The 72,089-nt window shown below is 42.4% G+C and overlaps 1 protein-coding gene across 1 annotated transcript; it reads right to left on the bottom strand.

The window, feature by feature from the left end:
• Positions 1-17,537: 17,537 nt before the first annotated feature.
• LOC147623492 (protein OPAQUE10-like) lies at positions 17,538-48,091 on the bottom strand. Its single transcript, XM_086821657.1, has 8 exons — positions 47,851-48,091; positions 46,614-46,705; positions 19,442-19,592; positions 19,195-19,326; positions 18,967-19,113; positions 18,308-18,802; positions 18,067-18,191; positions 17,538-17,930 (listed from the first exon to the last, which is right to left on the bottom strand). The coding sequence occupies exons 1-8, from the start codon at positions 47,923-47,925 to the stop codon at positions 17,774-17,776; spliced, it is 1,374 nt and encodes a 457-aa protein (XP_086677783.1). The 5' UTR covers positions 47,926-48,091; the 3' UTR covers positions 17,538-17,773.
• Between the last annotated feature and the right edge of the window lie 23,998 nt (positions 48,092-72,089).

Below are 72,089 nucleotides of genomic sequence, written 5' to 3'. Positions count from 1 at the left end.
GTGAAATGCACACGGTAGTGACTATGGCTAAGTATGCATGTGTTGGTACACTAAAAAGTACATGGCTCCTAGCATCGGTACCTAGAGTGTTCATGCTTCTGGAATAACTAATAAAAGTGACTTCTCTTATTATTTGAAACTTGTGTTGAAGCAAATGTGAGATGTAGGGATTTTCTGGGCTTCCCCTAGCCCTATCACAGTGGTCCAAGAGTGTTTGGGATCATTGGTGCGCATATCGTCATATTCTAAGGATTATGGCCATGGTATGATTTATGATGATGAGGTGATACTAATGTGTTACATGGATATTTGTTATGTGATGTATAATCCATGACCATAGTATAAGGATTATGGTCATGGGTGAGATTTATGATGATGAGGTGATACTATTGTGTTACATAATTATTTATTACGTGATCTATAACATGGACATATGATGTATGCATGGATTGAAGAGAACAGTGTTATGTATGTTTTTCCTCTAAAAGGATTGTTTTGTAAAGGAGTGTGTGTGTGAACTCTTGTTTTTAAGTGGTGTGAGTAAAATGGTAATTTTCAATTATGAGTGCATGAGTCCCCACTGGCTCGAGTAGGTGCATTTACCAAGCTAAAATCTCTGAGTTAAAAATGCCAAGCTGTAATTTTCCACATGCATTAATTCATATATTTATCCAATAAATTATACAATGATACTAGAAAAAAGGGTTAGTGGGGATACATGTTCAGTAGAATTTATTGGCATGGCCTCCTCTACAAGCACACATGACCTCCATATCCTCCCTATTTACTTGTAGAAAGTACCTAGGAAAGAGTCCCTAGCATGGATATGTTCTCCATTACATTACCATGACCTCATTTTCCTCTCTACTTACCCCTTAGGGAAAGTACTTAAAGAGGAGCCCAGAAGATAGCAAGATCTCCTCTGTATGCACATGAACTAGGATAACTTGGTGTGTGAAAGAAAGCAAGCCCAATTACTTTCTCTAAAGAAAGTACTTGGGAGGATAGCTTGTGAAAGAAGAAAATCCCAAGTACTTTCGCTGGCAAAAGTACTTGGACAACTTTTTAAAATTGCCATAACTCTCATATCTAATGTCCAAATATAGTCATCCAAACACTCAAATCGAAGGAAAATGCCATTTGAGCACATTCAATGGGTTAAATCTTTATATATATAAAAACATGATTTACTATGAAAATTTTAAAAATAAAAATCTAGATCTATAATTGGATAAGTTTAAAAGCTATTTTAGCGACATTACTTAAGCTATTTCTTATGCTTTTTTCAACGACATTACTTAAGTCTATCTAACTATATTTCTAGGGATGATCTCCTCTATAGATCCATGCACTCCTTGTCCTTCCTACTTTTGTTGATTAAGTTCATGGAGAGGAGTCTCTTACATGGGCATGATCTCCTTTACATATGCCTACATTCACATGTCTTAAATCCACCAGTCTCTCTCCATGCTACCCTCACATGTAACTCCTAATATTCAGCTGTGCTTGATTTCTAGCCATTGTGTAATATCAATGTTTCTTTCTTGGAATGCCAATTATCCATGAACCTCCAAGCACACATGAGTTCTATGTCAAGTATCCAAACTCAGCAGTTGGAAGCCCACTAAGGGTCGAACACCACATGGCCCAAGCCAAATATTATACACGTTAAACTGACCACCTTAATGAAAATAGCATCATGATCTTACTAATTGAGAGATATCAATGCACCAAGGCAAGCTCCCTAAGCCTACTTCAAATGCCAAGGCCCTTGTAGATTGGCCAATTGCATAATGAGAGCAAACCTATAAGTAGCAACTCCTAACCCACCACTGTTACACATAGATAGCATACATAGATATTCTTGCCTATATTGACTTTTCACTTGCACCAAAATATGGTATTCTTTAGGCCAAACAGAACTTGCAGTAACTTTTATACTCACAACAATCCTGTCCAGCTTCTTGCTCACAATCTATGGTAAAAGGTTAGACATTGCTACCTATAGTAACTTTTCACTTGCACTAAAACATGGTATGTTATGTAATCCAAATAGAACTTGTAGTAACTTCTAAACTTACAACAATCCTGCAATCTCCAATAATCTATTTGGCAGATACATACCCGATTACCATTGGTAATATGAACTTGTTATGCAGCCACTTTATGTGAAATAATCACATAAACTTACATCTATCATATCATATGTAGATCCTAAAATCTTTAAAGGCATATCATACCCAATTACCATCGGTAATATGAACTTGTTATGTAGCCACTTTATGTGAACTAATCACATATCAACATAATCTCACCAACCATGCTAGTGGGCTGAGTGCGAAGGTGTCATCTTGACATGTCATCCATATCCACATTAGTTGATCTTGATGTCTAGAAACAATGGACTACCAAGTTCTTTTGATATGGCTCAATGGCCTAGGGCAAGTGGAGGGCAGAGTCCAGTGTTGTGTGATGGGGATGGTGTGTATGATGCTTGAGGGATCCTTGATTTTGCCAATGCAAAACGATTGGCATCATAGGTAGAAATGAACCTCATGCATGTGGAGAGGTTTGGGCCCCAAGTGGGGGAGGAGTTTCGCCCATACCGTTAAACCTATCCTACCTATGAAGGTCATCACCTCTAGCCACGATGTGAAATGTTATAGCATAGCACGATATGGTATGTGACTTTATGCTCCACCTCATCAAAGAGACATGATCATGATGATGTTTCTTATAGTAAGAGGGGAGATCTTGTTGGTGGCATTGTACTCCATGAGGCTATGCATCTCGAGGCCTTCCTATTCTTTAAGGGAGTCACTAGTCAAAGTACATAATGTATTTCATGACAGCCTTCTTAAAATGTATGTACTAAGCCCGAATCATGTGCTTGATGATGATGAAATCTTAACTTCTTCAACCCAAGGGTAGATGGAACTCCAACCTGAAGAAATCCTTGATGTTCGAGAAAAGGTTCTCAGGAACAAAATTCTGAGAGAATTATTGGTCAAATGGAAGTTCTATCCTTTTGAAGATGCCACCTAGGAGAAAGAAGCCGAACTGTTGCGAGATTACCCCCAGTTTGCGAGATGAGGAAAAGTGGGAGAGAAGATAAGATTCTTCCCCAGCCTCTCAAGATGTCCAGCATCTTCCCTTGTAATCAAATCCCTCTTCAGAAATATAAAAGATCTTGTTTCTACCCTGTTTTGGCCTAGAGAGAGAAAATGCTCTAGAGAGAGATTATTCAGATTTTGAATATTTTTGGATGGAAAAATATCTCTTCTTATTAAAATAAGTTCCCCCGAAACAGAAGTTCAAATAGATTTTCAGAAGGTGCATAGAAATCAAGTATAATTTGTTCAAGAGGCCTTACCCTAGGGGTCTAGGGGTCTAGGGGTCCAGATTTTTGAAAAAATTTGAATTAAGGTTTTGAGGGGCCAATCAGATTCATCCAAATGTGTGGAGAAGATAAATGGAAGAAATAAAGAAAATCCCCCCAAAAATGAGTAAATACTCACATAAGATGAAGAGTGGACCAAGGACCAAAGGAATTACTAAAAAAATAGACTTTTGACACCTCACAATGGGGATTTCCCCCTCATGAAGGAGGCGCCTACTTCACATGTGTGGTGGAGTTTAAAATTATCAAAAATTGAGATATTTAATCTCTCCTCTCTCCTAATTCAAGTCTAGTTCCAAAAAGTAAGCTAAACTGACCTAAAAATGGTCAAAAATTGACCAAAGTGATCTGGAAAATTCTAGAATCAGTTTGCTTGGTTAGAAGCTCACTTTTTCCTATAAATAGAAGCCTCCCCCTTTGTTGAAGCTTAATAGTGTTTTATGCACTGTTACTCTACTCCTCCCAAGAGCCAAGAACTGTGAATTTCTGAATAATTCACTAGTTTTTGACCATTCCCTCTTCTAAAGAATTGGTGGCCACTCTTGTTGCAAATAAGAGTAGATCCCTCAAACCATCAAGCCAAAGGAAAGCTCCTAGAATTTCATGCAAGTAAGAAATCTTACTTTTTCTTATTCTTTTTAAATGGTTTTCTAAATTGTTGTTATCTTAAAATGATAAACAGTGCCTTCTTGGAAAGGCTTTCTCCCTCTCTCATTCTTAAAATCAGCCCTTCTTTATCCTAGTTAAGTAATCTAATTGTTGGAATTAAACTTTTCATATTGTTTCTCTCTTAAAAGTGAAAATTGATTAGTTTAGAATGCTTTAAACCGATTGGGGATAATTTCTAAGTAGATTAAGGTTAGAAAATTTAAAAAATGGTTAGCCATACAAAGGAGGTTATGGCAAAATTTTCTAAAAATTTAAGAAATAAATTTCATCTTTTATTAATCAAAAAGAGTAATCCCCATTGTTTGTGTATTCTAAAAGTATCATTTTCATTCATGCATAGAAAGATGCATATTGATTATTTTTTTAATTATAAAAGAGTGATTTTTAATAGAATTAAATTCTATGCATAGAAAGATGCATATTGATTTTTTATTATTATAAAAGAGTGATTTTTAATAGAATTAAATTCTATGCATAGAAAGATGCATATTGATTAATTTTTTTATTATAAAAGAGTGATTTTTAATAGAATTAAATCCTATGCATAGAAAGGTGCATATTGATTATTATTTTTTATTGCAAAAGTGTTAATTTCATCAAAATGGATTTTATGCATAAATAGATGCATAAAAGATTTTTTTTTATAAAAGTGTTACTTTCATCAAAATGGATTTTATGCATAAATAGATGCATAAAAGAATATTTTTTTATTATAAAAGTGTTACTTTCATTAAAAAAAAGAATTTTATGCATAAATAGATGCATAAAAGAATATATTTTTTTATTATAAAAGTGTTACTTTCATCAAAATGGATTTTTATGCATAGATAGATGCATAAAAGAATATTTTTATTATAAAATTGTTACTTTCATTAAAATGGATTTTTATGCATAAAAGAATTTTTTTTATTGTAAAAGTGTTACTTTCACTAATATTGATTTTTATGCATAAAAGTTTTTTTTATTACAAAAGTGTTGCTTTCACCAATATTGATTTTTATGCATAAAAGAATTTTTTTATCAAAATAAGAGTTCACTTTAATCCTATGTTTATATTGGAAAAATGAATAAGTGAAGGAAAATTATACCGTTTCATATTCTCTAGGATGGTAATGCGAAAATTCAGAAAAACTATCGAAGTCAGAATTTCGGATAAATGACTAATTTATTCCTCATAGGAATTCGTGTTTAGTTTTGAATTCAGTAAAGTAGTAATTGAAATATTACCTTCGAGAAAGATAGATCAGGGAGAATCTTTCCAGGCTCAAACCCTGAATGAGACTATGACCAAGACATAACTCCTTCGTCAGTTTGAAGAATAGACGATGTGACCAGTTCAGTAATCTACACTCAAATCACCACCGAATCTGAAACTAAGTTGAGACCTTTGATATTGATCTGAGGATCAAGAATTCAGAGTTCGAGGAATTTTGCTTGGGAATCCAGACCTGTGATCTAGAAGTCTTGGGATACGGAATTAAGAAATACCCATTGTATTCAAAAGAAAATTAAAACTGAAAACTTGCATAGAAACCCTCTTTTCTTAAAGGACTGTCTTACGCTAGCGCCTAGAGGGAGCATTTGGTATATATATTTTTCTAAGGGAAGTTCGGTTGCAACAGCTGGCGAGGAGTGTTCAAAGGACAGCTCATGCAAAGCCTGCCCAGGTCTTGACCAGCCTCGGTATGGTTAAAATGGTGCGCTTCCGGTACAATGGGCGAGGGCCGACGAAGCAGTCCCTGAGTGAAGTGCCAAGACACCTAAGGAGGATCCTGGAGGGTTCTGACCAGGCGATGCACGGGCTCGCGAGACGGTGCTTAGGACACCCATGCGTACGTCGTGGAAGATATATATATGTATGATGACGAGAAACTTATTGTAATCTGTTTACTGGATCTCATTGTTGACCTGCTGGTCTCAATGGAGAGTCCAGAGTGATATTGTTTTGTGAGAAACAAGGATTGAATGGAAATTTTGAGTTGTGACATCTGTACTATCCAGTAATTGTTTGTCAATGGATTGTTTTATAAATTAAAGTTTAAAGAGGAGTGTGTGAGTATCTGTATTCTAAAGCAAAAGTTAAGAAAGGCTTTCAATTATGGGTGGGTGAGTACTTGTCTGGTTCTACCAATTCCAGTGATTGGGTGGTGGCTAACCCATGGGCCGGGGATGGGGTTAGGCAGGAATCAGTAGACTTTTAATAATAAAATTGATTAATAGGATTACGCTTAGAACTCGAGTAGATCAACGGCTGTGCCTAATTTAATTAAGAAAAAAGCGTTGATTCCTTCAAGTTAAGTCTGTTATAGTTTCCCTTCTATCCGGTTTATTCAGATGAAGGTTAGTTCAGTCTTGACCTCGTTAGAAAAATTCGTAAAAAATTTCGTTAAGAAATTCAAAATGGTGGAATCGTCCCCGCTTTCTGGGCGGCATGGAAAATTTTCCCGGTTTTGGTTTTCGGAATGACCGCCAGCTTAGTCTCGGTTTCGGTTTTCAGAATGACCGCCAGCTTAGTCTCCTGCCCTGTATTCGAGGGCAAGGCCCCGAATATGAAATCCTGCCCCGCACAAGAGGGAGCTACTTCTGCTCTGCTACCATCTGGGAATCCGCCGGTGCGCAGAGGGGGTAGTGGGATCTCATAATATGGCTTAAAGCAGGCACCTAGAGCATAGTCAAACAAGACCGAGGAGTATCTTGTTATCATTGGATTTCAGATATTCAATGCAAAATTTTTACTTTATGTGAAAAAGATAGATAGAGAGATCGTGCTATTAGTCATTTATGTGGATGACTTAATTATCACTGGTGAAAGTGATGCTAAAATGCATGATGTCAAGAGGCTTTTGAAGCATAAGTTTGAGACGAAGGATTTGGGTAAGCTACAGTATTTTTTGGGCATGGAGGTGGTGATATCACCTCATGGCATTTTGTTATTACAGAGGCAGTATGGCTTAGGCATGTTGTCCAAAGTATGGTATGATAGGTTGTAAGCCTGTTTTGGTGCCATTGTAGCAGAACACAAAGCTTTCCACACAGATACATGTGAGCTTTGGAGGACCCCACTACGTACAGGCACATAGTGGGCAGTTTGATCTACATGAACTAGGCCAAACTTGAGCTATGATGTTGGACTTGTGAGTCAGTTTATGCAGGCCCCTAGGAATCCACACTTGAATGTGGCTAGACGATTCTCAAGTACATAAAGTCCACAGTTGATTATGAACTTTTCTATGAGACTATTATACATAGATACAACTACATGGGTACACAAATATTGATTGGGTTGGTAATGTCATAGACAAGAGATCTACCAGTGGCTTTATATTTTCGTTTGGGAGTGCTCTATGAGTTGGAGCAGTAAGAAACAGTTAAAGATGCTTTGTCGAGTACAGAGATAGAGCATAGGGGTGCTGCTAGTAGTTTATGAGGTAGCTTGGTTTTAGAAGCCACTTGGTGATATGGGTGAGCCCGTGAATAGGGAAGTTGTCATTTACTGTGACAACATGAGTAGCATACAATTGGTAAATAACCCATTATACCATGCTAGAATGAAGCTCATTGAAGTGCATTATCACTTTGAGAGGAAGAAGGTTCTATAACGAGTAATGTAAATCTAGTATATGTTAGCATAGAAGATCAATTGGCTAACATCTTCACGAAGGCATTGGGAACAAAGAAGCTCCATAGGTTTAGGAGCTTACTTGGAGTGCAATGTGTGGAGTTGAGCTCGAGGGGGAGTGTTGAGATATTGAGCTCAACTAACGCTATTGTGCGGACATTAATGACCCACCTCGGTGATAGCTTCTGCACTTATGCCACTAGCGTGGTTGGTGAGATTATATGCCACTAGTTGATGACAGGCTCTGTGATAGCCACTTTGGAGTACTAGACTTATGACATAATTATAGCGCCAGCTAGATAGTCGAGTTCACACTATGTACCAACCATTATATGTTATTGTAGGAGAGTACTTTCCCTTATAGTATGTACCCTTATCTTTTAGTTATATGGTTGTAGAGAAGAGAAGAAGATAGAAGAAAATTCAACCATCCATATCTCTCTCTCTCTCTCTCTCTCTCTCTCTCACTTGTGTATGTGTTTGCTTGTAAAGAACTTAAGCTCTCCCTCTCCCCCACATTCTCTTTAATATGGTCCTTATGTATAGCACTAGCACAAAGAACAAAAAGCGTAAGCTTAAGGAAATGGGACCATATCCTTGTTTGTGAGAGATGACCCCACATGGATCAACTCACATTGAAACACTTAATGGTGCAGAGACGAATGGTTTTTTCAATGGTAGTAGGCTCCACCGTCGCTACTATGGACATTTAACTCAAAATGCCCTTTAACATAAGAAACAAGAAGTTGAGATAAAAAGGGAAGCTCAACGAGAAGCAAAGCAAAAAAGAGAAGCTATGCAAGCATCACAATGGTAGTAGGCTCCACCGTCGCTACTATGGACATTTAACTCAAAATGCCCTTTAACATAAGAAACAAGAAGTTGAGATAAAAAGGGAAGCTCAACGAGAAGCAAAGCAAAAAAGAGAAGCTATGCAAGCATCACATCCCTATAAAAATAAGTCATTTACTTGGAAGAAGAGCAAGTTGGGCATGACCACAGAGACCAAATTTAAATAGAAGCTAGCCTTGGTATAGATCTAGGTGCTAGAACAACCTTCTATCTCATACAACATGGTGTTCACTAGGTGCCAACACTCACTCCTAGTCAAGTGACAGTTAAAACTATAAATTCACACAATTGCTTGTCTCTGGGAGTTTTCTTTGCACTTTTCCACATTGGAAATAATCACGTGGAAGGTTTCTATAATGCCTATAGGAATCATATAGAAATAAGTCCCTTAGAAGGGGGTGGATGGGGCACACCAATAGATACCATGGACTGCCACCTCACTTCAACTTCTGTGTAAGTAATGGTGCTCATAACATATGAAAAAACGGAAATCCTAAAGACTCATGAAGAAAAAAGGAACACCAAAGAGCCCTCATAATCGACCATTCCTCTCAAAAAGAGGCCCCTGCTTTAACTCACAACAGAGGTAAGTTGCCTAGTTTGTTTAAAATCTTGTCCAAATTAGGTAGTAGCTTCTCCTCCATTTTCACCCCCCATAACAATCACCCTCACCATGCACTAACACCACTAACACCACAAGAAATATTCCTCTTGAGTCAACTCCACATAGTCCCCTTGCCATAGCTAGATCTATTATCAAGAAGTGCACAAATGGTGGGTGCCCAAGAGCATACTTCAAGTACGTGGATACTATGAAGGGAATGGCAATCTATGGTTGCCCAAGATAGAAATACACCACAAACCACAAGAAAGGACTACCCCGCATGATCTTATAAAGCCTCCCCCCCACACCCCACACACATAAACCTGGTGGGTTAAAGAGAAGTTGTTGCATGGCTAGGGCTATTATGAATACTCAACAATGGCTCCCCAAGGCCTTGACATGCTCCCCTCATCTCCCTTAACTATGAACCCTACATGCCCACGGCCAACCTAAACCACTCCTTAAGGCACAAGGATATTTTGGGGAGGTAATAATTGCATCAAAACCTACACCCTATACGCCTCTCCAAAAGTCAACCACCACACAATAGTGGAGACCAAAAGCTCCCTTGAAACTGTGACCATCGACAACCACCTTGTAACAACAAAAGGAAAAGTCTCGTGCGCCCAAGGCTAAGAATAAGTGTATGTAAAAGGGTCAAGAGAAAGAAAATAGGATGGCCAGGCCCATGGACACTTTTATGTTGCCTTTTTCCTTCTCGACCAAGACTTCGAATCTCTGGAAGTGAGGAAACACTTCACTTTCTCCTTCATGAAAAAAACCCCATTCTTTCCTATTGTGATCATCAATGAATATAACATAATACCTGCAACCTGCAATTGTTGCAGTCTTGGTCACGGTCCCCAAGTCACAGGGTACACAACATTGGGTGCCTAAGGGTCAACTTAGAAACCAGCTCCACAAGGAGGAGAAAGGGGTCAATAAGGAATCAACAAGAAGGGTTCAAAAGGGAGCCAAGGAACAAAAATGGTCTTCACAAGTAAGTTGGCGGTACTCCAGACAAATCAACACTCCACAAAGCATTCGTAAGCAATGGGTCCGAAAGGACTTGCTCATGACACAAGGTTAATACCAAGGCAATACAATAGTATGGGTGCCTAAACTCCACCCAGTAGTCACCGTTGCACACACCTCTGAATACAAAGGAAAGGGTAGTAAAGTCATTTAGAACCAACTCCCAACTAAAACCAATGCTAAGAGTGCACAAACACTAGTGTGGAGGAAGAAGCCAACCCAACAAGATGGGTTAAATATAGCCAAACCAATACCAATAACCACCTCGATCAAGGAGCTAGACAAGGACCTTGAAGAGAGAAAAAAGAAGGTTCAACAAATGGACACTGATACAAGCCTCAATCCACATGACTCAATAGAAAATTTATTCAGTTGGATGGAGGGAAGAATCAAGCACTCCGACACACAGAGTTAAAATGCCTGCAACAACACCTACTACCGACGAGAAGTGCCGAAGTGCCACCTTGGTTCCCACGGCAATAAAAAAATGAAGGTATCAATTAGTCACAAAATGCATACAAGGTAAAACTGGGTATCATTCACTCCTTTAAATGCATGTTTGAATGTTTGAGCATGAAGAGAAATAGAAGGTATCAATCTTGCACACACATGATCCACGAAACTAACTCACGGGAAATCCGTCTCACGGATTTCCACCTCACGAATCTAACTCTCACGAAACTACATCTCATGGAACTAAACCTTATGGATTTCCATCTCATGGAAATCCACCTCATGAAAATAACTCTCACGAAAATCTGTCTCACAGATTTCCACTTCACGAATCTAACTCTCACGAAAATCCATCTCACGGATTTTCGTCTCACGGAAATCCGTCTCACGAAACTAACTCTTAGGATTTCCTTCTCACGGAAATCCGTCTCACGGAACTAACTCTCACGGATTTCCTTCTCACGGAACTAACTCTCATGGAAATCTTTCTCACAGATTTCCTTCTCACAGAAATCCATCTCACGGATTTCCATTTCACGAAAATCCAACTCACGGATTTACCCCGGTTCACGGGATTACCCCTCACAACCTGCACTTTCACGGCTTTAACAGCTACACCTTCACGGTACTTAATTTGACCTCACAACCCGGTTCACGGGATTACCCCTCACAACCTGCACTTTCACGGCTTTAACAGTTACACCTTCACGATACTTAATTTGACCTTTTCAATATCACAACTAACATACCTCATTTATTGCTTACACCACTAACACCCTTCTCATCACAATTAACCTTCTTGCAAAAAAAAACAAAAACAAAAAACAACAACAACAACAACAAGAGTGGCACATGCCCCACCAAATCTTAGACTGATCTTTTTTCCATGTACAGATGTCAACCTCATACCCAGAAGCCGCAGAGACCTCCGCGGTGACACAGGCCAGTGCGACGGGATCCTCGGTGAGCGAAAAGAAAAGACCCACACGGGGTCCAAAGATGAACTACTTCTGGGTCCATACACCTAGGCTTTCCATGGTGCCATCATCAGTAAGGAGATCCACACGGCACATGGAAAGGCGGCGTTGCAATATCACAGCCTGAAGTGCCTCCAAATTCTGAAAGAGGTAGAAGTTAAAGATAAGCTAGAGAAGGTGGGCCTCGGCAGGATGGCACACTCCCCAGGAATATAGACACAGAGCTTTGTGCAGAATACATAAAGACGTATGACAAAGCCACCAAGCAAGGTACCAAAAGCAGATGGCACCACGGAACAAGTACTAATCACATAAGACTTAATGCGTGAAGCTCAGCAGGTCGTCCCGCCACCAGTCAAGATACATATGCACATGCCTTTGACAAGATGCCCCTGGATGCCATGTTGAAGAAGAGATCCTACAACTCTAATGGAGCTGAATACGAGAATATCAGGGATGAAGCCACAGAGAAGGCATGCAGGGCTATGTCGCTGATCATGCAGGTGAAGCCAGTGGACCGGTACAACAGGGTACCACTAAACAAAATCACAAAGGTACACGAAGAAAAGGAGGAGGACTGGGCATATTATATACACAGGGAGATGGAAAACTACCTTAAGGCCCATCAATCAAAAATATGCAACCCGTACCTAATGACACAGGTACTAAACCATGTGGCTCGGATGCCTCTCTCCCAGAACCAGAACCAAAGGAGAGAATGCAATTGGCACTTCTAACAGAGCAACCAACGCCGTGCTAACTACTCCAGAGATGCAAGAAGGACAACCTATCCTCATGGAAACTAAGGCAATAATGAAGGAGATCAAGAGAGGAAGAAAAAAGAAGACGGAAAGGAAGATGAGAGGTGTCATAGCAGATGTGGATGAGGAAACACAAAGAATTAAGGCTGAGCTCGCACAAGAGATCAAGTCGTACCAGGAAGTACTAGAGCAGCAAGAAGCCACTATCAACGATGCCACACAAAAAGAAACAAAAGTAGATGACTCCTCCTCAAAGCCCAGCTCAGCTAATATTCAAAAACCTGTCTCCACTCAAGAATTCTACTATGTCAGACACACCTACGGGGATGCAGCCAGAGACTGAAGCAGAAGTAGTGCCAACGGAAGAACCCCAAGAGCTTAAAGAAGCAACATCGCTCCTGGTGCAAGTCCCAACAGTGCCATTGGATACAGGTAAAAGGACAAGGGTTGAAGATACATCCAGTCCAAGAGCAAAAGGAGGCGTCTGGAGGATGAAGAGATGATACCAGAGCCATCATTCCTACGTAATCTGGACTATAAAACATTCTTTCAGGAAATAATGGAAGGACTAGATGAGCTACTCAATATGCCGCATGCAAGCCTGGAAGGGGCAGTGGCCACAAGTGCATCACTGTGGGAGCAGGAGCAACAAGTATGGCGGTGCCATCTCCTCACGACACATATGCTTCATGATCGTAATGCCACACTCTGGAAGCAAGTTCAAGAGTCAAACAACCAAGTACAGACCTTGCAAGAACACCTAGCAGCGAGACAGAGGCCACACATAGAGATGCGATCATGAAGAGTTTAAAGGCCACCGAGGAGCAAGAGGCTAGGTACCAAGAGTTGAAAAACAATAATTTGGTTCTCAGCCAAACTATTGTGCAAAGAATTAAAGAGAGTACGGATGTGAAAGCGCAGATAGAGCAGGCTAAGGAGCAACTTTAGAAGGAAGTTACCCATAACCAAGAGCTAGCAACCATCCATGCCCAACAGGTACAAGAGCTCTTGTACACTTCCTTAGCCAAAGAAGAAGAGCTACAAAGCCAGATCCGAACACTATCCTTAAGTCTAGAGGAAGCAGAAAGCAGAGTGACCCACTTACAACAAGAAAGAGAACAGAACAACAAGGCATATGCGGAGAAGGTAGGAGCGCTTAACGACACCATTAGCACCAATCAAGTTGAAATGCAGAGAATGATGATTGCACACCAGGAAGCAATGGCACAAGTAACTTAACAGCTACAAGATAGTCAAAGCTTGGTCGACGAAAGACTTCAAAGAATCACAGAGGCTCAGGGAAGGGAGGCTACCGCCAGACGTGCGCAAGAGGAAGCAACAAAGCGCTTCGAGGAGTTGGATGCTACGAGAATGGTCAAATAAATAGCTATATCAGACCTTCTCACCACCAAGGACTCCCATATACAAGAATTAGAACAACAATTGGCCATACAAGACTGAAGTCAAAGACAAGAACCTACATATGAAATGTGCCTACTCCTTGAACGAGCCTCGGAGATAGGTTAGTTGCCAGTAACTCCTCGGGCCCCTCCTCAAACTCTTACTCTTTTTTTGTCTACACTAACCCTCTCATTGCTTCAATATGATATAAATCTATCTGAGGACCTAAGCCTAGGTGAACTAACACCCATTAAGCAAAATACTGAATGTGATGCTGATCCCACTATCATTATGGGAATTTCACAGGGGGATGTAGTATTAACTAATCTACAGAATATTTACTTTTATCCCTTGCACCCTATTGTGCTAAACCTTTGTAGTTGGTGTCGAGTGCTCCAAAACTCTGAAATCCTGGACAACAGTGTCGAAAAATTAGACTTGTTTGTTCTCCAAATGATATTCCTGAAACACCGGCTAGCTACGAGGTGGTAGCACAGAGTTATCAATAGATTATAAGCCATGGGTGGCTAGAAGTCTACAATACTCACCGACACTTAAACTTATGTGAATCTTCCTTATATCACCCTCTTGGTATTCTAAAACTATACCATAATATCTACAAACATTTAGAATCCATGTTGACCAACGACCTCTACACTTTTGATAAAACACATATTAAATATCCTAACATAAGTTCTGAGGATACCACCGAGCTCCAAGATTTTATGAAACTCCACAAACCTAGCCACCCACCCCCAGCTCATCAGGCCATGGTCAGGAAGAGACACCAACTTCATCATCTAACCCTACTTACCCCGTGTATTCTAATGTAGCTAATAAACTACTTAATCTGTATCCTAATGCTCCGCCTACTAACAAGTCTCAAGCCGACTGCATTTTTTCTACTCTCCCTTCTCAACATATAGAATTTCCCACTAACACTCTTGCCCTCGAGGAGGTACTGGCTTGACCTGTCTCCCCCACACGACAAACTCAGAAGGTACGTCATACTCTCCCGCATGACACGATTGAGTCTTTTATTGATAATACTATTATGGAGTCCTTGTCTAGTGCAGAGTATGCAGGATTTATAAGAGCTGGCAATCCACTACTGAAGCCAAAACTGATGTTCAAGGTGTTAACGCAAATAATACCATTTGAGCCAACTCGAAGGATTCTACCAAAGGCCTACTTAGATGTCACACCAACAAAGCAACATTATGTACCGTACCCTCTCCAAATACCTCGCTCGGAATTAGAAGAACTGCTACCTTTGGCTACTACAAAGGGCACCTTATGATCTAATGTGGCAGGGCAAGGCACCAAGTTAGCCAATCCACAATTTACTGACTTGTTGGGAAATTAGAATGGTAACATTTATGATCAGTTATTGCTTCCGCAGGGTGGAGGAAGACTCACCCAGTCCACACCAGAGGAGGTTATACAACAATTATCACAAATTATACACACCCCAAGCTGGAAGATTTTGGCATACAGCCAGGCTGGAGAAGGGAATTTCTCACAATTTCATAATATAGCCATGAATATATGTGTGCGCCACTAACTCAACGAGTTGATCCCTTGTACATGCCACTAAAAAGGAGATGGACACCTCTGGAATTTCAAGAGGCCAAGCAACGAGATTCACAATCTTCATGCGAGCTACATTTTAAACATAAGGGAACAAAGAAAGTAGATGCTGAATTGGATACAGGCATGGCATCGTATCCCGAACCCAGCAATAGTGGCCAGTGTTAGATTCTTAAAATTGCTCGTGGTCCTGATCGATCAACCCAAGAAACGCTATGATGGATATGATGCTAAGTCGTTGCTGTTTGACATGAATCAAGGACCCTCTGACAGAGGCATGATGCTGTACTACCATTGCCTAAGGTATCTTCTTACCTAAATGCATGTCACATTCAAAGACATGGTCGACACCGAGTGTTGGAGATCACACTCAACATTCAAAAGAACCCTCAAAAAGCTTCAATCACGCTGTAACTTCTACCGTCATCACGAGTTCGACGACCAAGTCTTTCAACCTCGGTATAACAGGTTTTGAGAACAGAACCTACATCAGATAGGGGGGGGATGTTAATCCCATTTTGGATTAACAAGTATGCTCCTCCAATTGAGGACATTAATAAGTGTCATGCAAAGGCACTATAAAAGTCGTACATTATGAGATATTGGCCACCCAAGGCCTTAGTTAAGTAAGTTTTGGACGCCCAAGTGTGAATAAGGACCAATTGTATATAATGAAAGGACACAATCTTCCTTTGTGCTATTGAGAGCTCTTCTTTGTGTCTTGAGAGAGATTGAGAGAGCATTTTTAACACTTGTGCCTGTTCTATGCTTGTATGTTGCATACTTGTGTTGGAGAGTGAGAGAGAGTGGTTGCCTTATGTTAGGATACAAACAACTCTACAACAGCGTGGAGGTGGAGCTTGGAGGATTGGAGCTTAACAAGTGAGCTTAGAGGCCTCAAAGGACTCAAGTTCGAAACATTGGTAAGTGCCCTACAACAGTTGTGTTCTATTGCTCTTATCATGGGTGACGAAGTCTAATATGGTCCCAATTGAATAATATAATCGGTTGGTCATTATGGACAAGTCATGGGTTGACCCACGTCCATGCTGACCTTGGAAACTATATATTGACTAGTTTGGCAATCTTATTTTATCAAGTTCAAACACTGTTGTAAGTAAGACATCCTCCGTCCAAAGTTTATCTAGAACACCATCAAAGCTCCTCACCCAGAGCACACTTGTAAGCGGACAGCCATTTGCTTTGCAATCAATATTTAGTTTCCACCTTTTTCTACTATTCGGAGCTTTGTAGTGTTGATCATGCTTCCGTTAGTGCTTTCTTACAAATGGCCTATCAAATCCGCGTGGATGGGTTTTGCTTGAAGGAAGGTATAGGGAGGACTTCTTACAAGACAAATTAGCCAAAGCCACACCAATGATCAAGGTTTAACAAAGAGGAAATCATGCAATCAAGGTTCAACAAAGAGCAAATCATGCAATTATCACTTTTGGCAAAATAGAAGAAAACTAGCTTCTTCTTCTTCTTTTTTAAAGTTTAAAAAACTAATGGCACAAAGATTTAGACTTTGGAGGAATTGACTCCAATACAGCAGAAAAAAGAGCAAGCCAAAGAGCAGCTCGTCGAGAATGAATGGAAAGTGGACACTACTTTGTGAGGGGAGCCCCCGTTGAGGTTTTCCACAAACCCAAACCAAAAATCCACATACAGATTTATTCTAGAAGTTTGTCTTTGATCACTTGCTTTGTAGCGCTTGCAACTGATTGGCAAACGTTTTCTTTTGGATCGCAGATTTAGCTCAGACCACCATGCTCTTTATGTTATGTATTTGGTCAAAGGACATCTTGGCCCTCCGTTGATGTTAATAGCTTTATGTTATGTATTTGGTCAAAGGACATTTTGGCCTTCTTAATAGAACACACTCTCTCTCTCTCTCTCTTTGTTGCTAGAGTTTTCCTCCCAGATGTTATCCATTAGGAGCTCCTAGTACCGTACTTTTCCTCATAGTTGTTTCAGTTTTAGTTAGTTGTTTAGTTGTTTTTAGCTTTCCTTACACAGACATTGTATCAGATCCACCAATTGTTGTAACCTTTTTGGTCTCATAGGTCATTTTGGCCTTCTGAAGACGTTAATATATCATTTCATTTCTCTCTCTCACACACACACACACACACACGTCCACATAACACCAAGATTTGAAAGGGATACATGGGTATTGCTTGTACAGTTTCAATATTTCAACAACAGAGATGACTCCTTTATCATCGCCAAGTCAAGCTCTCTCTCTCTCTCTCTCTCTCTCTCTCTCTCTCTCTCTCGTGCAGAGAGATGGCACACCCACATCACACCTAGATTTGAAAAAGATACATGAGCATTGCTTGTGCAGTTTCAATACTTCAACGAACGGCAGTCCCAGTAAAGAGTTTAAAAATGAAAGCTTGCCAAACATTCTTATGGATGTAGTCTGAGTTTCTCATTGGGATAAATGAGATCCGGATTCCTGATTCCGGGATTTAAGCGCGCCAGCTCCTCCCAACCAGATTTGCCAGTCCTCCTCGAGATTTCTGACAAAGTGTCACCTTTCTTCACTTCGTAAATAGAAGGCTCCCTGAAATCCCAACATAGCAATTCAAATACAGGCACATACAGGTGAAAATGCAACTACAACAAGATGAAAAGCATGGCAAGAAAGACCATTGTAATTATCCTCAAAGTGAAGCTTTATATGAAAAGGAAACCCACACCTGGCTTTCATCACAAGAAAGGCCCCTAGTAAAGCCACTGCAGCAGCCATAAATGGCACCCAAGCCCCCCTTTTACTGGCTTTGCCACCCTTTTTACCAAGGCCAGCTGCTCTCCCTGCAGGTAGCTGTAGGGACATCACAACATGTTTCATTAAGTTTCATGTCTTTGAACAACCAGCCTGCTACATGCCAGCTCAGACTACCAAATAAACAGATCAGAGTAATCCTCACTTTGACTTACCAGTTCTGAGGACTCCCTTTGTGCCATATCAGCCATCTTTGGAAAGGCTTTGGAAGGATCAAATGACAGATCATCACCTTCCAGACTTTTGTGCAAAATATCTTCATTTGAACGAGCTTCCTGGGAGCTAGGTTCTGTAGTCTCAGAGTCTAGTTGCTTGACAACAGTGGAGTCCTTGACTGAATCCTCTGAAAAAGAACTTTCTGGGGGACCTTTCTCATCGTCAGAGAGAGCTAAACCTCTGCTACAACTTGAAAATCCAGAATCTTCTTCCGCCACAGGAGGCGTATCGGGATCAATCACACTTTCATAACTTCTTTGCTGCAGAGCAGCATTCAAGGTGTCCCCAGCACCATCACTTTTGTCAAAGATAAGAGACCTCGTGGGCTCCTTGCCTAGTTCGTCTTCCAAGAGCTCTGAAGAAGAAAAATCACCTTGTCCAATTGACAAACCTGATCCAATAGGTCTTTTCAAACGCAAGGGACTAAGCCCCACCTGTCAGCAGAATATGAAACAAAAACTCAAAACCTTTGACATCTCCAATGCATGTGTATTTGATAATAATGCGATCTTCATAAATACATACGTGCTGGCTTTTCCCTTAGTTTAACACACCACTTCATTCTGAAGAATGCTCAGCTTCCACAGTCATGACTAACCTTCTCTGGTGTTTCCTTATTCTCCACACCCCTTAGACCAGACGGGCTACTGCTAGCACTAGCTTGCGTGAGAGAATCCCGAAGACCACCTACCAATTCTGTCGGCATTGCCACCATGGTGTGTGTGACATAATCGAATTCTGGCACCTGATACCAAAATCAGAAGGCCGAAGGGTGAAATTCAGTTCCAAAAGTTTTAGGCAGGTTCTAGCAGAAGTGACTACTTACTTCTAACTGTCTGGCTCGTGCTTTTTTGGAAAGCGCTCTGATACACAAACATACTCTACGGATGTCTTTTTTCTCCACAACATCGGGTGGAGAAAACAGATCCACGCCAGTAAGACCTAACTTTTGGCAAACCTGCAAAAAAAAACAGAGCGAAAATTGGTAAAATTTTGATATATTAGCCAACTTCCAAGATACAGAAAAACTAGATTGACAACATGCACACTGAAAGAAGATAGGAGAAAGACACCTTGAGAAAAGAGTCTACATTGGAATAAGGGAGATATTTTCCACTGTGCTTCCCATAAAAGGCAGCTTCAGGAAACAAAGATTTGGGGGAAGCTGGTTCCCCATCAGCATGTTTTCGCAATAAACTCCGAATTGTTGTTGAGACTCTATGCCTGCACTATACAAGAGTGCATGGTAAATGTGGTAGACTTGTGCCTAGTGTGCAAGTGAATAATATAGAAGGAACAGCGGAATAGAGAGACACATGCATATGTGCTCCTTACATGCCTTTAAGCATCACATGCTTTTTACCAAATAGCATCCCCATAATGCTCACAATAACGAAAGGCTGTCTAGACAGCCTTTTGACCAAAAAAGTTGTTCCAAACAGCCCAAACATCACCAGTTTCATGGCTGCAACAAAGTAATTAATTCATGGCAAAGTGTAAAATACAAGCTTGTCTACCACTTTCACTGATGATGTCCAAAGCTGCAATGTAGCTTGTCTACCACTTTCACTGATGATGTCCAAAGCTGCAATGTAGCATATTATCTACCCGTTTCCCACCAAGCTTGGCCGAGACTAAGGGTATCCACCTTGTGGGGCCTCTTACAGTCTCAACCACACCCAATACCACCTTCTTTCTTTTGGACTTGCCATTACTCACTACCTTGCAAACCTGAGCCTCACATCATGTGTGACACACCTACGAGTATGCGCCGGACATCAGATAGCCGCCAAGAAGCAGAGTCGGACAGCACAGGTGACACGTGGTATCACCACATGGCAATGATGAGGTGGTGGCAGTGACGTGGCATTCATGATGTGGCAATCGGGTACACATGGGTAGCCAAATCATCATATTCATCTGCTTTCCTCAATGTTGGACTTCACAAAGCGTTTCTGTAGGCAAAGTGCTAGCCAAGAGTGTACACAGGGCTGTAATTTGACATCTTTATTCTCAGCCACATCTTGTACTTGAATTTCAGTTGTATTACTTCTTTCTTGTACATAATACATAGCAACAGTTTAAGACTTGTGTGTGTTGTATGTGCAATCCCACACACTCTTCTTTCTACCTCTGGAAAACCCTACCACATAGGCACAAGTGTTCAATAGTATCAGAGCGTAGGGGACCTGCAAGGGGTGCTCCCAAGCCTTGTTTCAACATCTTAGATCTTGTGCCATACAGCCCTGCACAGGACAAGGAGATGCAAGGAGAAGGGTGCTGAATTGAAGGGGGCCTTCTATGGCCAGAAAACGCAGCCAGTAGAGGGCAAGAACAAGGTGCTGTTCAGACTGTACAGCAGAACGCAGCCTGCTTGTCCTTCACACGAGTGGTGCAAATCTCCAACGTTAGTAGTCTTGGTGCAAATCTCCAACGTTAGTAGTCCAATACTCATTCAGCAACATCAGCAAGCATACATTCACGGTGGGGGCCCTTCAAAGGTTTATTTGGGACACAATATGGTGTACTCTCTCTGGCTTCTCTCTCTTTCATTTGTGCATAATCAAGTTTACTATTCATCTACAAGTCTTCTGCATACAACAATAGAAGAGGCCTTGCAGCTGCAAAAAGAGCGCAAGGCCTTGTACAGCTGCACAGTGTAGAGAGGGCAGCCTATATAGCATCTGCCCACAAACAACCATACAGCAGCATGTAGGACGTACTGTATAGTTGGGAGTGCAGGAGAGAAGACCATATTATAAAAAAAGGGTTTGGGTTTTACACTTCCCATCCGCAAAACTCATAAGATTCATCTAGTAATACATGTTACCCATGAACTCTCAGGGAAGAAAGACATCCATCATCAAAGGAGGACATAAGTTTGGACTTCAACTGGCAGCAGCAGGGGGTTTCTCTTCCACAGAAGACGGAAGTTTGCTCCAACATCGCCTCAGGAGGTTCAGAGCTTCAGGTACGACGGAGATGGTAGGTGAAAGGCTCCCACAGGCAGGTCAGGGGTGACTCAGGTATTTGCCATTCAGTTCCCGCAGTACATAGAGTCTTGGCTCAAAGGATTTCACTCCTGCAGACGGCCTCAGTCCCAGCAGAAGACAGAAGGGGGCAGTGGTTCGGAGGAGAAGGATCACAGAGTAGTCGAAGGTTGCCAGGTATCCACCCAGCAACAGTTTAGCAGCGGGGAATGTAACGTGCACACCAGTCAGGTGTACAGTGACATGGCATCATTATGGCATCATATTAGCATCATAGACATCATCAGGAGCCATCAGATATTTTATTGGCATTTATAGGCATTTTTACAAGCATTTATGGAGCAGCCGACAGCATTTATGGACATGACATCTGGCCGACTGCAGCCCATCTGGCCGACCAGCAGCCTCTCACCCATATATATTCAGGCGCCTCATCCATTCAGCCATACAGGCTCATCAGTGAAGCGCATTCTCATCATCAAGCGTTTCAGCCTGCCATCATCAGCATCACCCAATCAGCACTCAGTCCCTCAGCGTTTCTGCTTCAAGAAGGCTGAGAAGTGTAACGCATCATCAACAGCATTCATCTTCAGCAAACGCAGCAACATACAGCTCAGTTCAGCCATTCAGGTCTGCGTTTCATCATCCCATCAGCATTCAGCATCTGTTCCAAAGCCTCCCTTCAGCGTTTCCTTCCCAGGAGACAAGGGAAAGATAGTGGACAGCAGTTCATTCAGTTCATTCAGCATATTCAGCAGTACAGATCCATTTGGATCTCATTGTAACATCATTCATTCATCTAATATAGCTGCATTGCATTGACACATATCTGTTTGTCTCTTAAACATCATTAAGTGCAGTTAAGTCAGACTAAGGTTGTGATTACTACGGTCATAAGCTCTCCCATGTCACAGTCGGCCAACATTAGGCAGTCCAGCAGCAGTGTGGACACACACGTGTGAAATCACAGCATTTAATGTTATTTTATGGCATTTTTCTCTTGTCCAAAACAGGCCAACAGCCTCTGAAGCAAACCGACCAGCATGTAGTGTCCCTATATAAACATGGGCTCAAGTCCTTGCATAAATCATCAATCATCATTTCATTCTTCAAGCATTCAAGAGTAGAAATGTGTGCCTAGACCCTCCGGCCTCTTATGCATACATCAAGCATTCAGTACTTCATTGTGCTATACTCCCCAAGGCCTCAGTGAAGATCTTCTTCAGCATTCAGCGAGAACATGTGCATCCCTTCGCAGTTCTCGGCTTGCATAGTGGTAATTGAAGAGATATTAAAAGTAATTGAAGAGGTATTAAAAGTGTCTTGGACAGCATATGGTTCTGCGTTCGGTCTTTCAAGTCCTTGCATTGGGCAGTCCTCAGTCATCATTCATTATCATTGTACAAAGTTCTCCAAAGAAATACAAGCAAATACTCCTACTTGTAAGGGGGGCCCTTTAGTGGGGTAATTGGGACCCAATCAAGTGTCGACTCTCATCTTCTCTCTCTCTCTCTCTACTCTTCTCTCAAAGTAAAGTGGATTGCATGAACTCACAGGTTTAAAGAAGGCTTTGATGGCCGTTACAACGGTCAACCTATTGCATGCTACATTGGTATCAGAGCTGCAAGTTGTGACCCAACTTAGCTACCCAAAAGTGTGAGCATTCTCTGGATGGTAATACTGCAATCAAGAAAAACCACCCAAGCCTCCACACTGTCAAGAGAGACTTATTCAAAAAGCTACAAAGAAGACATGGAAGGAGAGATCAACAAAGAAGACACCACCACCACCACAAAAACGCTTCCACAATTTGTAGGCATATGCTCACTTATGGTAGTGCTATGTGTGAACAAGGCTTAACCAAGGGCGCTTTTTCCCATGTGGTTTTTCCCCTTGGATATCAAGTGTGAAAGGACACTCTAACATATAATATTTTGTACTTCTATATTATATGGATGTGGCACACATGCAAGGGTTGACTTGCATTTTGTGGATACCACACTTTTGGCTCTCTCTCTCTCTCTCTCTCTCTCATTTCTGTGTGTGAGCTTCTCTACCCTGCACCTAACCCTAATGTGTAGGTTTGTGTGTGTGAGTGTGAGTCCAACACCAACAATTGGTATCAGAGCTAGGAGCTGGCCCTGGAATTCTACCCCTTCAAAAGCTGCAGCAAGCCTACGAAATTCCATCGCCTGCAGAGCTGGTTCCGTCGCTCCTCCTCCATCCGCCAGTTCAGGCCGGCGGCACTAGTGGGGAGCCCACCACCGCCGCTCAGCCCGCGGACAGCGCCTCCCTCTCCAACCGGCGGCGATAGTGCGTCCAGAACCACCGCCGCCCAGCAACGCCTCCCCTCCGTCACAGCTTCGTCCCGGCCGCCCAAGCACCGTCATCCGTCAGTTCTCCATTCCGGCTGGCAACAACCGCCGCGTCACTGCTACGTCCAACGCCCAGAGCTCCACACGTGTGCAGCTGACTACTCCAGCCCGTTCCGGCCTCCTGGCGGCTTGCCTGCGACCTCCGTGCTCGCCCTGCACCTACCGCCTCCACCTTGCCCGTCTGCTCTACGCGCTGCCTCCACCTTGCCCGTCTGCACTACGCGCGGCCGCCGCGTACGAGGACCCCGTGTGTCCTCCTCGCCAACTCTACAGCTCCGTGTGCTCCTCCTCAACTGTGCAGCTCCGGCAACTCCCTCCAGCGGCCATCTTCACCCTCTGCACGCCTGCGCCTGGCTGCTGGCCCGTCAACATATGCGCCTGTGTGCTCCCCCGCCTACCACGTGCTGCCCTTGCCTAAAGGTATTCTTTTGTACACATTTTTATTCAAACACAAATACAAATTTTGCAACCATTTCAAGGCAAGTCAGATTCAAACAAAATTCTGGGGATTTGCCAGAAGTTGCCCTCTGCCAAAAAAATTGCAGGTGGTGCCATTCACTTTGTTGGTTTGGAATTTGGGGGTTTTCAAAATTGAGGTCAAAATCAGCAAATTGAACCTCTTTCAGTTGCAGAAATTTGGGGTTTTTGTGAAAATTGGCCAATTAAATGCACATTGAAGCGATTGGAGTGCATAAAAATTGGGGATTTTCAGATTGGAGCATGTATTGGGCATTACAGCTGTGATTTGTCGCGTATGTATACACATTGTGTGTAATTGGACAGTTTGGTGCAGGTTTACACTTGCTTTGGTTTGCAGGCATACATTTGCACAGGACATTTGGTTGCCTGGCAGTGCACATTGGTGCTTGATTTGCTTGCAGGTATATTTTGTTGACATGGCACAAAATGCTACAGATGTATTTGGTGTGCTCACCCAGGAGGACAAGTTGGATGGATCTAACTACTCCCTCTGGAGATCCATGATCCGTAATTTGCTAGTAGCCAAAGGGCTTTGGGGCATCGTGTGTGGTGATGACACACGCCCACTTACCATACAGCCAACCACGCCTCAAAGGGGAGGTGCTCAAAGAGCTCCTGATGTAGAACTTGCTCCCACACAAGAGCAGAAGAGATGGGACTCTAGAGATGCACAGGCCATGTCATTGATAGCCCTTTCAATGAAAAGGACTATATTCCGCACATTTGTTCTTGCAAGACATCGAACCTTGAATGGGACACATTGGAAGCAATGTATCAGGTACGCAACGAGGCAAGAGTTGCCTACTTGAAGAGGCAATTGGATCTTCTTTCTATGGATGAGAGTGACTCCATGGCAGATCATCTCACCAAAGTGAAAGATTTGCAGGAACAATTGCTCAACATTGATGAGGTTATCCCAGACTGACAGATAGTCACCAACACTCTTCATTCTTTACCACCTTCCTACTTGGGCTTTCATACCTCTCTCAACCTCTCAATGAGAGGAGGTGGTGATCCCGTCACTTTTGAAGAGCTGGTGGGTTTACTCTTGCAGGAAGAGCAAACTTCTCGAGCAACCGTGGTGGAGACAAGGCATTTACAACCAAGGATAAGGGTAAAGCAAAGAGCTTTAAGCATGGGGGACAACAGTCTAGTAAGGCTGGTCATGGACAGCCCTCTTCTAGTGGTGAAAAGTCTAACAAAGGGGATGTAAACAAGCCCAAAAAGAAGGGCAAATGTCATTACTGCCATAAGCCTGGACACTACATTAGTGAATGTAGGAAGCAGATTGCAAAAGAGAAAAGAATAAGAAGCAGGCAATGCAGTAGCAGACTCTTCTGATGACAAAGCACAGCAATCAGCTAATGTAATCCAAGAAGAGTACACTTTTTCGGTCACATGCACTAGTGGCACACCAAGTGCTTCAGACACTGATATGTCTTGCATTGCATCTGACAGACAAAATGCATCATGGTATTTTGATAGTGGTGCTTCGAGCCACATCACTTCATGCAAAGATGTATTTCAGCACTTGGTTTATGCTTCAAATGGCCGCACTGTATCATGTGCAGATCATACCACATATCCAATAAAGGGAATTGGCAATGTCATACTTATTGCAGCCAATGGTGCCAATATATGTATCAAAAATGTATTGTATGTTCCAAGGATAAAGAAAAATCTGCTCTCCGTCTCAGCCATAAACGACCAAGGTTTAAAGGTTGAATTTGAAGATGGGAAGTGTTTGGTAAAAGACCCATCAAAGGGTTATGAAATAGTCACTTCTGGAACATGATATAAAGGCTTGTATAAGCTGGACAGCTATGACAAGCGTACTTATGATGCAAATACAGTGGCTGCCCACACTCCTGCTATGCATGATGCAGAGCTATGGCATGCTCGTTTTGGGCATGTAAATTTTCGGAGTTTGATGCTTTTGCAGAAGCATCATATGGTTGATAATATGCCGCCTCTTGAGTCTCCACCAAGACATGTATGTGAGGGGTGTATTTTGGAAAAGATGCAACGAAAACCATCCCCCAAAGATGGAGCTGTTAGAGCTGAAAGTAAATTACAGCTCATACATAGTGATGTATGTGGTCCAATGCGGACACCATCCATAGGGGGGCATCTTTACTTCGTCACATTCATTGATGACTACTCCAGGTTTGCTTGGGCTTACCCCTTGAAAGCGAAAGCAGATGTGTTTACATGCTTTCGACACTTTGTAGCAATGGCTGAAAATATGTGTGGATGTAAAGTCCAAACACTCCTCTCAGATAGAGGTGGAGAATACATGTCAAATGCATTCAAGGATTATATGCTTCAAAAGGGCATCAAACACCAATGTACTGTGCCTTATACACCGCAGCAAAATGGTGTAGCTGAAAGGAAAAATAGATCTCTCATGGAGATGGCAAGATGCATGGTGAAAGCACAAAAGTTGCCTCACAAATTTTGGATGGAAGCTATAATGTATGCAACTCATGTGTTGAACAGGTGTCCAACGAAAGCTTTGAAATACATAACACCATTTGAGTCTTGGTATAGACGAAAGCCAACGGTGGATTATATGCGTACATTTGGGTGTTTGGCATATGCACATGTGCCAGAACAACTCCGAACAAAGCTAGATGACAAAGCAATAAAATGCATTTTTGTGGGCTACAGCAATGAGAGCAAAGGGTGCCGTCTTTATAATCCAACTACACGAAGGATTTTTGTCAGTAGAGATGTGGTATTTGCTGAAAATCCAGAACAGCCCATGTACAGCTTTATAAAAGTAATGATACAGGCATACAAGACATGTTTGATGGACTTTTACCCATTGCAATTAGGGGGGATTCACATCAGCCAGCCCCTACACAAGAAAATCCTCATGTAGAACATGTGGAACAGCCAGCCATTCAGCCCCCTTCTATGGAAGAAGTGGAATCTTTATAATCCAACTACACGAAGGATTTTTGTCAGTAGAGATGTGGTATTTGCTGAAAATCCAGAACAGCCCATGTACAGCTTGTATAAAAGTAATGATACAGGCATACAAGACATGTTTGATGGACTTTTACCCATTGCAATTAGGGGGGATTCAGATCAGCCAGCCCCTACACAAGAAAACCCTCATGTAGAACATGTGGAACAGCCAACCATTCAGCCCCCTTCTATGGAAGAAGTGGAAGATCTTGTCAGGGAAGAGCAAACAGCCATAGACACAGCCAAGTCAGTGCCAAGATGGTTGTTGAAAACTTTGCAAGAAAGCAAACTTGCAGCTCCACTCACAGATAGAACAAGGGCTAGTTCCAGCCATGCTTTGAATATACATCGTGGGGAGTCTGCATTAGCAATGGCTGGTCTCTTTGATTCAGAAGAGCCTTCTTCTTATGAAGAAGCACATGAGAATGAGCATTGGGTGCAAGCTATGCAAGCTGAAATTTCTTCTATCATGAAGAACAATACATGGGATCTTGTGGAATTGCCTAAAGGCAAGCATGTCATTGGAACAAAGTGGGTGTACAAAGTCAAAAGAAAGTCTGATGGTACTATTGACAGGTACAAAGCAAGACTTGTGGCTAAAGGCTACTCCCAGAAAAAGGGAATAGATTATGAAGAGACTTTTGCTCCTACTTCGAGAATGACCACAATAAGATCAGTGATTGCATTGGCTGCACATAAAGGATGGAAAGTGCATCAATTGGACATCAAAACTGCATTCTTAAATGGGGATTTATAGGAGGAAGAATATGTAAATCAGCCCATTGGTTTTGTAGTTCCTGGTGAGGAACATAAAGTATGCAGGTTACACAAAGCATTGTATGGGTTAAAGCAAGCTCCAAGAGCTTGGTATGATAGGATACATGCTCATCTAACCAGCCAAGGTTATGTGAATAGTCCAGCTAAAAGCACATTGTATGTGAAGAAAACCGATGCCGATATTCTCATAGTCATCTTGTATGTAGATGACATGCTCATTACAGGTACTAGCAAAGCACAAATTTCAGATTTCAAAGCTGATTTGAAAGCTGAATTTGATATGTTAGATTTGGGGCCTTTACACTACTATCTCGGCATGCAGTTTATGCATACAGATGATGGCGTTGTTATGCAGCAAACTAAGTACATAAAAAGTTTGCTGAAAAGGTTTCACATGGATGAATGTAAGCCCATTTCTACTCCAGTAGAACCAGGTGTACGGCTTACTATGCATGATATTGGAGAGCCTTTTGAGGCCGGCATTTACAGCCAAGCAATGGGATGTCGCATTTACTTGTGTAACACGAGGCCAGACATATCTTTTGGGGTGTCTTTGTTGAGCAAATTCATGCACAGCCCAGGCACAAAGCATTGGCAAGCAGTCAAACGCGTTTTTCGTTATCTTAAGGGTACCCTGGATCTTGGTTTGTTCTATCCCGGGGGGGCAGCTTGCAGCTTTATGCATACAGTGATTCAGATTGGGCTAGTGATTATGATACCAGGCAATCCACCAGTGGGAATTGTTTTTTTCTTGGCAGTTCATGCATATCTTGGTTGAGTAAAAAGCAACCCACTGTTGCCACATCTACTTGTGACGCTGAGTACAGGAGGGCAGTCTTCACAGCTATAGTAGATTGTGTATGGTTGAGAAGACTATTGGCTGATCTTCGTGAGTGTCAGCAGACACCCACCACCATTCTCACTGATAGCCAGAGTGCTATGGCCGTGGCACGAAATCAAGTATTTCATGCACGTACCAAGCACATTGAGATTCATTATCACTATGTCAGAGAGAGGCTACATGCAGGGGAGATCAGTTTATCTTACTGCCCTACACAGGATAATGTTGCATATCTATTCACAAAGGCTTTACCTCGAGAAAAGTTTGAAGCTTTCCGCAAAGCTTTGGGCTTACTCTCATACAGAGAGTGATCTGCTACCTTGTACAGGTTCACACTTCCACTACAGGGGGGATTTGTAGGCATATGCTCACTTATGGTAGTGCTATGTGTGAACAGGGCTTAACCAAGGGCACTTTTTCCCATGTGGTTTTTTCCCTTGGATATCAAGTGTGAAAGGACACTAACATATAATATTTTGTACTTCTATATTATATGGATGTGGCACACATGCAAGGGTTGACTTGCATTTTGTGGATACCACACTTTTGGCTCTCTCTCTCTCTCTCTCTCATTTCTGTGTGTGAGCTTCTCTACCCTGCACCTAACCCTAATGTGCAGGTTTGTGTGAGTGTGTGAGTCCAACACCAACACAATTCACTGAAGATTTCGTCAAAGCAAGCTTGGAACAAAACAGATTGCTCAAGCAACAAATTGAGGCAAAAGAAGAAGAAGAAAAAGCCAAAGAAAAAAAAGCTAAAGAGAAGGCTGAAAAAGCCAATGAAGCAGTTAAAAAGCCAAAAGAACTCTCGAACTTGTAAGATTGTTCCTCATCATGGAGCAACAAAGAAAAAAAGAAAAAGCCAAAAAGGTTGAACGAAGGACCGAGGACGCCAAACGCAAGGCTGAACAACACCAACAATAGGCAGACCAAGCAACCCGAGAACATCAACAAAGGCTTGATCGACACTAAAAGAATGGCTGTAAATTAGAAAAACAGCAAATAGATCTTGCAAAGAAACACACGTGCAAAAGAACTAAGTAGAAAAGTTGTTATCTGCTAAAGTAGAGTACAACCAACAGCAATAGCTTAATAATGATGTGCTAATGATGCAAACCCAAGCCACCTATTTATAGGTTGGACAAGAGCTGGTCGGCTAGTATAAAAACAGTGGGCTGGCCGACTATGCAAAAAATACTAGAATAATGTCTAAAAAATAGACAAAAATAGCAAAAAAAATATCTAAAATAAGATGAATGCATGGCCTCATAAATCTGGCCAGATACAGCATGAAATATGCACATATATGCCCAATCTGGAGATGATAATGCCAACACCTCCTCTTCAGCGCCAGATGGGCGGACCAACTCCAGCACGCTGAAGAAAGACCTCCAAAGAAGCTCATGGGAGCGGTTTGGTGAAGAGGTCAGCAAGATTGTCCTGAGTGGAACAATAATCAAGTCAAAGAAGACCAAGCTCAATCCAATCCCGAACAAAATGATAGTGAACCTCAATGTGTTTGGAGCGGCCATGTATCACAGGATTCTGAGCTAAAGCAATGGCACTCTGAGAATCCGAGAAGATGACAACAGGGGAATCATCCGCACAACATAAATGCTCCAAAATTTGATGTATCCATAACGCCTCGGCTGCGGAGAGAAGATAGGATTTGTACTCGGCCTCGATAGAAGAAGCAGCAACAATCCTCTGCTTCTAAGATTTCCAAGAGACCAATCCTGTACCAAGCATGAAACAATATCCCGTAGTAGATCTCCGAGTATCAATGCAACCAGCCCAATCAGCATCCGTAAAACCCACCAAAGAAGAACCACCAGAATAAGTGATGCCATAATCTGATGTGCCACGAAGATACCGAAGCACTCTCAAAGCTGCCTGCCAATGAGATCTCCAAGCTGCTGAAGAGAAGTACGCTCATAGCATAAGAGAGATCCGGTCGGGTGTTGACAAGATAAAGCAAGGAGCCAACTAACTGCCGGTATTCTGTGGAATCCACCAAAGGTGTATCATCCTCCTTAGACAATTTCGCATTGGGATCCATAGGACAAGAGAGAGGAGAGCAATCTGTCAAACCATAAGTTGCAAGCAACTTCTTCACATACTTCTCCTGGGAAATGAAGATGCAATCATTTCTCTGCCAAACCTCCAGACCAAGAAAATAATGAAGTAAGCCAAGGTCCGTCATCTCAAACGTGAGGGAAAGTTGAGACTGAACCTGAGTGACCAACTCAATCTGTGAGCCTGCAAGAATGAGGTCATCAACATAAAGCACAATGATGCATATATCCCCATCAGAAAGAAGCACATAGAGGTTTGGATCTGCATATGACCTCTCAAAACCAAGAGATAACAAGAAAGCATCAAATCTTTTGATACCAAGCACGAGGTGGTTGTTTGAGACCATAAAGAGCTTTCATCAACAAGTAAACATGGTCCTCATGTCCTTGAATCACAAAACCAAGAGGCTCCTCCACATAAACGTCCTCCTCTAAATCACCGTTCAGAAAGGCAGATTTAACATCCATCTGGAACACACGCCATCTGAAACAAGCAACCAGAGCCAAAACAATACGAATGGAAGTAAACCTGGCTGCTATAGGAGCAAATGTCTCATCAAAGTCCTCGCCGGCCTTTTGAGCATATCCACGAGCAACAAGACGGGCCTTGTACTTATCCAAAGTACCATCTGCATGAAACTTGACTTTGAAGATCCATTTGACACCGATGACTCGTCAATGTAAAGGCCGTGGTACTAAATTCCATGTATGATTCCTCTCAATAGAGGACATCTCGGCTTCCATAGCCTGTCGCCACTGCGATTGGGAAAGGGCCTCCTCTGGAGATTCGGGCTCATCAATCGTCTACAAAGTACTCATAAGAGCATAATTCACTGTGGGAGTGGGAACCCAAGAAGATATCCTCAAACCGGATGAAGAAGTAGAGACCTGGTCATGCAACTGACTGTCAGAAAGGCCAGAATCTCGAAGTAATTGCTGGACCCAACGGGGGGGACTAGCCCTCCTCACAAATGTGGAGGAAGTCCCCGGAGACACAGGGGGTGATGAAGTGCCTGATGGGAGCAAAGAAAATTCACCGATATCGGTATCGGGCAGAAATGGATCAATATCCTCAGAAAACTACATGGGTGAAGAGGAATCAAATCCAAAGAGGGTCTCATCAAAGCGAGCATCATGAGATATGATGATGTCCTCCAACACAGGATCCCAAAAGCGGTATCCTTTCGACTTCGAACTATATCCCGTAAAGATCATCCTCTTCGACTTCGGGGAAAGTGTAGTCCTCTTTTGACCTGGCACATGTACAAACGCAACACAACCGAAAACTCGTACGTGAGACGGAGGGCTCATGTCCAAAAAACGCCTCCTCTGGTGTCTTCCCATCGACCGCCTTTGTGAGAGAGCGATTGATGAGATAAACTGAGGTAGCCACAGCTTCACCCTAGAAAGAGGGAGGAAGACTCGCATGATGCAAGAGGGATCGAGCCATCTCCTTCACTATTCGGTTCTTCCGCTCCACTACTCCATTTTGCTGAGGAGTATAAGGAACAGTCGTCTGCCGCTGGATGCCTTTAGAAGTAAGAAACTCATCAAAAGGTACAAACTCACCACCATTGTCAGTTCGTAAGAATGAAACTTTGCTTTGAGATTGGTTCTTAACCATTGGAAGCCAAGACCTGAAATTGGCAAATGCATCAGATTTGTGTGCCAAGAAACACACCCATACCTTCCGTGTGAAGTCATCCACCAAGAGCATATAATAACGGGCCCCGCCAAGGGACTCAACCTCCATAGGGCCAGACAAGTGTGCATGGATCTGTCAGAATACGCAGCAGAGATGATGACCAGATCTGGGAACACAAGAGCAAGACGCATGCAGAAAAAATACAGCACAAGAGAGAGAGAGATGTAGGCGTGTAACTCTGCTCTATATACACAAGAAGATCCCGTGTATGATACACAAATGGTATGGGGGCTGGGGGCCTATTTATATGCCCCCATATGAGCAGTCGGCTTGCTGAAAAAGGTCGGCTTGCTGAAAAAGGCACTCCACGACTGCATCATCAGTCGGCCAGCAATAAATGAGGCCACGACTGCATACATCCAGTCGGCCAGCAGTACAGAGGTCCACGACTGCTGTTGGGCAGTCGACCAGTCACATGTCTGCTGCTGATGGGCCAGTCGGCCAGCCACTCAGTGCTCTTGCCAACCTCTGGCATCCCTCCACACCACTAGAAAATGGGGAAAAAAATACGGGGAGTGAGGAAAAATGATAAAACACCTCATAAGGGCGGGCACACCCACAACAAAGGCCCTGGTGTATAAAACTAGACAGGAGATGACTTCTAACACCCCCTCTCAGCTCCTGGCTGTGAAACCAACCATTGGGAGCTAGGGTGCCGCCTGAGCAAATCCTGAGATAGCGACTTCGTGAAGAGGTCCACGGTACTGTCCTCCATCGAACAGAACTCTAGCAAGATGTCATCAGCAACGATCTGTTCACGAACAAAGTGCCTCTGGATGACCATGGGTTCCTCCAGTGGAAGCCCAAACCTGCAATGCAACCTCTGCATCCTCACCACCTCATAAGCAGCATCACAACCAGCCCGGTACTCTGCCTCTGTCCTCGACAAGGCAAAAGATGACTGCCTCTTACTGCTCCGTAAAACTGCTCTTGGGCCTGAAGTAGATCTCCTCGTATCCAGATCTCCTCCCCAAACTGAGTCACTCCACCCGTGGAGTCGGACTCCATCCAACAATCCCCCTCCTGTGTACAAGAGTCCATGATCCTTCGCATCCCACAGAAACCACAGGAAACGCAGTCCTGCCTCCAAAAGAGTCATCCGCAACCATGAGCTCAAATGCCTCATCAGGAAGCTCTCGTCCAATCTGGTGTCCATCAACCAGATCAATGAACCATTCTGCTTTTGAGTCAAAGAGACATCACACAGCCCACAAGGATCAACACCTGTTACGGTGCAAAACCAAGTCCCGGAAACCTGTTGAAGACCACGCAAGGCCTTCTCAAACCTGTCAACCACCCCCTCTGAATCCGGAACCACAAAGCTTGGAGAAAACACCTCCTTCTGCAAGTAATCACCTGCCACCTGCCTGGCTTTCCGAAAGGTCCCCGTGGAAAGAACATCCTCATCTACTAGAGGTTCTTTGTCCCGAATACTACGAGACATCAGAGCATAAGTGACCCGTTCAGTTTCCTCTGACTGACGAACACAAGAACTACCAACATCAGTACTGGAGAGTTCCTGCCAACTGCTGCCATCTACTGGCAAGCTATCCACCATCTGGTTCCGGAAAGCGTGCACCTGCAGCGTATCCACACACAAGTGGCCATTACCAGAGTGCCACTCACGAACCTGAGGACTTGGGAGAGAGAGTGCTGAAAGCTTGTAAACTCCATTCTCCACTCCGCCTTCCCAAACCACTTCGCCTGTTGCTTTGTCCCGGAGAGCAACAAAATGCTCATCAAACTCCACCCGTACGCCAGTCTTGCAAACCTGATGCACTGACAACAGATGAAAACCAAGTGCCGTAACATTCACCACTTGGGAGGAATGCTTCCCCCCTCTGCCATCGGGAACTATCTCCATCCTGTCCTCACTGTGAACTGGGATAGTGGACGTATCCCCAGTAAGAATGTGACCAGAAAACCTGCAGAGATCCTGTAAACCAGAGCGGGAAGGAGTCATGTGCCTGGAAGCACCACTATCTAGAATCCACTCCTGAGTATCCGTCTCGCGGAGAGTCCTCCAATCTCCTCCCTGCCTGAAGAAAATGAAACATCGGTGTCCATCACCTCCAGGTGCACAAAAGCCGGAGTCTTCATGATTGCTGCTGAGGAATCTTCACCCTTCTCGGTCTTTCGCTTGGGACACTGCCTCCAATAGTGGCCTTTCTCGCCACAATCATTACAGGCCCTCTCTGCCTTTAGTTTCTCGCGGTCAGTTAACGGACTTCTTCTCAGAAGACTTCTCCGACGAAGCCTTCCCTTTGCCCGAGTTACGGCCTTTCGACCGTTGGCCAGTTAAGGCCTCCGAACCTCCACCCTGAGGAGGATTCGTGAATCGTTCCTCCTGGTCCAGGACCATGGGCACAAGCTCCTCCCACGTGATGGTGCTGAGCCTGCCACTGGTAATCAAAGACAAGTAAAATGCTGAGTACGAAGAGAACAAATGTGACAACAACGTTATGGCCATGTCCTCTGACGATATATCTTTCCCAGCCTGAAGAACTTCCTGCTGAAGAGCCTGCAGCTTGTTAATATGCTCCCACATCGCCGACGACTTTGCAGGGTTCATAACCCGCATCTGTACGTCCAAGGAAATCCTCTTCATGGGCGATACCCTGTTGTAAAGAGAAGCCAAATGCTGCCATATACCTCTAGCTAGCGTCATGTGCTTTACATGATTGATTACCTGTAGTGTGCAGTTGAGAAAGATAAACGAACGGACCCTAGCGTTGACACGATCCCACATCTGTGTCTGAGCCTCCCGGTCCTTTCGGATCGACGGTAACTCCCCTTCCTCTACTTCCGGCCGTGCAACACCAACAACGACGAAATCAGCGAGGTCGTAAGACTCCAGATAGATTCCATCATAACCTTCCATATGCCGTAGTTGCTCCCGTCCAACTGATGGTCCACCGGGAACGTGGGGAGTGTCGGGATCTTCACATGCCTCTCGGCCATCTCAAACAGATCTGCCATTGCGGGGATGTACTCTGAAAAGGATGGGTGGGTGGGAACAAAGAAGAACCAATACCTGCAAGTGGCTGTCCAGCAAATCAGCCCGCCGTCCTCTTGCTTCTCCTCTCCCCGAACAGTCCAAAACAGTCCACCAATCAGCCACACAACAGTCCCCCTCTTGCTCACACAAATCCCAAGAACTATCTAGAGCCTAGAGCTCTGATACCATGTCAGAATACGCAGCGGCGATGATGACCAGATCTGGGAACACGAACAAAACGCATGCAGAAAAAATACAGCACGAGAGAGAGAGATGTAGGCGTGTAACTCTGCTCTATATACACAAGAAGATCCCGTGTATGATACACAAATGGTATGGGGGCTCGGGGCCTATTTATATGCCCCCATATGAGCAGTCAGCCTGCTGAAAAAGGCACTCCACGACTGCATCATCAGTCGGCCAGCAATAAGTGAGGCCCACGACTACATACATCCAGTCGGCCAGCAATACAGAGATCCACGACTGCTGTTGGGCAGTCGGCCAGTCACATGTCTGCTGATGGGCCAGTCGGCCAGCCACTCAGTGCTCCTGCCAACCTCTGGCATCCCTCCACACCACTGGAAAATGGGAAAAAATAGGGAAAAAAATACGGGGAGTGAGGAAAAATGATAAAACACCTCATAAGGGCGGGCACACCCACAACAAAGGCCCTAGTGTATAAAACTAGACAGGAGATGACTTCTAACAGGATCAACTCAAGTCTCCGAGTAGCTCTATGTGTAGCCTCTTCTCGAAAGGACTCCCTGTGATGTTTCCCCATCATGCAAGAGGAACAAATGTGTGGGAGAGCTCTCAACTCTGGAAGTCCACTAACAAAGTTGCTTGGAATGAAGCTTTTGCAGAGCAGCAATAGGCACATGACCAAAACGTGAATGCCACAAAGAAGTATCTGCAATAGAAACTAAGGCATGGGAGGGAGAGAAAAGCTGATGACGATGAGATTCCGAGGAAGAAATCTGAGAAGAGAAGTTGGTGATCTTGTAGAGACCTTCATCATGAACACCATTAGCCACAACCGTAAGAGTCCTCCAATCAATCACCTCAATATCGAAATAAATGTCAAGTCCCTTCCGAGCAGCCATGTTCACTGAAAACAAATTCTTCGAAATACGTGGCACATGTAAAACATCATGTAAAGTAGCAGAGGAACCAAAAGAAATGTTACCAACTCCATGGACAGGTAAGTACTAAGGAGGAGTCATCTCCAATGCGTACAAAAGAAGAAAGTGCCTTGTAATCCTCCATAATGTGGGAATGTTTGGTCATATGTGCCGAAGCGCCGCTATCACCAATCCACTCCCGAAACTCAATCCCCTGGAATTTAACTTCTGAAGTTCCACCCTTGAACAAGGGAGTGAAATGCTATAAGTGTCAAGGATTTGGACATCGCAGTATGGATTGCCCAACTCCTTTTGGATCAAGGTTTTTGGGGACAGGGAAATCACGGATCAAGATTCCAGACTCCAGCCCCTTCCTTCCAGAGTAATCAAGTTTCTATCCGCCAAAATCAGGGAAATTCAAGAGGTAGACCCTCTAACCAACCTGCAGTTTCAATCCAAAGTAATGAAAGACCTCTCCCTTAGAATAGGGGAAGTCAAAGAGAGTTATTCCCAAATTGGCCGTCCACTTCCAAAGCAATAATGCTGGAAGTGATTGAAGAAGAAGAAGAAGATGAAAGAGATCATACTCCACCTGCGAGATGAGGACATCTCGCGTTTTTTTAAGTGGGGTAGGATGTAAGATTCCTCCCCTAGCCCCTCAAGATGTCCAATCTCTCCCCCTGTAATCATTCCCCTTGTCAGAATATTAACAAATCTTGTTTCTACCTATTTTGGCTTAGAGAGAGAAAATATTCTAGAGAGAGATTATTTAATTTTTAGATATTTTTGGATGAAAAAATATCTCTTCTTATTAAAATAAATTCCCCCAAAATAGAAGTTCAGAAAAGAATTTCAGAAGGTGCATTAGAAATAAATTATAATCTGTTCAAAAGGCCTTAGCCTAAGGATCCAGATTTTCTGAAAATTTTAGATTAAGGTTATGAGGGGCCAATTAGATTAATCCAAATGTAGGGAGGAGATAAATTGAAGAATGTGTGGCACTCACCTCTGCATCAGAAGTGATCTCTGTGACCACAAGGAAAGAATCTTGTGAGGAAAATCTGTAACTACCATGTATGCCACTTTGGCATTGCCCTCCTCTGGAACCTTGTCCTTGTCTTTGTCCTTGAAATCTTTGTCAACATCTTTGGAAGTGCCTTGGCTTTGGCGGCTTTGGAATCATTACGCTTTGCAAAACACCAAGCCTCCTCCTCGAAAGCTAAGTGCAACTATGAGAAAGGAAGAAGGAGAAGAAGGGATGGAAGGGTGGAAAACCAAAAGGAGAGGTAAGAAATGACTCCCCTGAGTTAAAACCCTGTTGTAGCACCAAAATACGGGGTTGAGATCTGAAAACGTAGATCTCAGGCTCAAAACGCAACACCTCTGTGGAAAACGCAGGTCCTCAACAGAAAACGCAGCTCCTCAGTGAAAAACACAGCTCCTCAATGGAAAACGCAAGTCCACAGCAGAAAACGCAGCTCCTCAGTGGAAAACGCAGCTCCTCAATGGAAAACGCAGCTCCACAGCAGAAAACGCAGCTCCTTTGTAGATGTAGATGCGGTGGATCTTTGCCTACAGCAGTAGATGTAGAAAACGCAGGTCCCTTTGTAGCACTGGGCTCAGATACCATGAAAGAATGGCTGTAAATCAGAAAAACAACAAATAGATCTTGCAAAGAAACACACGTGCAAAAGAACTAAGTAGAAAAGTTGTTATCTGCTGAAGTAGAGCACGAGGGCTGCTCGTAGGTGCATACAACCAAGAGCAATAGCTGAATAATGATGTGCTAATGATACAAACCCAAGCCACCTATTTATAGGTTGGACAAGAGCTGGTCGGCCAGTATAAAAACAATGGGCTGGCCGACTAAGCAAAAAATACTAGAATAATGTCTAAAAAATAGACAAAAATAGCCAAAAAAAATCTAAAATAAGATGAGTGCATGGCCTCATAAAAAATACTAGAATAATGTCTTAAAAATAGACAAAAATAGCCAAAAAAAATCTAAAATAAGATGAATGCATGGCCTCATAAATCTGGCCAGATACAACATGGCCTCATAAATCTGGCCAGATACAGCATGAAATATGCACATATATGCCCAATCTGGAGATGATAATGCCAACAGAGACGCTATGCAACTCCAAAACCAACAATTGATCGCAACTATGCAAGCAAACATGCTGTCAATTCTCCGTACCTTGGCGCAACAAGCCCGAGTTTCTCCACCACCGTCATACGAGCTCAACCAAATTTTAGTAGTGAGATCATGCTGCATTTATGCAATTTATTTATCAATTTGTGGCATATTTTCCTTTGGCTAAGCTTTCTGATCCTCAAGACTAAGTCCACCTACCCGCACCTCACCTCTCTGCCGAGGTGGCAGCATTGGTCCAGTCTACATGTAGATCCAATCACAAGGGCTCCTCAATATGTATGGAACACTTTCATTTCCGACCTCAAAAAACAGTTTCTACCTCCCTAATAAATGACCAACCTTGAGGATGAACTCTACAAACTCTCCCAAAATGGGTCTCCGGTATTGTCATACTCTAATAGAGTTATCACGTCAACGTAGCAACTAGGGATATCCAAGGAGGATAAATTGAAATAGTTCATTAGGGGGTTGGATACTGGCATTAGGTTCACCATGCGTAATTTTGAACCACAATCATATGACAAAGCCCTTACTCTCGCTTAGAATCACGAAATGATACTGAACGGAGGTAAGCCCGAGCAGATTCAAGCTAGCATCAAACCCCAACAACTATCATCCACCACCCAATGGACATCATCCCAATCACGGAAGAGAGCTCAGAACAGCAAAGATACAAAGAAAGATTCCCAAAGCACCTCAGAAGGCAAGAAAGATAGGAAATTCAAGTCTAAGAAGACACCTGAGGAAAAGGCCAAGGAGTACATTACTGGTGGATATCTCCAAATAGACAAGCAAACGGAGTACAAGGGAAAAAACAAATGTTTCTTCCGCCACACCGTGGGGCATGGTAAGAAGAATTGTACAAGTAGCACGCTCCACAAGCCTCCAAGACCTCGGCCTCCACAGTAGCCACCGTTGCAATGCATCCACACCTCCAACATCGGTCACTAATGCCATCCAACTCTTAAACTCAGTACCCACAATAGTATTTGACGATATGTAGGAGGGTGAGGTGAGGAGCAAAAGGAACCCCTCATTTATGCTTATGGCATAGCGAAGGGACAACAATTCATTGTCCTTTTCGATATGGCTAGCTTTGAGGATGTCATTTCTCATCAATTAGCCAAAAAGATGAGTTGTGCACTTGTACCACATGATACATCATATGGACGTAGACGGATTCACACCTGGTCTTCGCACTCACATTTCCCGTAACGCTCAACAGTTTGAATTCAAGCTTCAAAATGCCACATTTTAGTGAGACTTCATTGCCTCACCTCTATTGGTGTGATGATTCTCAGCATTCAATGGCTTAGGGAGTATGCACCCATTCCTGATTGGAGGCAGGACAATTTCACAATTGTTGATGGAGTTCCTAAGCCTATTTTGATTTATGGGGATAGAAGCATTCCCGACATTCCACTCATCTCCCATATCCAAGCCCAGACAGGCATCAAAAAAGGAGCCGAATGTGCTTTGATTTATGTCAATAGCCAACAATCTATTGTTCAACCAACAACCCCTTTAACACAAAGGCTAGTTGGTCTCCTTGCACAGTTTCAAGATATTATGCTAAAGGATAATCTCCCGCCTCATCTCCCAACTAGTCGCCTTGAGGATCATTGCATTGAGTTGGTCCCCGGGACAAAACCGCCGAATAAGTTTCCCTATCGCCTTTCCAAGGCATTGGAGGGTGAACTCAAGCAACAGCTTTCCTATTACTCCAAGCTAAATTTATCTCGCCATCATCCTTGCTCTTTGCTACACCTATCTTCTTTCTGCAAAAGAAAGACAAGTCCGCACGATTATGCATGGACTACACGGCACTCAATAAGCTCACTGTGAAAAGCAAGTTCCCAATGCCCAAGATTGAGTATATTCTTGAGTGACTCAATGGTGCGAAGTTCTTTTCGAAAATAGATAAGAGTGGCTATCAAGTTCAGATCTTTCCAACTAACATTCAAAAAACAACCTTAGGACTGAACGCAGTGTAACACGCAGAAGCTCTAGGAGTCTTCTCTCAGTCCTAAACACTACTGAGAACATGTTGATGCAAAACGCAAACATGAAGAGAGAGTAGAGAGAGAGAGATATGGCTGGAAATTCAATATATATCATATAGTACAAAAAGATACTTTTCTACAGCCCTAGGCTGCCTCATACAAAAGGTGAACATCACCCAAAAATCTGGTCCTAATGCTAGACCCTAAGGACCCATTCCCTAGAGGAATGAATCAATTACAATGATGAGCATCTACGCCTTTTATAGGCTTTTGAACTTCATGGAGTGCTAGCCGACCAGACATAAATTCAACAAAATGATGCGCATGTAGCTGCCTGGGTTCTGATTCAGCCGACAGCTCTTCTGGTCTTAGCCGACAGCTCTGTTCTGGTACAACCGACAAGGATCCAAGTCCTTCTCCAGTCCAATACTGGCTCCAAAGCTTGCTTCTAACTCTGGTCTTCTTCTGATCTTTTTCTGGCTGCCACTTCTGGACTAGCTCCAAAGAATGTCCATGGCATTTTCATGCACATGACATCCCCCTCTGCTAAACTTGATGACGGGATTCCAACCTGTTCTTGGATGACTGTCATCATCCCAATCCTTTCCCAAAGTCCCTCTGTCATCCATCCATCTCTGGCAACCCTTTTCTCTGAGATCCCGGCCTGGTCTCCAAAACCACTCCATCTCAAAATAAGATCTATGCATCTGTTCCCTCAAGTCCCCAATCCATTCCTGCCCTAACTCTGAACACTGTCTTGGTCTTCATTCCTGAGAAATGAGTTTGGCACTCTCACATCACCCCTTGGAGGATAATCCTCCCTTGGGACCGTTGCAATGTAACATGCGGAAGCTCTGGGAGTCTTCTTTCAGCCCTAAACACTACGAGAACATGCTGATGCAAAACGCAGACATGAAGAGAGAGTAGAGAGAGAGAGAGAGAGATATGGCTAGAAATTCCGTATATATCATATAGTACAAAAAGATACTTTTCTACAGTCCTAGGCTGCCTCATACAAAAGGTGAACATCACCCAAAAATCTGGTCCTAATGCTAGACCCTAAGGGCCCATTCCCTAGAGGAATGAATCAATTACAATGATGAGCATCTACGCCTTTTATAGGCTTTTAAACTTCATGGAGTGCTGGCCGGCCAACAGCCAACAGCCGACTGGACATAAAATCATCAAAATGATGCGCCTGTAGCCGCCTGGGTTTTGATTCAGCCAACAGCTCTTTGGGTCTCAGCCGACAGCTCCTGCTTTGTTCTGGTACAGCCGACAGGGATCCAAGTCCTTCTCCAGTCCAATACTAGCTCCAAACTGTAGCTTGCTCCTAACTCTGGTCTTCTTCTGATCTTTTTCTAGCTGCCCCTTCTGGACTAGCTCCAGAGAATGTCCATGGCATTTTCATGCACATGACACGCAGCTACTACGAGTTTGTGGTGACGCCATTCAAACTCACCAATGCACCAACGACGTTTAACAAGATGATGTCTCAGATTTTTGTGGAGTTCATAGGAAAATGATATACTCATCTTTTTTGCTACCGCAGAGCAACATGAGCAGGAATCGAGATGTTAAAAAGAACTTGCAACTATTGCGAGACAATGAGCTCTATATCAATGCAAAAAAGAGCGAATTTGGAGTAGAAGAAATCCACTATCTGGGATATGTCATTAGTGCAGACAGGATTAGACTCGACCTTGAAAAGATAAGGACAATTCTCCAATGGAATGATCCAAAAATGCTTAAGAGATCCACTCTTTTATAGGTCTCTATCAAGCATTCAGTTTCCACATGGAAAGATAAGGACAATTCTCCAATGGGATATGTCATGAGTACAGACGGGATTAGCCTCGACCTTGAAAAGATAAGGGCAATTCTCCAATAGAATGATCCCAAAAATGCTCAAGAGATCCACTCTTTTATAGGTCTCTATCAAGCACACAGTTTCTACATGGACAAATTTTCCGACCTGTAGCACCTCTTACAGATTTGCTCAAGGGCGTGAAGATGCGTCGGCACAAAGTGCCTATTACAAGAAAAGCACTTGAGACATTCCATGCAATGAAGAAAGTTATCTTTAAGTCTCCAGTTCTCAACTTGACTTCATGGGATGATCCTTTTGAGGTGATTGCTGATGCCAACAATTTAGCCATAAGAACTATCCTCCAACAAGAAGAGCGTCTAGTGGCTTATTATAGTCAAAAATTATATGACACAAAAAAGAGTTATTCAATGTACGACAAAGAGTTATTGGGGGTAATGACAGCTCTTAAGCATTGGAAACCTTCCTTTATGGAAAGACAGATCGTTAAACACTTAAATGGTTGCAAACCATGCCTAGTGTCCAATAGAACGACAGACAAGCCAAATAGAGTCAGATCTTCCAACAGTTTGGAGATATGATTGAATATATTCTTGGCAAGGATAACCCCGTTGCTCAATGCTCTAAGTCGCAAAGCTACTATTCAAACTCTACAGGAGTCCACTATGCTCGAAATACAAGGAAAAGATTTAGACAATACAAAGGCACAGTATGAGGATTAGCCCTTCAATCAAAACCAAGTCACTATACCGGAACACACTGTGCATGACCATTGTGGAGCGGTTCAATAAGTTTTGCATGTTGATCTCGTACAAGCAAACGATATCAACTGAAAACATCGCTCGCATGTTCATTCAACGTTGGTACCCCATAGGTGGATTGCCAAGGACGATAACGCCAGACAAGGGTCCTAAGTTTTCTTCAAACTTTTGGAGAGTATTATTCGACAACTTTGGAACCAAGTTACATCTATCCAATGCATTCGATTCCTAGACAGACGGCCAAACAAAAATATATAATCAACTGGCAATTGATGTCCTCAAGTCATATTGCCATGACAGGCAATCAAAGTGGTGGGAGCATTATCTTCCTTTGGTTCAGGCCATCCTAAACAACACTCACTCATCTAGCATTGGTCGGACTTCGTATGAGGCAACATTTGGTCCTGCCATTTCTTGTCAATTCTAACAAGGATGGTATTGCCTTCCTTAGAGGCCAACACAACTACATAAACGTTATCAAAAATCATTGAGTCAAAAAAGCCAAAGCGCAAGAAGCATATACCAAGCAAGCCAACAAGTCAAGACAAGATGTCAACTATAAAAATTCGGACCCTTTCCTATCCTCAAAAAGATCAATGATGTCTCCATGAAGCTTAAGCTACCAAACAATTAGACTATGCACGATGTCTTTCATGTGGATCTAGTTTGGTTACTTTTTGATTCGGTTTGGTTCCATTTTGATTTGGTTTGGTTCAAGAGAGAGGAGAGATAAAAATATCACATTATTTTTTAGTTTAAAACTCACTCAAGCATGTGAAATATGCACCTCCTTTAAAGAACTCCCCTTCCTTACATATGTGTCAAAATGAAATCATTATACCCAAAATATCTCATATTTTTAATATTGCTCATAGTTTTTTACTAATAAACCTTGTACATTTTTAACTCTTCATCTTGTGTGAGCATTTACTCATTTTTGGATACCCAAAATATCTCATATTTTTAATATTTCTCATAGTTTTTTACTAATAAACCTTGTACATTTTCAACTCTTCATCTTATGTGAGCATTTACTCATTTTTGGATACCCAAAATATTGATTGAAGCCCTACATTGGTCCAGCATTGTAAGAAATCTCCAGATGAGCAACAACCAGACGTGGTAGATGAAGCCAAAGTCTTTGAGCCTGAGCAAATTCTCCTCCACAAACGGAAGCATGGTTCCGATCGAAGACAGAGACAATTCTACACGAAGTTTTACACGCATGAAGCCATATGGCTTTGACAAAGAATTCTTTCCAAGGTATCCCCAACTCTTGGTGGACTACTTGGAAGCCATGAACTTACCGCCAAAGTTCAAACTAAGGGAATGTCACATGCACCTTGCACTGAGGTGCTATGTGACACACTGGCTCATCATTATTCAATGTAACATTGTACATCATTGGCACCCATTTAGGAACATTTGTCCTATACCATTGTGAGCCCCAGTCCGAGACATGTCAGGCACGAGCTACATAGGTTAATCTCCCAGCCTTAGAGAGTCTCCATGTATCAATCCTCTTACCCACTTGGAGATTTCAACAGATACGTTCATGTAGAAGGATATAGAAGTCGGCCTAGCATTGAGTCTTGCATCAGAAGCAATTATAGCATGAGCATGTAGCATGGGCCAGCTCTAGGGCAGCCCATAAGGCAGCCCAGCATGGACTATGCTTTAGGTTTGGTGTCTAAAACACCATTAGCCCTTCAGACATCCAGTCCGCAGCCTACATAGGGCCTCAAAAAGCCAGTCGGTCTGTATTAGGCAGTCGGGCAGTAGTTTGGACACACACGTGTGAAAGCACAACATTTAATGTTATTTTATGGCATTTTTCTCTTGTACAAAACAGGCCGACAGCCTTTGAAGCAAACCGACCAACATGTAGTGTCCCTATATAAACATGGGCTCAAGTCCTTGCAATCATCATTTCATTCTTCAAGCATTCAAGAGTAGAAATGTGCACCTAGAGCCTACGGCCTCTTGTGCATGCTTCAAGCATTCAATACTTCATTGTGCTACACTCCCCAAGGCCTCAATGAAGATCTTCTTCAGCATTCAGCAAGCATATGTGCATGCCTCAGCAGTTCAAGGCTTGCAAAGTGGTCATTGAAGAGATATTCAAAGTGCCTTGGACAGCATTTGGTTCAGCCTGTGTTCAGTCTTTCTCGTCCTTGCAATGGGCAGTCCTCAGTCATCATTCATTATTATTGTACAAAGTTCTCCAAAGAAGTACAAGAAAATACGTCTGCTTGCAAGGGCGGGAGATGCTGCAAAGTGGAGCATTTTTAAAGTGATTCCCCAAGCCTCAAGGACTGCACTCAGATGCAGATTCAGTCAGTAGACAGTTCACACACAAAGGGGACACCAATAACATTCTTTCACCAACGGTCAAAACTCAACATAAGGAGATTCCTCAAAGGATCCAACATGAAGCAGACCAGATTCATAGGTGCAGTCATACCGCATGGCACTCATCCATTAGCTCTTTTATAAATTTAGTAGTTACTGCAGCATGACAAGTAATTTGTGTATGCTCTACGAAAAAGGAAAAGTTACTTCATCCACTGTAAAGGTTGCTCCACCATACTGTCCGCAGCTACTTGCTGGTTGTGATCCGCCACATGACAAAATGATTACCGTGCTCATTTGCTGGCCCTTCTAGTGGCTGCATTGCTTGAAGAGTGCAACTGCAAACTGAGAACTTCTAATTCTCTTTCCCTTACACTGGCCTGGCAATGTTGGGCCTGTGCAAAAGCTATACATCCATGCAAACACAACTGAACACCACTTGCAGTACAAAGCCATTGATGAACCTTCCACTAATTTTCACAAGAGAGTGATGCAATATGAGAGAAAAGCGCTACTTCAAGCATTAGAATTTTGCAGACAGTATGTTTTTTTTTTCCCAACTGGCCTTTGGCCCAAGATCCTCCCATAGTTATCACCGCCCATCTCCCACCCATAGGCGCTTTTTTATCCTTAGGTGATGCCGCCGAGGAAGCACCTTGTGGGGTTTTGAACCCAGGACCTCCTTGTCCTAGACAAACACCTTTACCACTTGAGCTATCACCTCATTGGCCACACAGACATCATGTTCATGTCAAGAACTGAATATAAAACAGCAACAATTAGGGTATTTGAGATATCCATGAACTCACAAAATTTCACCATCTACAAGTAGGTCTGCAAGGCTTGTTTCCCCATCGAATCTCTCATCCAACACAGCCTCTAACCATATCCTGGCTTGTTGCTGCCATCCAAAGTCCAAAAACTTCTTAGAGGAGTTGTTTAAGTAGTAAATGCATCTCTGTTTCACAAACTTTCACGAAAGACTTATTTTTTTGTGTGGCACTGTTAAGTAATGAAAACTTACTGCAACAACTTGATATTTGTGCTACAATGTCTCACATTTTATACAAAATGAAAGCAAATGAAATCAGCCATCTATACGAAACCCTGAGGACCAAAACATTTTGCGGTCTTCTATTCACTACCTGAATAATGGCCTCCAACAGAATTGTCAACTTTGTACTCAAAGGTGTCGTCCTCAGACTCATTAACACACAATCTTTTCCATCTTAGCTTAGGTAGAGGGTCTCTGATACAATTGTCAACTTTGTACTCAAGTCAGACTCATTAACGCACGATCTTTTCCATCTTAGCTTAGGTAGAGGGGCTCTTTGTACCAAGCATAACTGAACCTGCCGAAGGTATTTGCTATTGACACCGCCCCGCAGACACATCTGCATCATCAAATCATTCCCTTCCCCCCATAGCCACAATGCCTGCCGGCCTTTCACACCCATTTGGCAGTGTGTGAATTGGACTCTTCAAAAGACTATAATTGTATTGAAGCCTGGCCATGGTCCTCCACACTCAGCACCACAACATGCGATCAAACGTTATATTAGCCTCTTGCACAGACAATCTGCCTAGGCTGCAGCCTGCAGCACAATGTGTAATGGGGCCTGCCTGGGGTGTAGATTGAACTCCTCAGGGGACATTTATGTCAGTTCTTCAGAGGAACTGTGATGTGTGATGGGCCTGCCTGGGGTCTATATTGGACTTGTCTGCTGTGTTCAGCCACAATGTGAGATGAGACCTTGATTGGGGGTTCTACGGACCACCATAAGGTGTGTACGGACCATCAGGCAGACCGAGAGACCAAATCTTCCATGATTGTCGATCCCTATTCCAGAATTCGCACCCACTAACATACGTTCTAAGATCTCTCGACCCAACAGGAACTTACAAGAAGGAGCGGCAGGGGCGATGAGTGCTGATATGTTTCAGATATCTCGTGTGTGTGTGTGTGTGTGTGTGTGTGTGTGTGTGTGTGTGTGTGAGAGAGAGAGAGAGAGAGAGAGAGAGAGAGAAAGAAGAAGGGTGTTTCACCTTGAGGAACTCCCCGTCGGTCTCCCTGAAGTGCACGTCGGGCGACTGTGTCTGGGCATTGCTGCTGTCGAGCATTGGTAACGAGCGATCCTTGCAGGCTGCGGTTGTGGACGAGTGTTGTTGGGGAGCCTGGCCTGAGCGGTCACGGGTGGATGAGACTCGAGCAGAAGAAGAGGAGATAGACCATGATGATGGCTTGGCAGCACGGGACCCGCGACCGGCACGTAGAGGGTGAAAACACGTAGGACACTAGTGCACACTCCTTCGGAAGAAACCTTTGCCAAAACGGGAAAAACAAAATTGCCCAAATTCAAGGCCGTCCCACCTTTTTTTTTTCAAAATAGCATTATGGCCAAGATTACAAGTTGCAACCACTCTATCATAATCAATGCATGTGAGATCTTTATTTCCTAAACATGCATATGAACTAGTAACGAAACCATTTTCGGTGAAGTTAATGACAGAAGCATTTCTCTGTTCAAATTGAAGGACAGCATCAACTGCCCGTGACCCTACCTCGAAAAACAAAACAAAACAAATATATCACAATCAATGTTTATTTCCTAAATATGCATTTGAATTAGTGAATGTGTCAAGTTGCGTTGTGCATGCTATAGCTTTTTGGCTTCCCTTGCTAGGACTAAGCACTTCTCTTAGCCGCCTAGTCGAGAGTTGGTCGAGTTTGGATGAACCAAGTGGGTTAACAGTTTGCAAAGCCACTTCTCATTTCAAATCATGCATCATAGTTAGGTTGCATGATGTGCATGTCGACAAATATAGTGCTAAGCAACTAGAGGTTAGGAGTGGCAACTCGTGATCTTCACAGTTTGCAAAGCCATCTGGCCCTTTAAATAGGCTTGGTATATTTGAATGAAATCAATCCACATGCATATGTAAATGTCCCTTTTCCACGTCCTTTCTAGTTATGTTGGCAAACGCAACTAGTTGCAAAAAGGGGACTGCTTGTAAGTTTACACTAAAAGGACAATAGTTTTGTAACACAACATGAGGCTTTCCACAACTAGTGGTGAACCTCTTGCAACCAGGTTACATTTTAGGTAGCCAATACACTTTATGAAAACTCGATTTCAAACATACATTGTTAGATATAGCTGCCTCTAAAAAGAGTTTCCACGCATTGATTGAGCAGTTTTTGGATTTTCTCAATCAATTGCCAACTCAATAGTAAATACTTCATAAAGTTGAACTCACAACTAGTTTCAATCTTATTTGGGCCTACTTATATTGCTAAACAACATTACTAGTGGACTCCAACTACAACTAGGTGGGATTGCGTGGTTGCTTTGATATGATATCAAGGCAAAATCAATAGGATGGTTAAACAACGCATGGGGAAAAAAAATATCTTAGGCCCATTTGTAGTGTCTATATTATAATACTTGGTTAGCTTTTCGAACACTACTATAAGCCATGATATAAGTGCTCCTATGAGCCGCCATTTATAGGCACTACACTATATCACTTATAACACATATTTTGCAAAATTATGTGCTTTACAAAAATTTCAACATATATAGAGCAAAAATTAGTAAGACCAAGGCATTTTAAATCAAAAACTCTCTTGGGGAAGTTTTGACCTTTGAGCATTTGTGAGCACTTTTCCTACCCTTGAGGACTGCCTACACCCCACAACACCCTAAAGAAGCTATTTTCTATGTCCCAATATCCAATTCACTCACTTTAGGCAAGGACAAGTCCACCTAATACCCATTTACAAACACTAGTTTCCAACCCCCAAGGACCACCTAACCTAGGACAAGAAGTTATTTCTGAGCCTCTAATGCCCATTGGCCAAGGACAAATCCACCTAAAACCCATTTCCAAGTGTTCATAAGCATTTTTTCAATCCCAAGGACTTCATAGACCCTAGGACACCCTTAGAAGCTAATTTTAACCCCAATAACCTTTTGAGTCACCTTGGGGTGAGGACAAGTTTGAGTTATTAACTACTTCCTTTTGTTCATAATAATAAATAATCCATCTTAGTTTATAAATGAATTTCATAAGGCATGACATAAAAAATTTAGAAAGTCATAATTATTGATTATGGAGAGATGGGAAATGTACAAAACATAGGTATGAGGTGGGTTTAAGTGATGTGACTATACAAAACATAGCTATGAGGTTGGTTATAAATGTGACTATACAAAACATAGGTATAAGGTTGGTTATAAATGTGACTATACAAAACATAGGTATAAGGTTGGTTATAAGTCTAACACCAACAATCTATAGGTGGACAATGTACAAAAACATAGGTATGAGGTTGGTTATAGGTGTGACACTAACATTGTCATCGATTTTTACACAAGTATGGAGACATGGACAATGTACAAAGCATAGGTATGTGGTTGGTTTTAGTAGGTGTGACACCAACTTTGTTTCTAAATCAAAAAAAACCAAAGGTAGCTAAGAACCTCACCACTCATTAACATATTTGTTGTGTTGATATGTTTTTTTAAAGTGACGATGAAAAATAAAAAAATGTACATGATGCCAAAAAAAAAACAATTCACATCAAACACAATTATGAAAAATTCATTCAAAAATGAAATGATATTAAAAAAAATGTACATGGGTGAAGAAAATAAAAGAAATGAAGTGAATGTGAAAAAAAAATATTCACATTAAACACAATTATGAAACATTCATTCAGAAAATAAAATGATAGAAAAAATAAAAAAATTACATGGGGGAAGAAAATAAAAGAAATGAAGTGAAATTCATAGTAATATCAAACATAATATATTAATGGAATAGCGACACAAGAAATGAAGTGAAATTCATAGAATATATCAATCATAATATATTAATGGAAATGTTAAAAGTTAAATCTACACAAATATGATGCATGGACAATGCACATACAAAACATATATATATATATATATATATATATATATATATATATATATATATATATATATATATATATCGTGTTGGCTATAGACATAACAACAACTTTGTTTTGAAAGCAAGAAAATGAATCAACACTAACCGACTAATATGTGCATTGAGGTGATTGAAATTTTTGATGATGAGAAATAAAATAATTACATGATGGGAAAAGCCAATAATTGACATCAAGTGCAATTATGTTTATCACAAAAAAGTCAAAGAAAATTAAAAATGTATATGCATGGGAAAAGAAAAATGTACATACATGGAAAAAGAAAAATCTTTTACATCATGTGTGATTAGTATATGTTACTTATTAAAAAAAACTAGTTTCGTGTCCTTTTGCACAATCCTCATTCAACACACTTAGTTTGCCTCTTTCTTTTTATACTTTGCTATTTACTCTTTAAGCTATGTCTCTCTCTTTCTTTCACCATTAGGGTACTCGAGGGGGGGTAGATAGGGGCCCTTTAAGTATGCATTTGTTAAAAAGGATTAGTAAGGGAAGCCATCATATGGACAAAAATGTTACGTTCCTTGTCCCCTCTAAAAATATGGTGAAATATTTGTGTGAGCTAGCCTCCTAGGCTATAGCTGTAGCTGTAGACCAGCAATAAAACACCTCTAAAAATGTGGTGAAAGATTTGTGTGAGCTAGCCTCCTAGGCTGTAGTAGCTGTAGCACACATTACCTCCTAAAAAGGAAGTGTTGGGTTTGAATCTATCGTGCCCATAATGAATGGTGATGGAATTCTTATTTTAGTATCCCCTCTCTTGCAAAAAGAAGAAGAAGAAGATTTGTTAGAGTTGATGTCAAGTTTAAAATGTCTCCCTCTCTCTGGGTAGGACCTAGATTTGAGACCTAGTACTCTTCCTTTTGGCATAACCAATCTCATTTCCCTCCCTCTAGGTCCTCCCTCCCTCTAGGTCCTCCCATAGCCTCATCCAGCCTTTTGGCATAACCAATCTCATTTCCCTCCCTCTAGGTCCTCCCATAGCCTCATCCAGCCTCCCAAGGTCCTACCTCTAACCCCCAACCTCTCTCTCTCTCTCTCTCTCTCTCTCTCTCTCTCTCTCTCTCTCTCTCTCTCTCTCTCTCTCTCTCTCTCTCTCTCTCTCTCTCTCTCTCTCTCTCTCTGTTCTCCATCAACTCTCCAACCAATATCTCGTGTTGTCTTATCAGCTCTGTAGCACTGCTATGAGTTCTATAGCACCCCTCAGCCAATGTTTGAACTCTACAACATCCTTAAGTCCACCTCTAAGCACCCCTTAGACCATATGTGAGCTTTGAAACGGCCTCCAACCCCCTCAATCCACCTCTCAGCGTCCCTCAGATCGTTTGTGAGCTTTGAAGAATCTGCAACTCCCTCAGCCCACCTCTTAGCACTCTTCTCTTCAGCTTTGTAGCACACCTTAGCCCACACCTTCAAGCTCTTTCACTACGCCTCATTGAGATCTGCCAATACCTTTCTAAGATTTTATAACACTCCTTTGAGGTTTGTAGTACCCCTTTGAGATCCACAACATCTCTTTGAGCTCAGCAAAACCCCTTGTTGTGTATCACCTCTTTCTTCTCTTTTCTTTATAAAAGTTTGCACAATGTCCCCACCTACTCATAAGAGGCCCAAATCCATCATTACTTCCATGATTTCATGCAATATTAAAGATAGGGATGAATAGTGGGTGCCTACATAATTTAGAAAGCTAATGTTGGTTACCATCATGCAATCAAATGCAATCAAAGGGAGAATATAGAAAAAAAAAAGTCATTATATTTCTTCTTTACTAGTCATCATTAGAAAGGTCAAATTACAAACTGTAAGTAGACATAATCTTTACACATGTTGAATTTACTGGTTCTTGGCATTTTGAGCATTTGTTATTGCCATGGACTCTTATGTACTATTCCAATTTCTCATTTTCATAGCAAAGATCTACATGCAAATATTAGGGAGTTGTTGTAAGGTTAGTGATCATTTGAGTAATAATTGGCTAAGAGGTCAATATTATAATTGGCTAAGAGGTCAGTAATAATTGGCTAAGAGCTTGCTAGCATAGTCCCAAATCAAGCTCTTATATGTCTCTTGTTTTTGCCATTACTTTCTAAAATATTAGTTGGAATATAGTCACATTTATAGTCAAAAATTGATACTTTTCTTAAGTTTATACTAGGATTTAAGCACCACATGCTTTATGATGCGAAAAATTAAGAGTCTTGATCGATTTCTATATGTGCAGTAGTGACATGTTTGTGGATTTAGGAATGCATTTAGGGTAGTGTAGTATGCATAAATTATTAGTATTTATTTAGTTTATTATGCATTTTAGTTAGTATAAACATCGATTAGTATGTATTTAGGTTATTATGTATTTTAATTTGTATAAACATCAGTTAGTATGTTAGTATATATGCATTTAAGTTTTAGTAAGCAATTTAGTACGCATGTTAGTTAAATTTAAACAAGAATATATTAATTCAATTACTATTGTTGCTTCATCACATTAAGAGCCACATCAAGAGCCTTTGGCTCACTTAGCTTAGAACCCCTATTTGAAGAATTGTTATACATAAACTGAAAAGATTGTTGCCATATATATATAGGCAGTGATGTGTGTGAACACACTTAGGACCGCCGGGGCACTTTTTCCCTCTTTAGGAGGTTTTTTCCCCCGGCTTGTATATACGCCCATCCTTCTAGGGCTAACTTATCTTTTGTACATTGACACAATCTAATACACTTTGTGTTGTGTTGTGTGCATTCTTGCTTCTTCTTCTCCAAGCTTTGTGTGCTTTCCTGCAACCCTAATTCCAACAATTGGTATCAGAGCAGGCATCGGCTCCCAGGGCTACGCCGCCAGCACCCTCCGACTCACGTTCTCCGATTGAGGTGAGTTTTCACGAGCGCTTGTAGGTCCCTATACTCTGAAAATAAGCCCGAAGAGCTTTGCGTTCTCAGAATTTGCATCTGAGGTCGTTTCGGGCTCCGTTTTTGCATTTCAAGTTCTGCACAGGTGTTTTCGTCATTTTCTGCAGAAATTTCGACAGTGCAGCTTTCTGCAAAACAGGCATACGTGTTCTATTGTGGACCGTGCTACATAGCACAAGTTGTCTTCTGTTCAGTCTTTGCTTCATTACAGGTAGCTTTTGCATCAGTTTCAGTCAGTGGCTCCCATGGCTGATAACAGTAATGATGTATTTCGCATGTTGTCTGCTGAAGACAAACTGGATGGAGACAGCAACTACCCACTTTGGGCATACATGATGCAGCATGTTTTGGTTGCAAAAGGAGTGTGGAACATTGTGCAGGGTACGGATGTACGTCCAGGTTCTGTGGATGTAGGATCTGTTGAGGATGTTGCAGGTTCTAGCAGCTCTACTGTTGCTGCTATTTTACCCACTGCTGAACAAGCTCGTTGGGATGGTAAAGATGCGCAGGCTCATGCCTTGATTGCACTTTCTGTCAAACGTAACATCACCCCACATATTCGTTCAGCTAAAACAGCAAAACAGGCTTGGGATATTCTAGCTGGTTTGTATGCAGGTCGTAACGAGGCAAAAATCGCTTACCTGCGTAAAGAGCTAGAATTGAAGATTATGCAAGAAGATGATGACATGAATGTTTTTCTTGCTGAGATTAAAGATCTCAAAGAACAGTTGATTTCTACAGGTGAGATTATTCCTGATCATTCTCTTGTGCAGACTGTTCTTGATGCTTTACCTGAGACATATCAGACTTTTGCTTCCACGTGGAGACTTCTTAATGAGGACAGACCTGATGCTGTCAAGTATGATACTTTAGTCAACAAGCTCTTGCAAGAAGCACAGTCCAGGCAAACAGGGCCAGGCAGCGTGTAGTTGATCAAGCATTTATTGCTGCCCAGCAGAGCAGAGAAGAAGTGGTAAGGCAGCCCCTTCCACTGTTTCTTCTCCTATTAGTAGGTCTGCAACTTCTTCTCCTTCCACAGGTAGCAACAATAAGTCTGAGAAGGCTCTTGATAAAGGCAAGAAAAAGACCAGGTGCAACTATTATAAGGCAAATGATCATGTCATTAAGAATTGCCCTAAGCTAAAGGCTAAAGAGGCAAAGAAGAAAGAGTCAAATGCAGCCACAATAGCGGATGCTTCTACAAATGCAGATTCTGCAAATGTTGTGCAGGATACAGAATGGGCGTTTAGCGTGTATTGCCAGTATGACCCATCTGTACATGATGCATGTTTGGCAGTTTCTGTTGACTCTCATGTATGGTATTTTGACAGTGGTGCTACAAAGCACATTACCTCGCATCGTGATATGTTCACTTCTCTTGAGGCTGTCCCTAATGGGAATACTGTCACATGTGCCAATAATGCTTCTTACCCAGTGAAGGGCATTGGTAAAATTATGCTTATTGCTGCAAATGGCAGCACTTTCACACTTTCAGATGCTTTGTATGTGCCAAGGATAAAGAAGAATCTATTGTCTGTCTCTGCGCTTGCTAGACTTGGACTTGTAGTCAAATTTGTGGATGACAGATGTACTGTTCATGATTTGACTTTTGGTGATACGATTATTGTATCTGGCACCTTATTTCGTGGGCTGTATAGGCTCAATTCTTATGACAAGTGTGTGGAAGATTCAGCAAATGCAGTTTCTGATGAAAAGGCAGTTTCAGATGCAAAACTATGGCATGCTCGTTTTGGTCATCTGAACTTTGCTAGTTTGTTGCGTTTGCAGAAATTTGATATGGTTGCTTCATTGCCCCCTCTTGAGGCACCATTGAAACATGTTTGTGAAGGCTGTATTTTGGGCAAAATGCAGCGTTCTGCGTTTCCAAAGGATGGTTCTGTGCGGGCCACTCACAAATTGCAGCTTGTACATAGTGATGTATGTGGGTCTATGCAAACTCCGTCATTTGGTAAACACTTGTACTTTGTGACTTTTATTGATGATTACTCAAGGCATGCATGGGTATATCCACTGAAGGCAAAGTCCGAAGTGTTTTTGTGCTTCAAACAGTTTTTTCTTATGGTTGAAAATGTATCTAATTGTACTGTGGGCACCCTCCGTTCTGATCGAGGGGGGGAGTACTTGTCTAAAGAGTTTGATGCATTTCTGGCTAGTCGTGGGATAAAACACCAATGTACAGTGCCGTATACCCCTCAGCAAAATGGTGTTGCTGAGAGGAAAAATAGGTCACTTATGGAGATGGCACGATGTATGGTCAAGATGCTTTGCCACATGCGTTTTGGCTTGAGGCTGTCATGTGTGCTGCATATGTACTCAACAGGTGTCCCACTAAGGCCTTGCAATCTATTACTCCATACGAAGCTTGGCATGGCAGGAAGCCTCCTATTGGTCACTTGCGTGTCTTTGGTTGCTTGGCCTATGCTTTAGTGTCTGTGCAACAACGCAAAAAACTGGATGATAAGGCTGTCAAATGCATTTTTGTTGGTTACAGTGCTGAAAGCAAGGGTTACAGATTGTATCATCCGCAGTCAAAGCGTATCTTGATTAGTCGAGATGTTTTTGTGGAAGATGCTGTGCAGCCCTTGTTATCATGTACCAAAGAGAGGTGTGAGCTCACGGGATGTATTTGATACGTTGTTGCCTCTCTTTACAGGTGGGAATTCAAATGTAAGTCCTAATGAGGCAAATATTCAGCCTATGCAGATTTCAAACGACCTCATAGATCAGCCTATTTCTGATGCAGATTTACAGGATGTAATTCATGAGGATAGGGCTGAAAATGAGCAGGCTAGAGGTATGCCAAAATGGCTGGCGCAAACCTTGCGTAATAGTAAGATTGATGCACCTATGATTAGTCGTACTCGTTCAGGTTTTCAGCATGCCTCTTATACATCAGATTGTTATGCTTTGGCTGTGTCTAGTATGTGTGAAGAGGAAGAACCTCTTTCATTTGATGAGGCACAAAATTCAAAAAATTGGTTGGCTGCAATGCAAAGTGAATATGATGCTATAATGAAGAATGGTACATGGTCTTTGTGTGATTTGCCTATTGGTAAAAAGGCCATTGGATGTAAGTGGGTTCTTAAGTTGAAACGAAAGCCAGATGGCAGTGTTGATCGCTATAAGGCTAGACTTGTTGCAAAGGGTTATGCTCAAGAAAAGGGCATTGATTTTGATGAGACCTTTGCTCCCACTTGTCGTATGACTACCATTCGTAGCATTTGTGCATTGGCAGCTCATAATGGTTGGAATGTACATCAGTTGGACATAAAGACTGCATTCTTGAATGGAGATTTGCATGAGGAGGTGTATGTATCGCAGCCTCGTGGTTTTGTTCAAAGAGGGCAGGAAAACAAAGTGTGCAGGTTGAAAAAGGCTTTATATAGTTTAAAGCAAGCTCCACGAGCTTGGTATGAAAAGATACATGCATATTTGACTGCACATGGTTTTTAGAATAGTCTAACAGAAAGCACTTTGTATGTTAAACGTGTGAACGATGTACATCTAATCATTGCTCTCTATGTCGATGACATGCTGCTCACAGGACCAAATGAGAGTCATATTGCTGATTTTAAGGCTGACTTGAATGCCTCTTTTGAGATGTCAGATTTGGGGCATTTGCATCATTATTTGGGGATACAATTTAAGCAGTGTGATGGAGGTATTGCTTTGTGTCAGACAAAGTATATTGAGACATTGTTGCGGAGATTTGGCCTTGAAGACTGCAAGCCTATTGCTACTCCAATGGAGACAGGTTTGAAGTTGAGTCTTCATGATGCTGGAGATCACTTTGATGTCACACTCTATCAGACAGCTATTGGTTGCCTCATTTATGTATGCATTACGAGGCCGGACATTCAGTTTGCAGTCTCACAGGTGAGCAGGTTTATGCATAGCCTAGGGTCTCAGCATTGGAAGGCAGTTAAACGTATCTTTCGCTACTTGAGTGGCACCATACATCTTGGGTTGTTTTATCCCAAGGGGGGATCGTTGCCGCCAGATTTACATGCTTTTTCGGACTCAGATTGGGCTGGTTGCTATGACACAAGAGTGTCCACAAGTGGTTTTTGTTTCATGCTCGGTAGCTCATGCATATCTTGGTTGAGCAAGAAGCAACCTATTGTGGCCACTTCTAGTTGTGAAGCTGAGTACAGGGCAGCTTTCACAGCTACAGTTGAGTGTGTGTGGCTCAGACGGCTTATGGCTGACTTGGGTGTTGGGGACAGGAGTTTGCCACCTCTATCTTCACTGACAGCAGTCAGAGTGCATTGGCAGTTGCGAGGAACCCAGTTTTTCATGCTCGCACAAAGCACATTGAGGTGCATTATCACTATGTCAGGGAGAGACTCTCAGTAGGAGAGATCAGCTTGGCCTATGTGCCAACACAGGACAACCTCGCCGATCTTTTCATAAAGGCCCTTCCTCGTGAGAAGCTCGAAGCTTTCCGCAAAGCTTTGGGCTTGCTCCCCTTTGTGGACTGATCTACTTCGGGCATGGCACTCCCCTATACATGAGTGCCAGCTCTCGTTCACACCATCATCCCCAGGGGGGATTTGTTGCCATATATATATATAGGCAGTGATGTGTGTGAACACACTTAGGACCGCCGGGGCACTTTTTCCCTCTTTAGGAGGTTTTTTTCCCCCGGCTTGTATATACGCCCATCCTTCTAGGGCTAACTTATCTTTTGTACATTGACACAATCTAATACACTTTGTGTTGTGTTGTGTGCATTCTTGCTTCTTCTTCTCCAAGCTTTGTGTGCTTTCCTGCAACCCTAATTCCAACAAAGATGCAGGGGGGAAGAGAGCTTGAGCTCTTACAAGCACACACACACTCTCACAAAACCCTAATAGAGAACACACAAGGTGAGAGGCTGAAAATATTCTTCTTCTTCACTCAACACTCAACACACCATATACAAGATAAGAGTACACATAATATGAAAGGTACTCAACCAATACATACACGGGTTCTCTATAGTGTGAACCCAACTAAATGAGCTGGCGCTATAACTATGCCAGTCTCTAGAATGGCTGTCACACAGCCTGTCATCCCACTGGCCGCATATCACCCAAGATCTCACCAACCATGCCAGTGGTGTAAGTGTGGGGCCTATCCCCTAGGCGGGTCATCAGTGTCCACCGCCTCACTAGACGAGCTCGATATCTCAACACTCCCCCTCGAGCTCAACTCCATCTCATGTACACCAAGTGAAGCCCTGAATCTGTGGAGCTTCTCTGTACCCAATGCTTTGGTGAAGATGTCAGCTACCTGATCCTCTGTGTGCTGACATAAACAAGGCCAAGGTCTCCTGCTAGACCTTCTCTCTAATGAAATGGTAGTGGACCTATATATGCTTCATGCGAGCATAAAAAACTGGGTTCCTGGCCAACTGTATACTGCTAATGTTGTCACAGAAAATGACAACTTGTCTATCCACCACTGATAGACCCAAATCTGCAAGTAGCTTTCTCAACCAAGCTACCTCACATGCTGCCATAGCAGCTCCTCTGTACTCGGCCTCTATACTGGATAGAGCAACCGTAGGCTGCTTCTTGCTGCTCCAAGTCACAGCAGCACTCCCCAAAGAAAACATGAAGCCACTGGTAGATCTTCTATCTGAGATACTACCAGCCCAATCAGCATCTGTGTACCCATGTACACATATCTCTGTCCCAGTCTCATAGAATAGTCCACAATGCAAAGTAGACCTCACATACTTTAGTATGCGTCTCAATGCATCCAAATACGGTTTCCGTGGAACCTGCATAAACTGACTCACCAACCCAACAGCATATCTGGTCTGGTGATCGTCATGTAGATCAAGCTTCCTACTATGCGCCTATACATAGTAGGATCCTCCAAGATCTCTCCTGAATCTGCACTCAACTTGCCATTCTGATCTAATGGCACGGAAATAGGCTTACAGCCTGTCATACCATACTTGGACAACATGTCCAAGCCATACTGTCTCTGCAGTAATCCAATACCATGTGGTGACCTAATCACCTCAATGCCCAAGAAATATCTGAGCTCCCCCAGATCTTTCATCTCAAACTTCTGTCTAAGCAAGATCTTTACATCAAAGATTTCTGCATCATGTCTAGCTTAGTTCTCAGCTCATCTAGCACATGCACATATGCAGTGCATCCAAAAACTTTCAGATGAGACAAATCAGGTTTTCTGCCAGTAAACCTCTCCTCTGGAGTTACATCATGTATGGCTGCAGTTGGAGTCCTGTTCATGATGTATACTGCTGTAGAAACAGCCTCAGTCCAATAGCTATGCGGCATATTTTTCTCTTCCATCAATGCTCGCGCAATCTCAGCAATGTGCCTGTTTTTTCGCTCAGCAATTCCATTTTGCTGCGGAGTGTATCTACATGTAAACTGTCTCCAAATACCATTCTTCTTCAAAAATTCAGAGAACTCATTGGAGAAGTACTCTCCCCCTCCATCTGACCTTAGGCACTTTACATATTTCCCTGTTTGCTTTTCAACCAAAACTCTGAAATTCTGAAAGTGAGTGAACACCTCACTCTTCTCCTTCATGAAATATACCCACACTTTCCTTGTGTGGTCATTAATGAATGTCACATAATACCTGCAGCCTCCCATAGACATGGTCTTCGTAGGACCCCATACATCTGAATGCACAACAGCTAGTGCATTTCTACTCACATATCTGTTGCGTGGAGATACATGCTTTGTTTGCTTTCCAAATTGGCATGCTTCACATATTCTCTGCATACCTTCCACTTTAAACTTTGGCAACCCTGTCACAATTCCTTTAGTCTGCATAGACTTCATTCGTTGCACATTCACATGTCCAATTCTTTTATGCCAAATGTCTGTGTCTGCAACAATCCCTGAACCATTTGCAAACATCGCAGCACTCATTTCAGGCATGTCTACATTCAATGTAAACATTCTGCCCACTCTGTTACCTTTTGCAACCAACCTGCACTTGTCTTTAAAGTCTTCAACATAACAACCATCAGGGTTAAACCGAACCTGCAAACCCTGCTCAATCATCTGGCCAACTGAAACCAGATTCTTTGTTATGTTTAGAACGTGAAGTATATCTGCAAGGTACTTCACTTTGCCATCCTGCATAGACAATGGCACATCTCCAACATGGGCAATTGGATGAGCAGTGTCATCCCCTGTTTCCACAAAACCTGGTCTTTCCGGGTTTTTCATCTCCTTGAACCACTCCCTATGACTTGTCATGTGGTTCGAAGCACCTGAATCCACATACCATACATCATCTTTTTGTGCTGCTTCAACATTTTCAGACATGGCATTCACGACATGCTGCATAACAAACAACCTTTCATTATCCTCATTATTTCTGCTTGAGGATGCATAGTTGTTTTGCTGCACTTTTCCATTTTGCATGTCAGCCTGCTTCTTATAACATTCTGCCTGCACATGTCCAGGCTTACCACAATAATAGCATTCACGTGCATCATTATACTACCTTTGCCAATTTCCACGGCCTCTTTGACTCCCCATGCCTCTGAATTTGCCTCTTCCACCTGCGTGTTGTTGTTGTTGTTGTTGTTGTTGTGTATTCTGGGACTGTTGTATTCACAGACATGCTCTTTTTCTCCACAGTATGAAGTTCGTTCTTCAACTGTATCTTGCGTGCCTTGGTATTTGTTTCATAGAGTTTAACCAAGGTGTCCCACGCCTCCTTGGGGGACTTGGCATCTTGAATATGCCCAATCATGGTGTCCTGTATACTAATGGAGAGCCAATACATTACTTTCCTGGCTCCTTGGTTCCAGTCTTTAAACTCTTTCACATCTGTAGCAGTCGGATTTATGTCCGGTATCTCTGGTGCCTCTTCATGCTCACCTTCTATGTAGTCCCAATAGCCCTTTCCCATCAGGAAATTCGTCAACCTGAACCTCCAAGCATGGAAGTTATTCTTATCAAGCTTCTCAGCCACAATCTGGGTTATGCCATCATTTGACATCTTACTAGAAACACAAATTTACCAGAAACATCACTCTGGTTTTTCCTGCACAAACTGCTGTATTTTCTGCAGCGGTACTGTAGTACTCTCAAATGTCACAACCAGTGACTTCAATGTGCATACATACACCCAATGGCAACTGTTCACCTCTTTGCAGCACCCACAGTGTCTACACAGTCAATCTGGTTTCCTGCAATTCTTAAAACAGAGTTCTGTGGAGAATCGATGACTTATCCACACTGCTCGAAATCGCCTGCTTTCTGAAAAACGATGGTCCAGACGCGCCCGAAACGCGTTTTCGGCCCAGAAAATGTTGTCCGTCGATGGGATGGTATAGTTGCCCTATAGCTTTACTCCCGCGAAGAAAGCTCCTCAATCAGAGATCGTTTGGCCGATGACTCCCGTAGAGCTCCCGACAAGGGTGTAGTCACCAACACAAATAGGGAAGAGTAGTTGAAGCTCTTACCCTCGTACCGCTTCCTGTGGTTCTCCTGCTTGCAGCTCAGCCCTTAGCACGAACCAGGCTCTGATACCATGAAAAGATGCAGGGGGGAAGAGAGCTTGAGCTCTTGCAAGCACACACACACTCTCACAAAACCCTAATAGAGAACACACAAGGTGAGGGGTTGAAAATCTTCTTCTTCTTCACTCAACACTCAACACACCATATACAAGATAAGAGTACACATAATATGAAAGGTACTCAACCAATACATACACGGGTTCTCTATAGTGTGAACCCAACTAAATGAGCTGGCGCTATAACTATGCCAGTCTCTAGAATGGTTGTCACACAGCCTGTCATCCCACTGGCCGCATATCACCCAAGATCTCACCAACCATGCCAGTGGTGTAAGTGTGGGGCCTATCCCCTAGGCGGGTCATCATCAGTGTCCACCGCCTCACTAGACGAGCTCGATATCTCAACATAAACCAAGGAAGCATTGGGGTAGCATGAACCCCCAACATATTTGGGTTAGGAGCTAGTGGAAGTGTAGGAGCCTTTGGCTTCACCTCCGTACATAAGTACTTTTGTGGGAGTTTCAACTTAGGAGATCTAGAACTACTAGTGCATCTAGCTTTATGCCAGTATATCATTATGGAGGAGCAAGACGCTGTGTAAAAATTCACCTCGGAGTAAGAAGATTTAGAGCAAGACCTATCCTAAGGGGACCTTACAATCCACCACCATGTGACCCCAGCATTTCATGGATATACTTGCCTTAGTATTAACATTATGGACAACCAAGCCAGCTATGGCTGGGGACATACACCACATCTAGCTTGTGAAGGCAATACACACGATTGATGTAATCTTTCAGACTCCTTGTCGAGTTGCTTCACATGGTAAAGCTAATATCTAGGGGATTCCATTGGGTATCAAGATGCTAAGAAAAGGTTGATAAAAGCATTTTGACTCACTGTCTTTTTGAGCTCGAAAGATTAGAAGAAGCCATAATGCATGCAATCCATGACATTATTGTCGAGAAACTAAGATAAGAAACGACCACATCTAGCTTGTGAAGGCAATACACGCGATTGATGTAATCTTTGATTGACTCCTTGTCGAGTTGCTTCACATGGTAAAGCTAATATCTAGGGGATTCCATTGGGTATCAAGATGCTAAGAAAAGGTTGATAAAAGCATTTGGACTGACTGTTTTTTGAGCTTGAGAGATTAGAAGAAGCCATAATGCATGCAATCCATGACATTATTGTCGAGAAACTAAGATAAGAAACAACAACATGATTGTTGAGAAATTATGACATGATTGTCGAGAAACTATGATGTAAGTTAAGAAAAAGACACTATGATCTGCCATATGTGAAGATATCAAGCTTAACTAGTGCTACGGACATTGATGACCTGCCTGGGTGATAGCTTCCACTCTTATGCCACTCGCATAATTGGTGAGATTATGGTTGATATGCCACCAGTGATGAGACAGGCTGTGTGACAGCCACTTTGGAGTACTAGAGTTATGGTATAGCCATAACGCTAGCTCATATAGTTGAGTTCACACTATGGACCGGCCATTGCATGTTATTGTAGGAGATTCTTTCCCTTATAGTATGTACTCTTATCTTTTTAGTTATATGTTTGTAGAGAAGAGAAGAAGATAGAAGAAAATTAAACCACCCATCTCTCTCTTATGTGTGTGTGTGTGTGTGTGTGTTTGCTTGTAAGGAACTCAAGCTCTCCCTCTCCCTCACATTCTCTTTATGGTATCAGAGCTCTGATTTGTGTGAGAGCTAAAAAGGTAAGCAAGAGGTAAGAAAAAAGCAAGCAAGGAAGTGGTACATGGGTAAGAGCATCATCATCTTTTCCCCTTCTTGTTTAGGTAGGCAAGCAAGAGGCAAGAACAAAGCAAGTAAGGAAGTAGTACATGGGTAAGAGCATCATCATCTTTTCCCCTTCTTGTTTAGGTAGGCAAGCAAGAGGCAAGAACAAAGCAAGTAAGGAAGTAGTACATGGGTAAGAGCATCATCATCTATTTTCCTTCTTGTTTAGGTATGATACCCCTTCGTACCTCCGAGAGCTACATATTTCTGATTAAGGAGCTGTCTTCGTAGGCTTGGAGGTGTCTGTAAGGTGCGTAATACTTTGTACTGCAGTTTGGCGGCCAGAATTGCATTTCAAGAACATTTCGGTCTCCGTAAGATGTTTTCAATAGTTTCAGGAAATTCTTGTGAGAACTATCTCTGGTCGAAATCTGGTTATTGCAGTGCAGCAATGCATTTTAGGAGTGTAGACAGTGTTTGCACATGTACTCTGGTCACATACAGGTTGTGCTAAAGTACTGCTGCACCATAGTCACAGTGGATACTGCTATGTTAAAGGTTGCATATAGAAATTATGTGTTTGCATTGTTCTAGTTATTATAGGCAAACATGTCTGACAGACTCAATGCGATTGTCAGTGAGAAGCTGGACAAGAACAACTTCCATGCTTGGAAGTTCCAAATGACCAATTTTTTGATGGGTAAAGAATTTGGGGACTATGTTGAAGGAGATAATGAGGAGCCTCGAATGCCACTCCAGTAGATATAAAGGCATTCAAGGACTAAAACTAGGGTGCAAGGAAATTCGTGTATTGGATTTTAATCAATGTAACATACACAATGATAGGACACATATAGGATGCCAATACTCCTGCATTGCGTGGCAAAACCTAATGAAGATGTTCCAGACCAACACAAAGATAAGGAAACTGCAGCTAAAACAAGAGCTGCATACTGTGGAGAAGAAAAGCATGTCTTTGAATGAGTGTGCTTTAAATATCAAGGGCATTGTTGAATCCCTTAGATCTATCAATGTATTGGTGGAAGATGATGATTTAGTGAGTGTTTGTCTAAATGGGCTTGGCAAAGAGTATAAGCCATTCAAGACCTCCATTTGCAGTTAGAGAGAATGTTCCCAACTTTTGTCTAAATGGGCTTGGCAAAGAGTATAAGCCATTCAAGACCTCCATTTGCAGTTAGAGAGAATGTTCCCAACTTTTGGGACTTAGTGTCTATGCTGATCATAGAAGAAAAGTCTTTGGGTGAGGACTCTTCTTCACAAAGTAAGAACATATCAAAACATGCCTTCTACTCCAATTTAGGTAGAGGTAAAGGTAGAGGTCGTGGTCGAGGCCAAGGTGGTGACCGACATGGAAACCATAATTATGGACAACAACAATTCAACGATTTACAGCAGCAGTAGCAATCATACACAGGTGGAAGAGGCCAGTCTTGAGGCAGAGGGAGACAAAGGGGCTGAGGTGGTTGGCAAAGAAATCTGAGTGCAAATAGCATAGAGTGCTATTATTATGGCAAACTAGGGTACGTGGCAAAGGATTGCTTTAAAAAGTAGAATGACATTAAAAGTGGAAAGTTTCAAGGCAACTATGCATCATCTAGTAAACAGGGTAGTGATGATAGAAGTGAGCTTGTGATGTAGCACATGCTCAATTCCAGAATAGGATATGTGTCAAGATTTAAAGATATATGGTATGGAGATTCTGGTGCCTCTAACCACATGACCAGTCATGGTGAATGGTTTAGAGACATGCAGAGAATGGAAAAACGAGGTTATGTAGAAACATGTGATGATACTGCACATGTTGGTAAAGTGTCGTTGTCTATGTAGGGTGATAAAATAAAGTACCTGGTAGATGTTCTTCGTGTTCTAAATATTACAAAGAACCTTGGACAAATGGTTGAGCAGGGTCTACAAGTGAGGTTTAATCCTCAAGGATGGTTTGTGGAAGACTTCAAAAAGTAGTGTTACTTGGTTGCGAAGTGTAACAGAAATGGTAGGATGTTTACTTTGGATGTGAACGTACCTAAGGTAAAGGTAGTCATGTTTGCGTATAGAATAGGTATCATTGCAGATATTGACATATGGCATAAGTGCATTGGCCAAAGTTTAAAGTTGATGGTATGCATAAAGTATGTGAAGCATGCTATCTTGTTAAGCAGGCCAGACATGCTTACCCCCATGAAAAGCATGTCAGTGCACAGCCATTAGATGTTATACATTCAGATGTATGGTTGCTTTTTACATAGGGATTGTGGAATTGTTACCTTTTTTGCTTCATGAATTGATGTCACCATGCTTGGTGTTTCTGTCTCCTCAGTCATGGCATGCTTCCTCGTGTTTATCAAGCTCCATAAGGGTACGTATATGACATTGTTGCCCTCGTTCAGCAGTGCTGTCCTCTTCTTCCATTGGATATTACAGTTACTGGCATAAATCTAGGACCGTCCTAGGATCATTTCCTCTTCCATGGAACCTGCAAGCATTAAAAAACACCTTTTCAACCAAGGAATTATTTCTAATGGAAATATTAACACTAAAAATCCCTCAACTTTCGTAGTTGTCAAGTGCACACTATGTACTTGTGTGTTGGTGGTTTCAAGGTGTGGTTTATCTTAGGCTACCCATGTCTCATATGAGATCAGGTTATGACTTGATCCCATATCTATCAATGCAATGATCGTTGCATGACATTTAGCCGTAGAGAGTTCTACCTTGAGTTGTGCTGGCTCAATGTTTAGTTCCTCTTTGTCCAGGAGAGTTAGTGAAGCCGTGTTCACGTGCAACATTCTCTTCTGGAGTATCTGTTTGGATTTGGCCTCCCCCCTTGCCTTAACCTTTTCTTGAGCTTGCTAGAATTTTTCTTTTGCGAGCTACTTTTGTTGTTTTAAGAGATGTAATTTTGCAAGAGCATCTCTTGGGTCAGTGGTCCAAAATATTTTTTAAGTTTGCTCCCATTGACATAAACCCTCCATCTGTATGCCGTCAATTGTCTCAATTCTAACCGACCCCCCGTGGGGTGTGATCTTAGACACTTGGAAGGGTCCTAGGCCTCTGTACTTGAGTTTCTTTTTCCTGGTGCTTCTTACACCATACATGAGGACAAGGTCCCCCATTTCCAGTTCTTTTTGTTTCAAGTTTTTGTCGAACCAATGTTTTCTTCATAGTTTTTCGACCATGAGTCCATGCGATGTAATTAGTATGGTCTCATCAAACTTCTCTAAATCGATTAGCCTCTTAGCTAATGCATTCTCCATCAGACGTTCTTGCACTGGAATCCTTAAGCTCGGAACTAGGTATTCCATAGGCATTACTGCCTCAACACCATAAGCTAGATGGAAGGGAGTGTATCTCGTCCCTCACTACCTTATATGATGTTCGGTATACCCATAAGGTTGCTGTTAGCTTATGCTCCCAGTCTGTTTGACTTGCTTCCAAAGTTTTTGTCAAGATAGTACACAAAATCTTGTTTGTACTCTCTGCTTGACCATTAGCATGTGGATAATAAGGTGATGACTTCCGGTGGACTACTAAGAATCCAGCAAATAAATGATCAATCACCTCATTAATGAAATGTGAACCGCGATCACTAACTAATTCTAATGGGCAGCCGAATCTCGAGATAATTTGCTCATACAAGAATTTTGCTGTTGTTTGTGCATCAGCTCGCTTTGAGGCTCTGGCTTCTGCCCATTTAGTGAAATAGTTCGTGGCCACGATTACATATCAGGCTTGCGGATGAATGCGCCATTGGACTAATAGGCCCAACAAAATCAACCCCCCATTTCTCGAAAGGATGTCTTACAATAACAAGGGTGAGCGACATCCTGTCCCTTTGTTTTGCGGGATAGCAAATCGCTAACATTCCTCGTACCTTTTGACAAACTCTATGGCATCCCCGAACAACGTAGGCCACCATAGTCCTGCTTTGAAGTATCTTGCAAGCCATAATCTCTTCAGTAAAATGTCCTTTATCCAATATTGTGATGAACTTATCTTCTCTCACGCATCTTCTTAGGAAATTGTCCTTACCTAGCTTATATAGTTCTCTTGCAATTAATTGATAAGGTGTAGCAAGCTTGATAAGCTACCGCATTTTATCCTTGTTCAAGGGTGTATCTTGTGAACAACCATAAGCTAGATAATCGGATATCTCCTAGCTCCATTCGGGCACCATGTCTAGTATGAACAAACAAGCATTAGGGAGGTCATCATCAACACCAATTGTTGGTTTCCCGTTTGGAATTATTGACATATGATCGGCCAACACATGTTGTGTCCCCTTTCTTACCGTAACTGTAAAGTCAAATTCCAATAGTAATAGCAACCAGCGTGTGATTCTTCTCGTGGTGCAAGGCTTGTTCACCAAATATAATAAGGCCTGATGGTCCACGAAGAACACGAATTTGTTGGCCAATAGGTAATGTCAATACTTCTTGACTGCATAAACCATGGCCAACCCTTCTCGCTCTGTGGTAGTGTAATTCACCTCTGTATCATTCGATTGATGACTAGCGAAGCAGACTGTATAATCCAATTTAAACTCACCAGGGTGTGCTAGTACGTATCCAATAGCAAAGTTTGATGCATCGATATGCACATGAAATATGAGGCTCCAATTGGGTGGTCTTAGAATTGGCATGCTAGCCAATGCCTACTTCAATGGATCATATGCTTCTTGGCATTCCTCAGTCCATTCAAAGACAATGAGTAGCTTGTACAATGGCTTGGCGATTTCAGCATAGAAGATTATGAAGCGGCGGTAATACCCAACGTGGCCCATAAATCTTTGAACACCTTTGTAATTAGTGGGCTATGGCAGTTCCAAGATCAACTTGACCTTACTGTCATCCGTGGATGTTTCTTAGAGACAATGTGTCCCAATATCACACCGTGTTTGACCCAAAACTGGCACTTTAAAGGGTTTAGGGATATATGATATAATCGACATCGCTCAAACACCTTCCTTAAGCAAGCCAGATGGTCTGCTCATTGAAAGTGTGCACATAGATCATCAATGAATACCTCCAACCACTTCTACAAGTAGTCTTTGAAGGCTATGCACATTAATCGTTGGAATATTGCTGGGGGGAATTGGTGAGACCGAAAGGCATGACTTTGTATGTAAACGTCCCCCACATTGTATTGAAAGTTGTCTTATCCTGGTCTTCTAGTGCTATAAACACCTAATTGTAGCTTGAAAATCCGTCCTCTCTCCAAAACATGTTTCGTATAGGACAATGGTTGGATAGTGGTCTTTCCTAGTAGCTACGTTGACTTTTTTAAGATCGACACATACCCTAAGTTGGCACTATTAGGATTGGTGACAACTAATCCATATGTTCTATCACATAGATGAAATCCACAGCAATGAGTTTATCGATTTCCTCTTTTACAATTGTTGCATATTTAGGATTCATCTGGTTTGGTTTCTGCTTGGTTGGTCTTGATCCTTCCATGATTGGGATCGTATATTATACCACCTTAGGTGGTACACCCTTCATATCCTTGTAGTTCCAGGTGAAACAATCCTTAAACTCTTTAAGGAGAGTAACGAGCTCATTTTCTTCAGTCAAAGTCAAGTCCTTAACGATATAAATAGGTTTGGCTTCCTCCCCTGGTCCTACAATATCAACTTCCTTGACTTCAGCTGGGCCATCGTATATGATGTGGACAGCCTATCTTCCTTAACCCTTTTTGTCGTCAGTCGGACCACTTTTTGTTCGTCTCAACAGTGTAGGCCTTGAAGTGGTCGGGTACTGAAAGCAAATCTGGTTATCCTCATTCTCACTTTTTGTCTTAGCCTGACTTTCCCGGCCTCTCGCTTAGCTTCTGCCAAAGCTTTGTTTCGTTTTTGACGCCCAGGTTTCGTAAGCTTAAGCATTTTTGGTTCTTGAAGGATGACTTTCTCCTTATGTTTCCCTTCAAGTGCTTACTCAATTCCTCACCCCAATCCTTAGAAAACTCATCGTGTACCTTAGTGGCTTCGAGGTATCCAGCCACTAGGCATCCGTGGGTTTTCTTCGTAATAGGGAATTTCATCGAGCAATATATCATTTCTTCTTTCGCCATCTTCTAAGGCGTGTGATCCAGTCCCTTCTATACTAGAGGCCTCCTCTTTTGATTCCTCTCATCAATGGTTTGCCAATTGACTATACAGATAGAGGTGGTGGGAACAGTTCCAGATTCCACATATTGGGTTCCTCTGCATTGCATCACATCTATGGTAGTTAGCACACGCATCCATTTTTCACTAAAATCCGGAGGAGGAAGTGATGCATAAATTTCCGTTTCCTCTTCTTCTTTGGAATTTTCCACTGTAGGCTGGCATATTTGTACAGATGTGGTCCGCTCAGTTGTGACCAAATCATTACCAAATCAGTTGTGACCAAATCATTACCAAATAGTTGTCCTTCCATGGGGTGTGCTCTCCATGTTCTCAGATCTATCTTTAAAATTTGTGAATCCCTACGCACATACACATGATCTAATTCCCAATCGTGTACCAATTTGGATTCCCTCATGTGAAGGGTCTCCCCAATATTATGTCATATGAGTGGTTGGCACAGAAAGTCCATTACTACAAATGTATGATGGTAGCGAAATGTAAAGAGTTTGAGTCTTACATTCTCCAAAAGCCCATTGGGCCTTGAAGATGTTCCGTCTACCATTTTAACGATTAGATCTGCTCTTTTTAGATCGGGTTTTCTCCAGTTTTTACAACATCGTTTTGTGATGATGCTAACCCCTGCCCCACCATCCAGGATAGCTAGTGCATGGTACTCGTTTTATGATGAATTGGGATTGTAGTATTAGTGTCGTCACTTTTGTAATAACGCCTCAATTGATTAACTGGTATCTTGACGACTACGTTCTACTTCACGCACCATATCCATATCTTCTCTTCAATCAATACTTGGTTGATTTTGGCCTATGGTGGTTGTGGCGGTAGAACAGGTGGTGGCAGAGGTGAAGTGTCATGTACCCACAACATCCCCCTAGGTAAGAGTTGGGCTATCCTACAGCTGCTGCAGTGATTTGCACAGGTGGTACTAGTAAGGCCAATGGAGCTCCAAGTGCCAACAGCTGTGCAACTGTTTGAAACCTTGGATATCTGCACATGGAGGTGTCATGATTCCCTAATTTTGAGGTGCATTATCACTTTGTGAGGGAGAAGGTTCAAGAGCAGGAGATATAGATCTGGTATATGTCAGCAGAGAGGATCAGGTGGGGGGGCTAACATCTTCACGAAGGCATTGCACACAGAGAAGCTCCACAGGTTTAGAAGCTTACTTGGAGTGCAGTGTATGGAGTTGAGCTCGAGGGGGAGTGTTGAGATATTGAGCTCAACTAGTGCTACGGTGGACATTGATGACCCGCCTAGGTGATAGCTTCTGCATCTACACCACTGGCATGGTTGGTGAGATTATGGGTTATATGCGGCTAGTGGTATGACAGGTTGTGTGATAACCATTTTGGATTACTAGAGACTGGCATTGTTATAGTGCAAACTCATTTAGTCGGGTTCACATTATGGATTGACCCTTGTATGTTGTAGTAGTTGAGTACTAACCCATATAGTGTGTACTCTTATCTTTATGTTATGTTGGTGGAGTAGAGAAGAAGAAGATAGAAGAAAATTCCGCTATCCATCTCTCTCTTGTGTCTTGCTCTCTCTTGTGTGTGTGTGTGTGTGTGCTTGTTAGGGTTTGAAACTCTCCCTCTCCCCCACATTCTCTTTACATTTGAGGGTTGTATTTCATCCCTACTTAAAGAAGAGAAGTGACTAAAGAATGGAACACAAAGTACAACAAGGGAATAAGCATTCTACACCAACATTTGAGGGTAGCAATTTATGCACCCAAGGGGGTGATGACATATTGTAATACCACACTTAACCACCTTAAGTACCATGTTGCACTAAGGGGGGAGTGATGGACCTTTGTAACTCACATCCAATCACCTTGCAGTAGCCTATACATCATAGCAACAAGGGGAGGGGTTGAAATTTGTGGTGCCATTAAGGGCAAGGTATAAGTAGAGGACCAGGATTCGGAGCACGGGCCACATCACACTTAGACATTAT

This window comes from Cibotium barometz, chromosome 27 (genome assembly GCF_041138505.1).
Source record: "Cibotium barometz isolate CiBa-2024 chromosome 27, ASM4113850v1, whole genome shotgun sequence".
NCBI lineage: Eukaryota > Viridiplantae > Streptophyta > Polypodiopsida > Cyatheales > Cibotiaceae > Cibotium > Cibotium barometz.
Note: the sequence above shows the minus strand (reverse complement) of the source record. Positions and strands in the feature narration are given on the sequence as shown.

Excerpts from the sequence above, each read along its gene's own strand:
- LOC147623492 (XM_086821657.1), bottom strand. The coding sequence starts at position 47,925 with ATGCTCGACAGCAGCAATGCCCAGACACAGTCGCCCGACGTGCACTTC. Across the intron at positions 18,803-18,966 it reads ATAAGGAAACACCAGAGAAG|GTGGGGCTTAGTCCCTTGCG; the intron begins GTTAGTCATGAC and ends TTCTGCTGACAG. Across the intron at positions 17,931-18,066 it reads TTTCTTGTGATGAAAGCCAG|GGAGCCTTCTATTTACGAAG; the intron begins GTGTGGGTTTCC and ends TTGGGATTTCAG.